The sequence below is a fragment of the Coffea eugenioides genome, chromosome 6 (genome assembly GCF_003713205.1).
Source record: "Coffea eugenioides isolate CCC68of chromosome 6, Ceug_1.0, whole genome shotgun sequence".
Classification (NCBI taxonomy): Eukaryota; Viridiplantae; Streptophyta; class Magnoliopsida; order Gentianales; family Rubiaceae; genus Coffea; species Coffea eugenioides.
This window is the reverse complement of record NC_040040.1, coordinates 14,278,480-14,350,241: the sequence shown is the minus strand read 5'-3', so window position 1 is coordinate 14,350,241 and position 71,762 is coordinate 14,278,480. Positions and strand designations below refer to the sequence as shown.

Below are 71,762 nucleotides of genomic sequence, written 5' to 3'. Positions count from 1 at the left end.
TATGTTCCCGGCACAACTCTAAGTGATCACATCACTAATTTCAATCAGTTAATCACTGATCTATTGAATTTAGATGTGACATTTGAAGATGAAGATTTGGCTCTCATGTTATTGGGATCTCTTCTTGAGGAGTTTGAGCATCTTAAAACAACTCTACTCTATGGGAAAGTTGAGGTGTCCCTCAGTGAAGTTAGCTCTGCTCTGTACAGCTACAAGCTTAGAAAAAAAGACAAGTAAAGTAACAGAGATGGAGCAGCAGAAGCTCTGGTAACTAGAGGACGCTCACAAAACCAGAGAAAGGGGACGAAAGGTAGATCCGAGTCGAGAGCTAGACTAAGCAAAGATGAGTGTGCTTTTTGCAGAGAGAAAGGGCATTGGAAGAAGGACTGCCCAAAACTGAAGAGTAGACCTGACAAAGAAAAAGTTGCTGCGGATTCAAATGTAGTTGGGTGCATTGATCAAGACTCAGACTTTTCATTAGCTGTCATGCCTACTGGTCATTCTAGTACATGACTATTGGACTCAAGTTGTAGTCATCATATGACGTCCAATAGGGAATGGTTCTTTGATTTCAAGGAACAAGAAGGTGGAGTTGTCTACACGACAGATGAAACCACATTAGCAACAAATGGGGTTGGTTCAATTTGGTTGAGGAATCAGGATCGATCAATTAGGATTCTAACTGATGTCCGATATGTGCCAGAATTGAAAAAGAACCTCATTTCTGTGGGAGTACTAAAATCAATGTGCTACAAGGTGTCGGCATATAATGGAGTGATGAAAATCATTTCATGTGCATTGGTGCTGGTGAAAGGAATCCGAAAAAATAATAACTTGTATTACTATCAAGGTAATGCAGTTGTTGGAGTAGCGGCAGTGGCTTCCAGTGATGATCAAGAATCGAAAGTAACCAAATTATGGCATATGCACTTAGGGCATGCCGGAGAAAAATTCTTGAATCTTCTGATGAATCAAGGACTATTGAAAGGAGCCAATGTTTGCAAGTTAGATTTTTACGAGCATTGTGTCAAAGGGAAGTAGACAAGGGTAAAATTTGGCACTGCAATTCAAGATACCAAGGGTATTTTGGATTATATGCACTCTGATGTGTGGAGACCTTCCAAAACAACTTCTTTGGGGGGCAAAAATTATTTTGTTACCTTTATCGATGACTTCTCTCAAAGAGTATGGGTGTATACTATGAAGGCGAAAAGTGAAATATTGAAAATTTTCATCAAGTGAAAAAAGATGGTGGAAATTCAAACAGAAAGAAAGATCAAACGCCTTCGAACAGACAATGGAGGTGAATACACTAGTGATCCGTTCATGGAAGTCTGTGAAAATGAAGGCATTGTTTGACACTTCATAGTTAGAGATACACCACAGCAGAATGGGGTGGCAGAGCGTATGAACCGGACATTGGTAGAGAAAGTTCGGTATATGTTATCCAATGCTGGGTTGGACAGACAATTTTGGGCTGAGGTTTTAGCATATGCAAATCACCTCGTTAATCGCTTACCATCAACTGCTATTGGCGGCAAAACGCCATTAGAGAAATGGTCAGGAAAACCTGCTACAGATTATGATTCCTTACATGTGTTTGGTTCTACTGCATATTATCATGTTAAAAAATCAAAATTAGATCCAAGGGCGAAGAAGGCGCTTTTTATGGGGATCACGACAGGCATTAAAGGTTATCGCCTTTGGTGTCCCGAGACGAAAAAGATAGTTTTCAACAGGGATGTCACATTTGATGAATCTACCATGTTAACAAAGAGAGATGTACAGCAGAATGATGGTACTTCCCAACAGGTGGAGAGCACTCCTAAGCAGGTGGAGTTTTGAAAGAAGCATTATCAGACCAGCAGTGGATATAGGAGCAGATGAAAGGACTCCTATGGTAGAAGAAGAATCAACTGAAGAAGATGTTCCAGTTAGAGAGTCTTTACAGCAACTTGAATCAATTGCATTGAGTAAGCCAAAGAGAAATATCAAAATACCTGTTCGGTATGTTAATATGGTGGCTAATGCATCTGCAATTGCAATAGATGAAGTTCCTACCACTTATCTTGAAACTGTCCAAAGTTTAGAGAAAGGAAAATGGAGGACAACCATGGAAGAAGAAATGCAGTTCCTTTATAAGATCAGACTTGACAACTTGTCAATCTGTCAAAAGGAAGGAAGGCAATTGAGTGCAAGTGGGTATATGCAAAGAAGGAAGAATTTCCTGACAAGTCTGGTGTTCGCTACAAAGCAAGATTGGTAGCTAAAGGCTATGCTCAGAAGGAGGGAATTGATTACAACGAAGTGTTTTCTCCAGTCGTGAAATATTCCTCCATCAGAATTTTATTGGCTTTGGTAGCACAATTGGATATGAAACTTGTCCAATTAGATGTAAAAACTGCTTTTTTACATGGTGATTTGGAAAAGAAAATCTACATGACTAAACCAGAAGGATTCAAAGTTGCTGGTAAAGAAAAGATGGTGTGCAAGCTTGACAAATCGTTGTATGGATTGAAACAGTTTCCAAGGCAGTGATACAAGCGATTTGACAATTTTATGATGGGGCACCAATACACATGAAGCAAATATGATGAATGTGTATATTTGTGTAAGTTACGAGATGGATCCTACATATATCTTCTTCTTTATGTTGATGATATGTTAATAGCTTCCAAGGATTAAGATGAGATTGAAAAATTGAAATCTCATTTGAGTCGGGAGTTTGAAATGAAGGATCTCGGTGAAGTCAAGAAGATTTTTGGCATGGAAATAAGCAGAGAGAGAAGATTGGGGAGGCTTTATTTGACTCCGAAAGAGTATATTAGTAAAGTATTAAAGAGGTTTGTCATGAATGAAAAGACCAAACCTGTTAGTACTCCACTTGCTCCTCATTTCAAGCTCAGTGCATTTTTATCTCCAAAGAATGATGCAGAACAAGAATATATGGCAAAGGTACCGTATGCAAATTCATTGTGATAGTCAGAGTGCTATTCATTTAGCAAAGAACCAGGTTTGTCATGCAAAGACGAAACATATCGACGTACGGTATCATTTTGTGAGGAAAATTTTGGAAGATAGTACGATACTACTTCAAAAGATTCAGACCAAGGAGAATCCTGCTGATATGCTTAAGAAGGTTGTGACAACTATCAAATTCCAACATTGTTTGAATTTGATAAATGTTATGCACAACTTGAAGATTGGCACTTGACGGTGCATTTGAAGACACCACCGAATGTTGGGAGAAGAGTGAAGCATTGAAGATGTAGAGATTTCGCCAAGGTGGAGATTTGTTGATTTTTTGGCTCAATAGCCACAATTGTTGATTGTGCAATGTTACAATTGTTGACAATTGTGCAAAGTTACAATTGTTGACAGTTGTGCACAAATTTCAAATCCCACATCGGTTGATTAGCCTTGAGGAGAAGTTGTTGTTAGCTATAAATTAACAACCTCTCTTCTCAATTGATGTATACCAAGCAAGAGCATCATAACTTGCTTCCTTCTCTCTCTTTGTAATATTTCTTCTAGTGAAATATTAAGTTGTCGGTAGTGTCCGAGGACGTAGGCAAATTAACCTTACTTCGTTAAATTATGGTGTTCTATTTTATTGTCTATTTAGTAGCTATATTTGTAGGTATATTTGTAGTGAGTTATTGTGCAATTAATTGCATATATAGGTGATTCTGTCAAGGAAATTGGTACTTAAGCAGGCCAGTGTGCCTCACCAAATATTTTCTGGGAATTACCATTTTGCAATTTTAGGTACAATCAGTTACTCGTTATACCTTAATTTGGTAGAGCTTCCGCAACATTTTAAACATAAAATCAACAACTTAGAGTTCTATTAGATCGATTCTATGTGAGGAAACAAAATATTTTATATGCGGCTCATTCGCCTCTTCTTCTGCCTACATCTATTTTTGAAAATTTACTATACGCTTTTGCTTCTTTTTTTTCCCCTTTTCTGGTTCCAAAACGATCATTTAGCCAGAATGCATGTGTTTTTATGTTTCTATTGTGGTTTTCCAAGTTAGAAAAATCAGCAAAAAAAAAGTATAGAAAGCTTCCATTCTCAAGATGCATGATAGTTTCTCTAACTCTTTGTTTGCCGTGTTTGATAATTTGCTTCTAAAGATAAGCTAAGCATTAAATTACATTTGCATATATCTGCAGATTTCATTTTGGACAATTTAATGGAATGTGGACTGACTTGGTGACTTTTCTTTCCTTGCATTTTGATGCAGCACCAAAGGAGAAAGCATTCTGTTTTTCTCTTTTTGTTCTGTGCTAAGTGGCTGCTTGACGCTTTATTATCTTTTTGTCTCTTTGGGAGTTATTTTTAGATAATTTGTTAGTTCCTACGGGAAGTTTGTATTCCAACTTGTATGTATAATATAAAAAGGAGAAAGGACTCTAAAGAAAAGAGTGAGAGGTGTGATTAATTATTGATGGCCCTTGGCTTTCAGGGATAAACAAGTTATTAGGAGATGGTCCTTTCATGATTTTGAGAACTATTCTAGTGCTATGATGATTTTTGAAGTGCCACTTTAGCTTATGGAAATCTGAAAAGAAGGAAACTTTGTTCTGCTACAGAGTCTACTGGAGTAAGTAATGATGCTCCATCTCATGAGAATCATTGCTTCAGTGCAAATCGTCTCTTCACAAATAGCTAAATCCCTTGAAAATATTCTTGTGTGCAATGAAATTAGAGGCAACTACTTTGCTACCAATTGCAGAAAAAGTAATATTTTGGTCTACAACATAAGGAAGTATCAAAGTCTACACAACTCTACAGAATTATACTTACTCATTCAGTTCTTCATTTATCACATTTTATGCTGGGTACTCTCATTTGTAGCATGCAACAGCAAAACAGCAACTTTGTGCCAGTGATGGTAAAATGAAAGCACTTTTTCTGACCTGCAAAACACTGATTTAGCTTATATTTTATCAAGCTTTCCTCAAGAACATAGCCTTGGTGTATTTAAGTCTGCCTTGATACCTTCTTGAAATTGACATTCTGCTGGTCTTTTAGAGCTCTTCTGCATTCAAACTTCTAATAAAGACGATATAGAAAAGCTGCTATTTTGAGGTGGAAACTAAAGAAGTTGCACATGAATGCTTTACAAACAAAGTACTATAAATGTTCTGAAAATTTTAGTGGAATGAGAAATTCACAGAACTCTTCTGATATTATTCGTCCTCATATGAGTTTGGATAATAATTCAGTTAATTTTAATTTATTAAAAAAATCTTTATGATCTTCAGTCTAAACCTTATTATCTCAATATATTATAAGATTTTAAACATAACTATAATCGCTTCCTCCCAGTAGCACTTGGTAGTCACTCATATCAACGCACCAATAGATGACAGTTAGCAATAGGAAAGAGAGTTCTCAGGTTTCCTTGAACAACCTCAAACTTTTAGACAAATTTTTTTTAAGAAGTTCATATTATGATAATAGACACAAATTCTATGGGATAACTATGTTATGCATTTTAGGAAGGCCTCATACAAAAGGAAGAGCTCTGCTGGACAGGATTGCTGAAAGAGCTACATATTAGTTTGAACCTTTTCCCCCCTCTTGCTTCTCTGCCTTCGTTCCTCTTGGTGGAAATGAATGAGAAAATAGACTACTTGATTAATATTTTGTCTTCTTCTCTGAACTTTTCATGTTTCTTTTTTTTTCCGATTTTTCTACTTATTTGTGTCACTGACCCATGTCCCATGTCTAATTTGTAGGAAATTGTAGGAAATCTCTTCGATGTACAAACATTTTATGCACTCGCATTTCAGAATCTCCATAATGATATTAGGTTTGGCTAACAAATGAGATTGAATCGATATCGGGTTTCGTTAAGACGGTTCTCAAGTGTTAGTTTCTTGTGACAAGGAGTGTGATTAATTTTGAAAAGCCTAAACGCAAAGAATGCAATTAATATGATTGTATGCATTTGTATGGTAAGTTTGGCAATGCTAGTGCCTAGCCGTTAGAAGAATCCAATAATATTTCTAACAACTAGTTGGTAAGAAATACTCTATTTACAGTAAACTTATAGATAAATGTTTATATACATTATTTCCACAAAAAGTAATTTTAAATTTGAAAATAAATATGAAATAAAAATGTATGGAAGGATTCCATTCAATAATTATTTATAATATGATTGTTAGTTACTATTATAATTTAAGATATTTTAGACAATCTGGTAAACAAAAATTAAGAGATAGAAAAGTGGACATACAAAAAAAGGTAATAGTGATTAGCGAGTTGTTATTAGTTGTATGATAAGTTATTTAAAACTAATTATAAATTAGGAATAACTTAAAATAACATAACACCATAAGAGTGCTCATACTTTATCAATAGTAAGATGATGATGATAATAATAAGAGCAGTGTTATTGCCAGAGCTAATTATACAATGCTAGAGCAATTTTAACTTCAGAAACTAGTTTTGTTAAGTAGATTTCAAATACTTAGTTACAAAAAAACAAAAGATTATACAAGATGACATTTTTGGAGATTTAATGAGTTTTTTTTTTGCCTTAAGAATAATTGTAAGGGTCTTGTATTTTGGATTAAGTTCGAAACTAATATCATTTGTCTTCAATTATCTTTTTTGGACATAAATGTACTTTAGGCTAATATCATTTTGGTACTAACTCCAATATTAAAGAAGATTTTCATCAATTTAATATTTTAGTCTAAAGTTTAGAAGGTTACATATAATTTTGAGTAAATCTTATATACACTGACAGTGTATGCACTGTCACCGTTTGATTTATGACATATATGCAAAAGTTAAATTTTAAATTCAAATTTTGTATAGTTGTCATTCATCTAACGCTGACAGTGTATATACTGTCAGTGTAGGAAAGATTAATCCATAAATTTTTGAAAGGATTTATTATAATCTATCACCCTAAGGTATGATCTGATCTTCACTTTACCCTCTAACCTTTAAAGTGTGTCACTTTATCCCCTATATCAGATAAAATTGCCCTTCCATTATCTTGATTTTGATTTTTCCTTGTCTTCTCTCTTTTCTCTCTCCTATCTTCTTGACATCATCTCTTTATTCCAAAGCCCGCAATTTCTTTAGATGAATAATTAATAAAAAAGATAATCATATATATTAAAAAGGGAAAAAAGAAACAGAAAGAGACATATGTGGATTAAAGAAAAAAGAAAGGAATTTTAGATGCACATTTTTCGGGATATGGATATAGAATCTACTTAGAGAGATTAGAAAGGAATTCAATTATGTCTTTTGCACTTTGTAGCTCTCAATTCTTTAAGTTATAATTTGAGAGTTGAAATTCCTCAACTATATAGAACATTATATTTAAATTAATTTCTCCGGATCAGATAGATGAAGAGATTAATTTTTTAAAAAGTTAACCAAACTGAAGCATGGGTGGCGTAATGTAACGATGGTGGTTGTAAGAAATGGCATTGATGGATGACAACTATAGTGGCAAATGATCTAGTGATGGAAGTGGCAATCCATCAAATATAGCTTTGTTTTTCTTTCTTTGAAAATAATGATAGCCAAGAGGGAAGGAAAATAATTTGATAGAGATAGGGATGGAACGACTAAAGAAAGAGGAAAAAGAAAAAGAAATTGACAATGCGAAAAGGAAAGTAAAATGAAAACAAATGAAAAAGAAAAGATAAGAAAATAGAATAAGAGAAGGGTAGCTTGGTCTAAAAGGGGGTGAAGTGATAAAAGGAAAAAGGTTAGGAAATAAAATAAGAATTATGCCATACCTAACGGAAATTTATTGTAATTAACTTTTTTTGAAATCATAAATGGCTTGTATGAAAAGGGTGCCAAACTGGACGCAAAAGGCTAAAGTTCAATTTCACCCAACAAACCAATACAAGAGAGTGACAGTTAATAAGGCATAGCCACACATTAATTCTAATAGGGGAGTTACCAAAAGAATAAGTAGTAGTCTGATTTTCATCCAATTATATTACACAATCATTTTAAATAGGGGCATGTGTGAAAACTATAATCACCTGGACATTTACACCCATAGAATAATTTAAATATTTGTCGAATTTTGACAACAAAAATTATCAATTGACCTTGGCTTCGTTTGAATGGCTTGGCTTGGTTCAAACTAAACCGGACACATAAATTGGACCAACCACATATAAAATACTTGACCGTTCACAATTCGGGCCAAAAAATTATCCATAGGTTAATTACAAATAATTTTTCTATGATTTCGTGCAAAGACTGAGGATTAAAGAAAAGATTGACAAAGATTATCGAACTTTGTCAATAGTAAGTAAGCTTATATTCTTGTCCTTTGCTTGAAAGGATACTTAAGTATTTTCCATCTTTCAGCAAGAATTCTTACCCCACAAATCTGGATAGAAAATAGGAAAAATGAAAATAAATGACTATTGGTAAAACACTAAAACCCGGGAGAAGTCTGACCACGTGTCATCGCTACTTTGGTTGGGATAATGGTTGCTGTGTTGTTACTAAAAGCAGACATTGAATCAAGATCTCCTCTATGTTTCTAGTATTGCGTAAAGTAGTAATATTTCTGATGCAGCAAGCCTAGTGTTCCTGAATTGTAACTATTTCAGATAGGGTATCAAGCATTAGTTAATCATAAGAATTTTAGTCCTGTAGGTTAATCTAATACTATTGGATCCTCTGTCTAACTGGGAGTGGAAAAGCTTATATTCAGCTAGATGTGAACTCTCTAATAGAAAATAAGAGGAAAATTTTAAAAAGAAAAGAACATTGGTAAAATGTGACAAACAAAAAAAAATGGCAAATTATATTTTAGCCCCCTGTGATTTTCGTGAAAACCACATAACCCCCCCTTGATTCAAAAAGCTATACATAAATCGCCTGTGATTTGGGTTGAACTATCAGATAGACGGTCCAACTTACCCTAATATAAATACAAAAAGGAAGCAGATGAAGTCAGATTCTCCCTTGTTCTGGTCTTTGTCGTTGAAAAGAGAGAGAAAAATATGACCGCCGAATAAAGGAGAGAAAATTTAACCCACAAAATTAAAACCGTAGATCTACCAGTGAAGATCAAAAAGTAGCAGTGAAAGAGTTTCACGAAAGCTATTGTTGCATCTGGTAAGTTTTTTTTAAATCAATTTAGCATATAAGATGCACTTGAGCATTTTGAACAAAAACTATCAGTTGGAAATTTAATAAATCAGTAATTATAATGCTTAAGCGTTGATTAATTTAAAATTTTGCTGCTTTGGGACAACCTGTATTATCATATTTAAGCATAGAGTATTTTATCAACTAGAATTGAACTTATACATTAAGATTAGGGTAAAAAAAATTGCATTCGGAAATTGTAAAATCACCGGAATTTCAGCTAAACATGGGTAGAATATGGTTTTGTTAGTTTGAGAAATGTTGATTAGTGTCAGATTTGGGTCAATTTTGGGTGGCTTGATTGTCAATAATATAGAGTGATTTGGCTGCTGATAAAGTTTTTGCAATTTGGACATTGAATAATTTTTGCTTGTCGGCTTGTTGGCCATCATGTGGTCCAGTGAAGTATGCGATATGCTATATGTCTTTTTCTTAATCAGATTGTATATTTTTGTAATCATGTGTTTTCATTGAAGTGTGTAATATATGAAATGTCATTTTCTTATCAGATTGTATTTTTTTTGCTTATCATGTGTTTCACTATTTCTAATGCAGGGTTTGAAAAAAATGACAACTTCAAAAAGAATTACTATAAAATTGCATTTTGGTGGTGTATTCATATCGGAACTAGAAACTGTCTATACTGGTAACAATGTTGCCATATTTAAAAATTGTGAGACAAGAAAATTGTCCAAGGATATGTTGTGTAAATTGTATAATAGGTATGGTAATGCCTCGAATGTGAACCTATATTTTGAAATACCAAATTGTGGGTTGTATGTTGGAGCAGCTGAAATCAAAGGAGATAAAGAAATAGAGTTAACGTTAACTGCACATGAAGGAGTAGATGTTTGCAACATATATGTTGAATTGCGTGATGAAATGCCTAGTCAAGTTGCTTCGGTTGGAGTAAAAAGTCATGTTAAAAGTGCCCCCACTGATGCCCCACAAAATGTGGCATCTGATAAAGATACCCCTAAAAAGTTAGCAAACAGAAAGGGGAAACAAATAGTCAAGAAGTCAGTGAGAAGACCTACCAAACTAGCTGGCAACAAAAAGCACAACAAAGCAGAGGCTAATTCATCAAAGGTGAAAAACCTGTAGAGAAGCAAGATGAAGTTGGAAAACAGCCTGCAAGTGAAGATGATTACGGTGATGCTACATCTAATAGTTTAGAAGAACCTGAGTGGTTGAAAGAGGGATTAGAAGGACCAGAAGATGAGGATATTTTTGCAAACAGAGCAAAGGCTAATGAAATAGAAAATCAGCAGCAGGCAAAAGGCATAGATGAAGAACCAGCAACAGCAAAGCAGACATATACAATGGAGGATCTGCAACTACCAGGCTCTTCTAAGAACAAATTTGAGGAAGGGGAGAGTTCTAAAACTAATGAAGAGTGGAATGAATTTGCTGTTGATGATGAAGAACTGCTTGACATTATATGGGGAGATGATGAAAGAAATAGGAAAGGTAATGGTTGTCGAGATTTTAATGTTGCAGTTGAGTTTAGAAAATCAGATTTTGAGTTGAAAGTTGGGGATAAATTTAAGAACTTACGGGCCTTTAGAGAAGCACTTGTGGAATGGAATGTCAGGAAAGGCTACACCTTCAAGTACAAAAAAAATGAAAGAGCAAAAGTTATTGCCATGTGCAAAAAGGGTTGTTCCTGGAAGATACGAGCAAGCCCAATTCAAAATGAAAGCACTTTTTAGATCAAATCAATAAAGGGAATGCATGTGTGTGGAAGAGAATACAACAACCATCATGCAAATGCAAGATATTTGAGCAAAAAAAATATTTAGACAAGTTTAGGGATGAACCAGATTCGTCCATTGAAAGATTTGTCAAAATTGTGAGGAGAGAGATTATGGTGGACATAAGCATGAGACAGGCTTATAGAACTAAAAGATTGGCAAGAGAGGCACTACAAGTGGATGATATAAGATAGTATCATGTCATTAGAGATTATGCTGCTACCTTGTTGATCCGGAATCCTGGTAACCATATGGTCCTGCAAGTGGCTAGACTGGATGAGAATGAGGTTGCGACATTTGAAAGAATATACTGGAGTTTAAGTGCAATGAAGAATGGGTTTCTAGCTGGTTGTCGACCAATAATTGGATTAGATGGTTGCTTTTTGAAAAATTCATTTGGTGGACAGCTTTTGACAGCTATGGGTAGGGATGGCAATGATAACATGTTTCCCATTGCAATTGCTGTAGTGGAAGCCGAGAGATATAACTCATGGAAATGGTTTTTGATGGAGTTGAAAACTGAATTTGGTGTTGAAAATGGAGCTTCAAGGACATTCATATCTGATAGGCAAAAGGGGTTAGTCAGTGCAATTAATGTTGTGTTTCCTGAATCAGAGCATAGGTACTGCCTTCGTCATATATATCAAAACTTCAAACAGAAGTTCAAGGGAAAGGAGTTGAATGTGTACTTTTGGGCAGCTGCGTCTGCTGGGAACATTCGTGACTTCAAGATAGCAATGACTGAATTGGAAAGGGCTGATCCAAAGGTTGGAGAAGCTATGAATGCAACTGGTTGGTTAAATAGGATTCCTGCACATTTATGGTCCAGGCCACATTTCAACTTCTCATGCAAGAGTGATATTCTTGTTAATAATTTAAATGAGTCGTTTAATTTCTATATACTTCTAGCAAGAGAGTTTACAATCATCTCCATGTTTGAGTGGATAAGAAGAAAACTGATGCATAGACTAAATGTGAAAAGGGATGGCATGCAAAAGTATCAAGGGAACCTCTGTCCAAACATACAAGAACGACTTGAGAAGAACAAGCTGAATAGTAGGTTCTGCATAGCTCATTATTCTCGAGATGCTGAGTATGAAGTGGATTGTGGGACTAGAGGATATGTTGTTGATATAAGACGTAGGACATGCACATGTGGATCATGACAACTAAGTGGGATTCCATGCTCACATTCTATTGCTGCCATTCAAAAGGATAAATCAGAGCCTGAACACAATGTTGATCATTGTTATAGCAAAGAAGCATACTTGAGCACCTACAACTACACTATAGCTGCAATGCCCTCTGAAGAGTATTGGGATTCAAAAGGAGCTGAACAGGTGAATCCTCCAAAGATTAGAAAACTGAAAGTGAGAAGAGAAACTGATGAAGTTAGAGGCACTACATCTACAAGAAAAGGACTTGTTGTGCACTGTAAGAAGTGTTTTAGGCCAGGACATAATTCTAGGACTTGTAAATTCCCAATCCATCCAAAGTCCAAGTTTTATAAGGTAAATTGTAGTAGTAGTTAATTTGTAATCAGTGTTACCGTCTCTTTTCTATTTATCATGTCATCTGTACTTAATTTGTTACCATTAAAATAGGTGCTTGCTGGAGCTAGTGATGCTGGAAATGCAAGTAATGATGTTGTAAATGCTGGAAATGCAAGTAGTGATGTTGCAAATGCTGGAAATGCAACAAGTATTGGATCTGTCTCACAACAGGGTTCAGTTTCACGGGTACTATTAATGATGCTAGTTATTACTGGAATTAACTGGCTTAAATTTATCTATTTATGCAGCCTTGTGCAACTTCTACTGCTAAACCAGTTTTTGAAACTAGAAGATCAACTGATGAACCTGTTGAACCTGTTTTGGATACTAGAAGAGCTGCTTCTGCTGTTGAACCCATTTTGGATACTAGAAGATCAACTAGAGTCAGAAAACTTGTACCAACAGTTGCAAGTGTGTTGGAAATTTTGAGGGCTAAGAAAGCTAAACGTGTTTCTAAAATTTGAGGGCTAAGAGAGCTAAACGTGGGATTGTAATTCAACTAAGTTATTTGTCTGCTTCTGCTTTTTGTTAATATGTTGTTGCTACACTTTTTGTTGAATCTTGGTGTTTGCTGGACTTTTTGATTAGCTACTTATGTACCTTATTTTGTTTTGTAAAAACTGGTTGATGTATTACCAGATTTTTGTGAACTTCTGGACAGCTATATTGTCAAATGAATCCAAAGTTCAGCATGTGAGTACCAAAGCAAGTTCATACCAACTGGAAATCGTGTTTGCTTATTTATATCAATTGACTACCAAAGCAGGTTCATTCATTCATTCATTGAACACAACAGATTCAGATTTACAACACTTTTATAGCCATAATTTACAGCACTTTCAGATGTAATATTTTCACTTAAACATCAAAACAAGAAATGATAGCACAGATATAGCAAAACAAGCACCCATGCAAATCTTCATGACTCCTAAGCTTTCTTCAATGTTTTTCATTTTTCTCAAATATAAACCACCATTCATGCTCAAGCCTTCCAAATTTGAACTATCAATACTTGATTCTCCACTAAATATGTCTCTCCTTGTAACATCCAAATCACTAGTGTAATTTTGTCTTATTCTCCTTGTTTGATTGTACCATGCGAAAAATTCACAAGTTCTTGTCGCACAAACAAAATATTGCTTTCCTTTTGAAGGTTTGTTGGATTCAACAATTTTTACCACTGCTTTTCTCCCACATGAACAATGCAAGTATTGGTACCTTAGATCTTCAGTACTTCCACCAGCACTGCTTGAGCATGACATCTAGAGTTTATTGAAAAAAAATTAATAATCCATTCAAGTTATATTTCAGGAAAAAGGAAAAGACTGCACCTTGATGTTATAACTCACTTTCAGATTTCCTTCGTTCTCTATCTTGGTTTGGCTTCTTCATTAAATGTACTACCTTCACCAATCGGTAGTGGAAAGTCAGCTGCAAATTACTTTCGGAAGCTGGAAGGAGATGAGGAGCACGGATCTAGGTGCCAAAGTGGTCAAAGAAGGAGATGAGGAGCACAGATACATTTTATTGGGTACGTCAAAGTGGTCAGGGTAATATGGGAATGTTTCCGTCTATTTGACAGTTCAACCCAAACCACAGGGGGTTTATGTATAGCTTTTTGAATCATCGGGGGGTTATGTGGTTTTAGCGAAAATCACAGGGGGTTAAAATATAATTTGCCCAAAAAAACTTAGCCGCATTTTTCCAACCATTTTTTATGTGCAAGTTCGAAGTCTGGATACAAATTGACTCCCAGAATTGATTCAAGTGAAGTAAAATTTTGTAATCTACCATGTTCGTTTCAGATATGTACATCGTATTTGTGTGATCTAGATCATCCTAGGACTAAGAGTGCTATGAAGGCTCAAGAATGTCCTTTTACTATTAGGATTTGCACATGTAAGCTACCTACAACGGAGTACCGAGCTTGACCTCTATATATACCATAAGATGCTTCTTTAAATCATCCTAAGAAACAATATAACTTTGCAAGTGCAATCTTGCTTCATTGATTCTGGTCGTTAGATTAAGTTTTCAGGTTTTTCATTTTCTTAGTTTGTTTAATTCTCAATTTCTTATTATGTTTACATTCAACTAATTGCTTTCAAGCACCCCTTTGTGTGCAAATCATGGCCACAAGACTAGTGATACCACTTAGTATTGCTCATCTTTGTCTCCTCAACCTTTCAACCTGTTTTGCCATCGCCAACCAGCCCTGAAATTAAGTAATATTGATAGCAAACTTTCTGATAGACTCTTGGAGAAAGGGTGCGGTGCCATGGCAATTTTTGGGGTCGGAGAATATCTAGATCAACTGTTAAGTTCTGCACCTTCGGAATTAACCCACAACATCGCTGTTGTCACCGTCTTTTGCCCTACAGATGAAGGGTTTATCAAACAAGGCCGCCTTGGAATGGCAACCACATTACTACACTATCATGTTGTGCCCTTCAAAGTTGATAGGCAGGAACTTGAATCTTCTCCTGTTGGCACCCCTTTTCGTACATTCCTCGTTCCCGGGCCTTCTACAGTAAAAATCGTTGTTCCTTATACTAGGAAAGTGTATGAATAACGTCACTATTTTGGATTGGAAAATCTACAATGATGGGAAAGTGATTGTTCATGGAGTGGAAGACTTCTTCGATCTTGATTTCCCTCTACTGCATCCATCTATAGTTGCAAAGGAAGATTCATGTGCTGAATGTAAGGTTGCAAAAGAATCGAGTCGCTCAAGTCAATTGATCGATCTTGAGTCGAGCTCGAGTTGGTCAAATCGAACTCGAGCTCGAGTTCAAGTATGTATATATATATATATTTATTTTAATAGTAAAATTACATATATATCCATAATATTTTATTATTTATTAAGAAAAAATATTATTTTATTTATTTTTTAAAAAATAAAAATAATTATTTTATTTATTTTTTTGAGCACGAGCTCGACTCGACTCGAATTTGAGTCGAGCTCGAGTTCGAGTTTTAAATTGGCAGTTTGTCGAATTCGAACTCGAGTCGAGCTTGATAAAATTAAGTCGAGGTTCGACTCGATTAGTCCAAAACTCGACTCGACTCGACTTGTTTGCAGCCCTAACTAAATGCAAGAAGAATTTGAATGAGCATTCTAATGAACATCCAATCTCAAGCAGTAGCAGTAGCTCCTGGTTGGTGGGAAAAGTTCATATATCCCCAGTTGCTAAGGTGCTATTGATTTTTCTTTGGCTGCTTTCACTTGGCTAAATGGTGTGTTTTACATTGCACTTACAAAAAGAAGCCATGGTTGGTTTGAAAAATTCTACTGAAGACTAGTCTAAATATTATTGCATGAACTACTAGCATTTGGCATATAGTAAGAGTTTAAGTGTCCTCAGATTGTAAGAATTGTAGATAGGTGGTCAATATGACTGAATGGTTGTAGCGATATCACAAAATCAAGATCTGAAAGTTTCTATAACTTTAGAGTCGATCCTAACATCAATTTCAGATTTTGAAGCCCAATTCTACTGTTAATAGTCGACCTACCATCATATACTTCTAAAAAAAATCTTGCCCATCTAAGTGACCTATAAGATTGTTAGGGTTTTCTTTTTGTTTCCCTATCAAACCCTACCTCCATTTCTCATATTAGCTCCACTCCTCAGTCTCCGAACACCAAATCCTGCAAAAATGGTGCAGATTATGCATATGTAGCTAGCTTCCATCACCATTTTCTTGCCCATGTTGCATTGAAGATAAAAGCTTTCTTAACGCTCTGTCTCTTCCTTGCCCCAACACAAAGTCAGCTGTACTTATACACAAACCCACGCCTTGCGGTCTGGTAAAAATTTTTTCTCTCTTTATTGGATTAGAGAATCAAAAACCTTTTTTGTTCCGTGCTATCTTGCATTTTGTGCATTTATTACTGTAACTTCTTTGGATTTTATTTGTGCTTGGTTTAACCCATGATTTTCTTTTAAGAATTCCCAATTTTTGTTTAGCTGGTATTGGTTTGTGGGCTTTGTTTATATGCAATTACTTTGTTACCATATACCCAATATTAATGTATAACTTCCATAATTTTAACAACAATTAAGCAAATTCGGGTTAGTTTGAAGACATTGAAGGGCTTAGTTGGTAATCCCAAACTTGGTCTTAATTGTGCCCCAAGGAACGGGAATTCCATTTGACTAGGAAGTGACAACCACTATACTAATTAAAGTAACTTGCTTATACTTTTGCTTATGTGCTTCTCCAGATCTAGATCTCTACAACCATGACAACCAGATTAGTGACAGTACCTGGGTTTTCAGAACTGTGAAACAAAACAGGTCCGAAACTAGAAAATGAGCCTACATATCGTGGACAAGAAAGTTATGTTGTTGTCCAAAACATATTTTGTCTTGAGAGTCAAAATGTAGTCTTTAAAGTTGTAGGAGAAATCAAAGAATTTCTTTGTTTCCATAAAAGTTGGATTCTGGTCCGTCGAAGTGAAGACGGAAATTCCCTGGATTCTTATTGCATTGTTAATCCAGCCACATAAGAGGTTGTTGACTTGCCAGCTTATGAATACTCTTTTTTCCCTACTGCTGGATTCTTATTGCATTGTTAATCCAGCCACAGAAGAAGTTGTTGACTTGCCAGCTTATGAATACTCTTTTTGCCCTACTGCTTTTGGTTTTGATGTGAACAATGAGAATTGCCATATTGTAACACACTATGCGCAATCTCTTTAACGTACAAACGTTTTATGCACTCGCATTTCAGAATTGTCATAATGATATTAGGTTCGGCTAACAAATGAGATTGGATTGATATTGGGTTTGGTTAAGACGGTCCTCAAGTGTTAGTTTCTTGTGACAAGGAATGTTATTAATTTTGAAAAGCCTAAACGCAGAGAATGCAATTAATATGATTGTATGCATTTGTATGGTAAGTTTGGCAGTGTTAAGGCCTAGCCGTTAGAAGAATCCAATAATATTTACAACAACTAGTTGGTAAGAAATACTCTATTTGTAGTAAACTTATAGATAAATGTTTATATACATTATTTCCACAAAAAGTAATTTTAAATTTGATAATAAATATGAAATAAAAATGTATGGAAGGATTCCATTCACTAATTATTTATAATACGATTATTAGTTACTATTATAATTTAAAATATTTTAGACAATCGGAGAAAAGTGGACATACAAAGAAAGGTAACAGTGAAATAGCGAGTTGTTATTAATTGTATGATAAGTTATTTAAAACTAATTATAAATTAGGAATAACTTAAAATAACATAACACCCTAAGAGTGCTCACACTTATCAATAGTAAGATGATGATGATAATAACAATTTTTAACTTCAAAAACTAGTTTTGTCAAGTAGATTTCAAATACTTAGTTACCAAAAAAAAGATTATACGAGATGACATTTTTGGAGATTTAATGAGTTTTTTATTCCTCAGGAATGATTGTAAGGGCCCTGTATTTTGGATTAAGTTCCAAACTAATATCATTTGTCTTCAATTATCTCTTTTGGATATAAAGGTACTTTAGACTACTATCATTTTGGCACTGACTCTGTTATTGAAGAAGATTTTCATCAATTTAATATTTTAGTCTAAAGTTTAGAAGGTTATATATAAATTTTTGAAAGGGTTTATTATAGTCTATCGCCCTAAGGTTTGATCTTGGAATCAAAGAAAACTAGTATGTGATTCTGAGTTTGAGTGAACACACCAGCCTTCAGCCTAAGAAATTTAGTACCGTAAATGGTTGTAAGGTAAATTACATGAATTCATGTAAACTTGAGTGGCAGTAGTACTGCGCGACGTTACCAGAAATTGACAAGAATGCATCTTTCATTTGCATTGACAAAGACTATTTGGTCTTCATATGCAACTGATCCGAAATTCAAAATGGCTGTAGTCTTATTTCTTAATAGAATCTTTGATCATGTGGAAGATTCATATGCAACAAGGTCAAATAAGATTACTCGGTAATACTTAGATGATCATGCCACTGCTACAACACTTCGGACTCCAACTTCTGATAGAAGAGACCTTAAAACTCTATAAATAACAGATCACGGATACAACATTTACAATTTGATCTAACCCTTAACAAGAGTTTAAGATTAGCTTAGAACATGCACCTCCTTGTTCCGCAGGAACTCATAATAATGTTCTATTCCAGAGAGCCAGAAGTCGTCTATTTTTTAGTTGATTAAGATGTCATTTGATCATAAAAGCAGTTAACGTACAATTGTCATATATACTGCATGATGTCAACATACTCAAGTGGGGCAAATTTCAATGAATTATAAATCCCTTTTGTTGACAAGGCTGTAAGTAGCCGAAAAACATGCTCTTTACTGAAATAACATCAAAGGATATGCTGCCAGAACTGAAGATACTACAGTTATTAAGCTTGCCTTGTCAACAGATTGCTGAAAGCCTTACCAATATACATAGCTATGGAAGAGGCCTAAATTTGCTTGCAACCATACAACGTACTAATGTTGGATTAACGAAGTAGTTAGACAACAGCTGTACCATAATAATCTGAAAAAACAAAGGCAGACACTCTAAAATTTGGTCCACTTTATGATTATGCCTTAGAAGCTGAGCTGATAGCATAACTTTTGATCCAGCTGAGCTGATATCATAACTTTTGATCCTACAATCTCCTCTGTACAACCATTGATCCTGTGTTGCACTGTGAGGATCATCAGCATTCTTCATCCTCAACACAAGCTGAAAAGAACAAAAGAATGCACAGATAATTGGAAACATAATTATCAATTGCACTAGTGCAGCAACTGAATAACATCAAGCACATAAAACGCTATCACAACACTTGAAACAAGATGCATATGCTGTTCAATGTGCGTTTGAATCACCACAGGATAAGTAAGAAAATGATAAAAAGCATGAGAAAGGCCTGCAGTATGGAAAAAAGGGGGAAAAAAACACATCAAGAGGAAAGCTCAACTTCAAAAACCAAAAAAAAAAAAAACACTCATATGGCCTCAAAACCGAAAACTCTACCAGACAATTGTAGGCTTATGTTTCTGCTCTCACTCGGTTGATCATGGTAAGGATCTATCTGCAGGTAGTGAGACATTGTTAAGATATACTTGTAACTCTTGGACAAAGAATACAAAACTCCGCCTTGACATGGCGTTGTCAAGGCGGGGGCTGGTGTTGTCGCACACTTGCACTTAGCTTCACTTTGGGCATGGAACATTTGTTGAAAAATGCAGACCATCATATTCAGTTCTTTTTGGATATCAAATTTTTGAAAGCTTCAATTTCAATTTTGATCTAAGTTTTGAAACCACTATCATAAACCAACTGGAAGGACATTGCATATGTTTTTCTACTAATTTATGTTTTCAAAAAGTTCCTTCGTTCAACAATATTAGTGGATTCTTTTAGTTCAAAACTTGGAAAACATCAATTGGGAAAGAAAAGAAAAGCGTAGACAAAACAAAAGATCGATCAAACGCTTGACAGCCTAATCTTAGCTAGTCTAAACAGAATCTCTCTCAAAGTTTAAGCACCATTAATCACCAAACAGAAACTCTCATTCAAACTGGTGGCACCCCTCAGCTCTCCCAATTTCAAGCCCCTCCCCCAGGCCCTTCATCCCTCTGTCTCCTCTGGATCCTACTCCTCCACCAACAACTTCCAGCGGGGTCTCTTGAGGCCAGAACTGGGGCACACTTACATCACTAAGACCCTATTACTTCTATATTTAAAGCACAGTTCGCCCAAGGACTCCAGATGCTTTCTGTCTAACCTATAACTTCAATAAAATGGGCATGCAAAAAAAAAAAAGGAATGAAAACCTTACTCTTAGTGAACCTAATTTTCCAGGCTTATAATATATTTCTGACATCAACATTAATACTACAAAGTCCAAAACAGTAAAAAGTAAGAAGAACCAGCAAGATAATCATCATAGGTCATTCCTAAAACCCAATTCAGATCAACAAATGCTCAATCCAATAATCATCATAGGTCATTCCTAATTCCCAATTCAAATCAACAAAAAATCAATCCAATGGAAAAGAGAAAAATCCAGGAAAAGCCCACTTTTATGACTACCACAACAGTCGAATTAGGAAAAGTCAAAGGCAATCTGTCACTACTAAAACCCAATTTTAATTAGCATAGAATCAATCAGAAATCAAGTAACAATCAAAGCCCAGATAACAAGTAGTTTTCTCCATGCAAATTAATAATAATAAGGGTAGCAATATCTCTCAAAGTTTTGGTGGGATAGGTAGAGAAAGCACAGGGGTATAATACCTCCACAGCAGAAGCAACAATAGCAGCAAGAGAAGATCAACAACAATTCTCTGCAGATTGCAATCAATTTTTCGCCCTTTGTAGGATGGTCTTCACTATTATCATCTAATAACTTCTGCCGATGATCATCATTAGCATTATTACTACTGCTGGTGCCGGACGGGGAATGTTGCTGCTGCTGCTGCTGTTTTTTCTCTAAATTCATACGGTGGAGATTGAGCTCGAGTTTCTTCAAGTATGCAATCTTGAAAGAGTCCCTCAATCTCATCGATGGCCATAGATGCATCTTCTTGTTTTTCCTCAATGTAGCTGCTGAAAGATTGGAACTGGAAGCTGGAAGAGTTTGCTGAAGAAATATCGAAGTGTGCAAACAAAAGCGGGGTTTGGTAACGCAACTCCGAGTTGATGTGACCGGTGACCAAGTCAAACGGGTATGTGGGACCCGGCAGGCAACAAATTATTTGTCTCTTTTTATCTTCTTCCGAAATAGAGAAAAAAGAAACCAATTCATGGAAATTCATTTTTTATTTTTTTTACCACAAAAAAAAAGAAAATAGATGGTGTGCCATCATTGACAACGTTAACAAAAAGGTCCAATGTTAACATTTTTATCTTCTTTTATATAATAGATTTTATTCATTTATGTTATTGGGAGTTAGAGAAAAATTTTAAAAATAAATAATGGTATGTGATTTTGTTGTTTAATTCTTGAATTAATAAGCTAGATTGTGCAGTCGAGCATTTTTATATTTTTTAATATTAGCTCCTTAATTATTTTTCGATTTGCTTAAGACTGGATAATTGAATAGTGTTAAAATAATTTAAATTGTTATGATCAAGAAGAATAAGATAGTATTCTTTTGGGCTAAGAATGGCTCTAAAATGTATCAGGAATTCCACGAATAAAGACATTCTTGCACAGGACAAAGTGCAATCGAGGCGAATGAAGGGACTCACTCAATGTCCTTCGATCGAGTACAGAAATGGTGGTGTTACAGGTACCTAGCAGCGTTTTTGCAGACTAGAACAACATTTTATCCCTTTACTCCAGCGATCACTAATTTTTAAGCCAAGGCAAACACTAAGTGGGTAATTAATATTAAGGATCACTAATTTGTTCTAGCTTCGATCGGGCACGAGTTTCAGGACATGGAAGTACTTCAAGAGTGTGAGAGCTGCTTTTTGTCCATGCAATTCAGTGAACTTCAAAGCCTGCTTCTCTCAGAGCATAGAACTCTAACAAGAGGCTCGTATTTTGACAGAAGCCTTTATTACGGGAAACATTTGAATCCAAAGGGGCTAAAATCAAGAGTTATAGAAATTAAACTTGAATCAGGTTGGCTAATCACCTGCCCATCATCGTATCAACACTCGGGACTAGGCTTCAAAGCATCTATGCTATACTACAGCTAACAGATCATGTAACTCGCGGCGCAGTATCTATATCATTGCAGTCATGGAAAGGCTATAGTAAGCTGTAAACTCAAGAAAGCATGAACGATGTTTTACGAGCAGATGGTTAATAAAAGCAAGAGAGAAGGGCTTGAAATCTAGTCCTCTAAAGCAGATAAATGTCTCTGTACAGAAATCTGGTCCTCCAAATTTTTAGTAACCACCAACTCTCCTTGAATAAAACTTATTTTTTCTTTCTTTGTTTAGGAAATAATAAAATGGTCCTTTTTTTTTATTTTAACTGGGCTTACCTGTTATTTTTTAGGTTTAAACTAACACGGTGGGCGTAATAGGGCCGGGGTGCATGTTGCAATTAATTAATAGCTATGCAACGATCCAGAGAACCAGTAACATACATCGAACGACAAACGAATTGTGCAGCAAGCTACTACCATATAAACTTACCACCAGAGAGGTCGGGATTGGGGTATTTTCCAGACAATGGACGGGTAAGGATCTCAAACCCTAGTCCCTTCGACGTTTTTTTTTTTGAAATTTTGCGCAGATAATATTCTTCTATTTGATCGAATAAATTGAAATCATCTATAAACTATGCGAAGGGATTGATTCAATTACATTAACCTGTTGATTAGATTTGTCTTCTTAATTTTTGATTTGGCCGTTTCTATTGTCTCCAATCTGCCTAGCTTCTATTGTCTCCACCTTACTGGTTGGTATGTTTGTTTGTAAGGATTTTAATTCTGAGATATTCTAAATTCAACTCAATTTGTCTTTCAGATATTTTATCTGCGGGCCACCTCGGAATTGGAGGAAGGAGCTGCTCAAATTCTGTCCCCGTCCTCGTTATGACCGTGTCATTGGCCAATGGTGCGAAGAGTGCAAAGCTCTACCCACTCAGAGTCGCTTAATTCAACCTCCTTCATATGGCAGTAAGTTTGTTGTGTGGGTTAGAATTTTACATTTGTGTGAATCCAAATTATCTCTTCTTTCGTTTTGATAAGTTTGTTCTCTCTGTTGAATGTTAGTCTTAGACAATCCTATTTTGGGGTGTGAATTTTACTGTGTAGCATCGGTGATTGATGGCATGTTAACGCCTGAGGAAGAGGAACCTGTGTTTGGAGCCGATCGTTTAGAGTGTCCACGGCTTAAGCGCCGTCGTCGACTAACACGCTGTCCATCCTGTCATGGAATCTGTCGTCAAAGAACAGACTGCCAGCCCTGTCGTCGGCTAAAAGACTGCAAATCCTGCCCGTGGAAATCATTTCTTTTAGATCCTTCGTTGCAGACCATTTCTGTAGAATCTGCTAAATTTCCCTTCCTGATGGTTATCAAACCTGGAAAGAAAGCATGCTTTTTGAAAAACTTGGTCTTACCTGTACAGGTGGAGTTGAAGCACCGGGAGATTACGCCCTTTTGTGGTAACTATAGGAGCATTTATGACCAGATAAAGAGGGCCCCCCATTGTTGTTTCTTTTTCCGCTGCTTGTATTCTAGAAAATCCTGGATGTTGCTTTACGAGAGACATCCTGCGTGCTGCCGTAAATTATCTGTCTTGCTATTGTTGAACCCTCTTATAAACCAAAGGATCGATCTTCCTCTCATTGGCCCAGTCATGGTCATTCAAGCCGCATTTTCTGTATCTGATGTAAATAATGTGAATGCTTCTCCTGATTGTGTCTTTGCTATTGTGAATGAAGCTAATTGTGATTATTCTCATAGCGGCAAGTCTGACATATTTTTGGCTATGTGGCGTCCTGGGTGGAAGACATGGGAATTCTGCAAGGCTCAGTATCCTCATCTGTCTCTTGACAGCTATATTGGGATGGTGTTTTGCGGAAAACGAGTTCGTTGCTTCACTGTAGATGGGTGGATGTATGTTTTTGACTTGAATGGCGATGAAGCCTCCTGGGGGCTTTTGAGACATGTCCACGACCCCGATGAACACGTAAACAAAGGTTTTCATGTTGTAGTTGATGACAGTGATGACAGTGGGCGTTTAGTGCTTACTAGAGCAGGTGGACCTAGATCATACTACTTCACTCTCGGAAAAGACAGTAACGAGATACTGAAAATTGTAACTTGGCTAGATGACGCAGGCAAGACAGTTTACCATTTTTACAGGTTGGATCGGCTGGAGTTGGAATGGATTAGGCTGGGCGATGGTGAGTGGATGGATAGAAGTTGGTTCTTTACTGGTGAGTTCGTCTTTTCTACAGCTGTAATTGGAGGAGCTAAGATGTTCAGAAAATCAGATGTTCCGACTGAAAGAAATATGGTGAAGTTTATCTGTCATGATTTGCTTAGAAATTCTAGCCATAGTCTTGTTGGAGATTTCATCTGCGGAAGTTCTTGGGTTTGCCTGGGGTATTGAACCTTATGTTGGGCATAAACTTTTGCTACTCTCAAGGATATCTATATTTAACATTTTTCTTTGACTCTGTCTACCAGTCTTTTTTGGTTAATCTCTGACTTTTAAACCGTCTATTGATCATGCAGTTCCTCTACGGCTTGTACTCCATTCCGTCGTAATGTTTCGATCTTGTAACCCAGCTCAGTCAAAACTCGACTCAAGTTCGATTAACATCGAGTTCGAGTTAAATATAAAAAATTAATTATTCATTTTTTAAAATAAATTTTTTAAATCGAGTGAACTTGAGTTTGACTTGACTTGAATTTGAGATTGAAAGCTCAAATTTTACATTGAGAACTCGTCGACGTCGAGTTCAAACTTTGCTAACATTAAGTTAAAGTTCAACTCTATAAGGTCAAAATTCTATTCAACTCAACTCGTTTACAAACTTATTTAGAATTAAGGCTTTGCTTACAAGCATATCACTAACGTCCCAAAGTCTAAACTCGTGAGAAATTGGATGGAGTTTTGCATTTTTTTTTTGTTAAAACAATAAGTGAGTTTTATAGATTATCAAAACTTTACAGTTGTGAACAAAGGCTCGATGGAACTATACAGCAAGTATACTTTGACACTGACAAATTCAAAGTTCCTCATCTTGAATTATGCTGACATATGAATTAATCCTATTACAAATATGATTATGTTCATTACTAACTAAACAGAAGGCATAGGACGAAGTTTTGGATTTGGAAATCAAATTTGCCACCTTATGAAAGATATAATCCCAAAAACGAGTTTAAACAAGAAGAATGTGAAAGAAACATGTAAACGGAATTGAAGGAGAAAAAAGTAACAGACAGAGAAAACAAAATGAGATTAAACCATCTAAATCGAATTAAATTGCTGATGTGACTTGCTTCAATCTTGTTTTTAGATTTTCTTTTGCTAACAGTCCAAATATTTGACACTTCGCTACGGTGCCCAGATTTCAATGTAATTTTCTTTTTCTTTTTCCCTCTATAGTGAAAGCTCCTTCCAAAATAGAGAAAAAAGAAATGTTAACGGAAATTTATTTTTTAATTTTTTTTTTGGAAAAAAATGTTCAAAAAAAGAAAATAGATGGATCACCATCATCTAGGAGTGTGTAATTTCAAAAAAACCGATTTATCGACTGATTTTGATTTCAATTTGGAACTTCGAAATCGGTAAAAACGGAAAGCATAAAGGAAATCGGAATTTTCGATTTTGAATTGGATGAATTGGGTTTGAATTAAGGATTATGTTTTTCCCAAATCGAAAATTCTAATTTCGAATTCATAATTCGAAAACGGTCAATTGGATACCTATTTAAAATTCAAATTCATATATATAATATACATATGCATATATATATATAAACATATATGTAATGGAAAATATTTATATGATATAAAAATACCTCTAAGCTCTAACTATTAATTATATTATAATAATAGTGAGTCTAATTAAGTTTGTTGTATAAAAACAAAAATTAGCATCTGATTTAGCAAATTACGTTATAAACTTATAAGTTTAATTATAATGCAAAATTAGAAAAATTAGGCATCGAATTCGGTAAACTACCAAATTCCGAAATGAAATCGAAACAAACTCAAAATCGGAATTTGTGAATTCGAAATTGAAATTGGTCGAAACTTCTAATATTCAAATTCTGAAAATTCCAAATTCATAGTTCCGATTTACCGGAATCGAATTTGATGCACATCCCTACCATCATCAACAATGCTAATAAAAAGGTCTCATTTTAACATTTTATCTTCTTTTATATAGAAGCTTATATTCATTTATGTTTTTCGGAGTTGGAGAAAACTTAAAATAAATAATGGTATGTGATTTTGTTGTTTAATTCTTAAGGTGATAAGCTATATTAAAATAAAAATAATCGTGCAATAGACATCACCAGATCTCCTAATGTCAGCTCCTTCATTTATTCGATTTGCTTAAGATGAGATAATTGAATATTGCTAAAGATAATCTCAATTCGTTTTTAAGAATAAGATAAATTAATTATTTAAACGAGGATCAAAAGTAAATAATCTCAAGCATAATATACACTTGCAATTTTCTAAACAATTACTTTTGAGCGGAGTATAGTGTACGAATTAACAAAATAACATTTTTGCAAATTTTGTAGCATATTAACACAAATAGCGTATCGAATATTAGCGAAAAAAAAATGCAAAAGGTAGATATACTACGTCGTTCTCCTCAACGACAAGCGAAACGACGTCGTGAAATGACCCGATCTGGATTTCGAGAAAGCTAAGAATCAAAACTGGAGGGAATCGTATCTTGATTGGAGGCAAAATTAGTACTAGTAGACATCATTTGCTCCAGTTTGTCATTCTTAGCCTCTAAATTTAGGGTTTTCTTATTCAATTTTTCGGGTTTAATTGGAGGAGCAGACGATAATCAGCTTAAAGAAAAAAAATTCAGAAATGGAAGTAATGGACAAGCAAAGCGCTTTGGATTACATCAATCAAATGTTCCCAACAGGTTTATTTTTCTCCCTGTTTATAGATTTTTTTTATTTCAAAGATTTTAATTTTCGTGATTTTCTAGTTTAATTATGGATGCCATGATGATTGAAGTGTTTAATTGAACTGTTACTGTGAATTAACTTGATTATTTAATTCTGATTGTGTCATGATTTTAACTTTAGCCACGCAAAATTTGAAAAGTAAGATCAGGGTTGGGGTGTTTTACTTTATTATTTGAATTTTAAGAACAAATGTGGCTGGCTGCACCTAAAATATAGTACTAGTACTGCATTCTAATTTTAGTTCTGCCACTTGAGCTAGCAAACTTGATCTGGAATGAGATTCGATTGGCGGATTTGAATTTTTTTTCTTTTTGCGTTTGGCTTTGGTTTTAATTATTAGTTAAACCTCAGCAATTGCAGGGTTTTGTGTTTGGGGTTTTGAAGTATTAGATTGCTGCATCCGGTTAGGTGATTTTAAACCTGCTAAATTTCTTTGACCTTGAGAAGAATCTGGGCTTGAAATTGGAAGACAATTGCATGAAAATTAACTTCTGTTGTTGACTGTTGTTGGAGAAAGGGATAATCTTGATGTAGTAAGTAGATTGCAGCTGCGCATTAAGAATGTCATTGAGGAGAGTCGAGATATTTTGGGTTCCCTTCTTTTGAATGGTCTCAAGGGCATTTACAAGATTTTCTAAGGACTAATGAGTCCTCTTTTCATCTAGACTGTGACTTTTGTTATGAGTCAATTTCTTGTCTTGCTATTATTGTGCAAACTTGGTTTTGGAGTTCTGCTATGTTGTTTTATCTAATTGTCAGTTATTTTGCTCTTTCTTACTTATTTGAGTGTGTGGATTGATGTTATAATGCAGAGGCATCTTTATCGGGTGTTGAGCCACTTGTGCAGAAAGTACAAAGTGAAATTCGGCATGTTGATGCTGAAATTTTAGCGGCTGTTCGTCAACAGGTTAGTTTTTTCTCACCATCACCCTCTAGTTGGTTCAGAATATCAGTTTGTATCCTTCAAATATTGTGATTTTTACAACCAAAACCTATATATGAAAATGTCCTACTCTGTATAATAATAAAAACTAGGAGGATACATTCAAGTCATCATTTATATTTAATGCTAGTATATTTTACCAATATATTTAACTGAAAGGTGAGGTTGCTGATTGCTCCATTATGAACTGGGTGAGGATTTACTAGATAGGAACTTTTTATTTTGCACGCAAAGGGAAAGTTTGTGGAATGTTAACGCCAAATACTTCAAGACTCTCGGGGAATGGGATTCTTATTTTCCTTTTTTTTTCTTTTATTCAATTTTATAAAATACATAGATATGGAGCATTTCCACAATTTATAGCTATAATCTGGGCTTCCTCTGCAGTCAAAATGAGTTGCATTATGCCTATCTCAGTGAGTTGAAGGTAGAAAACATTTGCGGAATTCTTCTGCTTATTATCATGGGCTGATGTTTAACTGGACATGGAGATCATTTTGTCTCATGTGGCCCTCTTTGGAACTTGGAAGGGACAGTGTTGAGTAGTCTGGCAATAGTAAATTGAGGAAAAGGGAAAACTATGTCAGTTAATATTTTATCTTATGTCAATTATTCTTTCACTAATAATAAAATTTCGACTCTTTTTGTCCTCTGCCCTTTTGAAAAACCATTTATGTTATGCTGTTTTTTTCCTCCGCAAGACCATTTGTGAAGAAAATGCATGCGCTTGAAACGATCTCCGAGGTGATGCAATCTTTTCTTTTTGATAGAAGTTGTTATTCACTAAAGTTGTTAAGGAATTTCATAACTCAAGATTTCTTGAGAAATTGTAAATCCCCTAAATTTTTAGAATTCCCGTAAATCCCACGAATTTGGCACTTTGGGCTGTGGATAGTGGTATATTATTGCTTGAGTAGTTAATCTCCTTGCTGAGTCTGGAAGGTTTAGAGCATCTTATAATGGTATGTGGGTTGTAAAGTATACCCAATGTTTACCTGAGTTAAGATGGGAAGCAATAAATTTACCTTCTATTTTCAGTTATACTGTGTTCTGATGGAATGTTTGAGGAGCAATGTGCAGAAATTTTAGTCATGCTGAGGCTTTTGCACTCAACAACAGATATAACTTTGTCGAGTATTAGTTCTTTATATTCATGCTGAATTATGTGTTCTTGTTGTTTTTGCTCCTGCAATTGCATGCTGTTTGTATACCACCAGTTCCAGAATTTGTTGTTTTCAGCTGTAAATTTGGAGAATGAGGAATAATTGGACAGTTTGAACTAGTTTTCTACATTTAATTACAGCCACTCGCAGATAATTACTTTCTGCCGAATATCTATTCTTGACCTGTGATGCTGAATCTCTTTATTGCAGAGTAATTCGGGAAGCAAAGCCAGGGAAGACCTTGCTGCAGCCACGCATGCTGTGGAGGTTTGTTCGCCTGAATTTCATTCTAGTTGAAACTTGGTTAGCTTAAAACATTAAGCATATCTGAGTTTCTCTCATGACTCGGTTTTGTTAAAGGCTCTTCATTTTTTTTGTTGGCGGGGTTACTAAAGGATTTGTCTCTTTTCTTTTATGCTAGGAACTCATGTACAAAATTCGAGAAATAAAAACCAAGGCAGAACAGAGTGAAACCATGGTGCAGGAAATATGTCGTGATATTAAGAAGTTAGATTTTGCAAAGAAACATATAACAACTACTATTACTGCTCTTCATCGGCTTACCATGCTAGGTTAGTTGCTTTTTGCTTTGATTATATCTGCATTTTCAATTGGAATATTTTGTTCTGGTATGTGTGTTAAAATGGTGATGTACTGACTGTTGGTTGTATGTTACTATGCTTGAAATTGTTAGTTCAGTTTGGGTGCTCAACTTATAATGTAGGAGAAGTTTCGCTTTAGTTTGAAAATAAACATACCTGTCTACTCAGTATGCCTATTCGTCTCAGGTTGATCTGGGTCCAATGAGCACGTGTATGATCCTCGCTCTTACATAAGAGTTTTTTCCACTTTGGTTGAATCTGTCTACTTAAAAAAATGTCACATTTAAGCAACATCTTACCCCATTCTCTCTACTTGGTACGATGAATTCATACTTGTTTTTCTTTATGCTTTATAACTTCTTTTGCTGGCTGCAACTGAGAAGGATGACACCCCAGGGAAATAAAGGGGGAAAAATCTATGGACAAGTGGTATAGATATCCTTCTACTTCATTAGGTGTAAAAGTTTAGGAAATAATATGCACATAAATTGACAATTTACTTTCTCACCCTCAGTGAGTTACAGAATCATGGATGAATTGACAAAATATGATTGTTTAATTGATGCAAAATTTTGAAGCTTTATTTACCTTGAAATTCTTTTCTAATTGGGTGATAATTGCTCAGAAAATATCTGTTAGAACACTGTATAGATTTTGGAATGCGTCGTTTACCGCAGTGCATCCACAAGAGCTCTTGGCTGGTGGAATGATACTGTATCTGTAATTGGCCTTATGCTTTAGAAATTTACTTTCTGGATTTTTGTTGCATATAAATGTAAATTGTCTAGAAAAAATTTGGATATCAAAATCATAAGCTTATGAATCTCTTTTATGTGATAGTTTCTGCTGTCGAGCAACTCCAAGTAATGGCTTCAAAGCGGCAATATAAGGAGGCAGCTGCACAAGTAGAGGTACTTATTGTTGTTAGAACGTTAGTTTCATAAGAAAGCAACTATTAATCCTTCAGCACCATTTTGTATCATGGTTACTTGTTCATATCTGTGACAAAATCTGTGTCATGATTTTAATCAAAATAATGAACAACAGACTTTCCATGATGTTGTGGATATACTGTCCTACACAATTTTCAAAAGAATGATGAGGTAAATATGTCTAACATAAATTCCCAGCTAACCATTTAAATTGAAGGGCATGTTAGGAAACTCAACTTTGAGCTGATGCGTCTTGGTAAAACTATGTACAAGACTTACCTTGATGCAGTAGAATGGGAAGGAGTATCCACTTTGCTATTGGTAAATAAATGGATCTGATCTTTTATATTGCAACAATAACTAGTTTTTCTCTTTTATGGGTTTGTGTTCATCTCTGTCCCAGTTAGAAGTTGATGTTAGAAATATCAGATTAACCTATTTTAACTGACTTTGGTACTTGATAATGGTACTTAAGTTGACGATAGCAATTCTGAAGCATCTGGTTAACCGTCGACAGAACGTTTTTTCATATTGAAGCAGGACTGGATGAAATCAGAAAAGTTTGAGTAATAGGAAAGCAGAAATCTTTGTGCTTCCCCAGCTTTGAAGGAACCACAAGACCATTGTCTTTAAAAGATGCATTAGTTGTTGAATATATACAATTCCAGGAAATGGCCCATGCGAGCTCACCTAAAATAGAAAAGTTTCAGGGAATGTATATCTAATTGCATCTGCTATGGTTTGTTAAAATGAGCCACAAAATTGCTTGTGCTTTTAATGTATTAGAATCTCATTGATCATGGTTGCACTTAGCTTGTTCTGATACAAGATAGATTTTCTTGTTCTCACTTTATTTGTATGAAAGGTTCTCCCTTGACCTTCTTCCTTGGATAAGTTATTTTCTCTCCAATAAAGTCTATATAAGATTAAGATAAAGCAATTGTTTAGGTAAATTGGCTGTAAGAAATACAAGCACATCCTTAATCTTCAAATATCCCTTGATGTTATTGAGAAGAATTGCTTTCCTGAAGTAGATTGATATTAATAAAGTGTAATTTTCATGCACTAGTTGTTGCATGCCTGATTAGACAATTTGTTTGGGCCTTTAATTATACATATTGCTAAATTGCTGTCTCAGTAGTGTTTGAGCGCATGATGTCAATTTCTTTTGCTCTTAGAATTATTCCTGTTTCTAATTGTATTTTCTGGTTCAATATTAGGCTGTAAACCAGTTGTGTAGTCATTTTGAAGCTTATAGAGATATTCCAAAGATCACAGAACTCAGGGAGAAGTTTAAGAGCATCAAACAAATTCTCAAGTCTTATGTCTTCTCTGATTTTTCCAGGTTCATCAGAATATAAGTTCAAAATCTCTTGTCCCCTTTATGCTGTTTACTGGTTGTTTGTTAGATTTGATTTGAATGAATTAAAAGGTATTGGGATATCCTTCCTTTCTGTGCCATCGCATGACAACTTTCTAAACATTTAGATAATGAATTCTTATTTAAGGCAAAAAAGGTATACTTTCTAAGAATTTTGTTTTTATAAGATGTATTCCATTGCAGAATCAGTGTTCTAGGGTAAGTCTTTAACTTGCTTGGTAAGCAGAGAAATGTAATTAGATACCTGTTAAGGCAAACATAGGATTATTTTATTAGACGTTGGAATATAAAAAGGCCAAATGTAGGATTCTTGTCACCTTATTTTTATTATTTTTTCTATTAGTTCTGGTTCTTTTTCCTTTGGACTTTTACCATCTACCTTTCACTCCCTCTAAAACCTAATTTTTTTTTCCAGCTTAGGTACGGGAAAAGAGACGGAGGAAAGCAATTTGCTGCAGCAGCTATCAGATGCTTGCTTAGTTGTTGATGCTTTGGAGCCGTCAGTTAGGGAAGAGTTGGTAAAGAATTTCTGCAGCAGAGAGCTTACTTCATATCAACAGATATTTGAAGGAGCTGGTTAGTCCAAATTTGTGATTTTTTGTTTTTGGGGCCAAAAACTGATCAATTTGTCAAGCCTGGTTGACTTGACTCTTTGCCCGGCCTCCGGGCCTCTCACTTTGTTTTGGGCTTCTTTTATACAACTGTTGTCTTTTAAATCTGCTTTAAGTAATATATACAGTTTTATTTATATGATGTGTTGCATCCTAAAATCTTTTTCATTTGAATTGTTTCTCAGAGTTAGCAAAGCTAGACAAAGCAGAAAGGAGATATTCCTGGATCAAACGCCGATTGAGAACGAATGAGGAGATATGGAAAATATTTCCTGCATCATGGCATGTTGCTTATTTGCTTTGCATCCAGTTCTGCAAGTTGACAAGGTTTGTTACAAGCACATGTTATCATTTAGGGCTTGTTCAATTTTCCTTTGTTTTGTGAAATTAACTTAACAAGTGATTCTTAAAAAGGCTATCCACAAAATTGAAATAGTGTTTGATGGTAAAACTTTTGGAATTCTCTTTTAGGGCGATTATCTCATGGTGTAAAAAGTGAATAAGAACACATGAAGAGAACTTTGAAGAAAAGGTTAAATAAGGAGCTCAATTAAGAAAATAAGTAGATGTCCTTACGCTCCCCCCCGACCCCTCCTCTTGGTTTTATCACATTGACATGTAAACACACCCCATCTGGGTTGTTGTCCGATTTGTCAGACTTGTTAAGTAAACTTAACCCGGAGATGATATCTTCTTATAATTCTTCAATTACCTTAACTATAATTGTTACTCCCTCTGTCCCAATGAATTTGTCGTGCTTTGGGAATCCCACATTTTTTCAACAGTGCTCCGATTTCAAAAGGTAATGGGTTATGTTCCAAGAATGCCCCGGTTGAATTAGCTATGCAGCCTGACGTGTTGCTCCATTGATGGTAGGATAGAGTAGTGATATGATTGTGGGACCCATACATATGATATATTTTCAAGCCCTTTTGGAGAAAGTGCAATGCACGAATCCTGCTGGTTCTAACGTGACACTCACACACCATCACATGAAAATTCTCTATTTCACAGGTGAATTTTGGGGCCCACTAAAATATAAGAATCTTGTCGTAAGATTTAAGGGTATCAGTGGAAATCGGTGAAAGTTTTTATTACCATTATTGGTAAGTGACACTAATTTTGGGACGGACTAAAAAGGAAAGCATGACACTTCTAATGGGATGGAGGGAGTATAATTCTTTGTTTGCTTCAATTACCTTTTGGGACTATAGCTTTTGTTGTCATTAAATTTTATCTATTGCATACAATGAAATAATAGCAAATGGTTTTGAAATGTTGACAAAATTGCAATAGTACAGGTTGTAATGACAATTTTATGGGCAACTGCACACACAAAAAAAAGAGCCTCATACCCTACTCCTTTTCTTTTTCTTTTTTTTTTCCCAGGAAGCAACTTGTAGATATCCTTGATAATTTGAAGGAAAAACCGGATGTTGGAACTTTGTTATTGGTAAGTTCTTTTTTTTTTTTTTGAGCAGTTGGTAAGTTACTTTTATCTCGTTATATACGAACTATTACATCATAATTCTCTCTCTCTCTCTCTCAAGTATATTCAATCTGCGTTTTCACTGAACTTCCTTTGTCAAGATGATGGCCTATATGTGCAAAAATCTGAAATTGATCAAACAATGAAGATCCTGCCCAAATTCGCTTCTTTCTGTATTAGTCCTACCAGTAAAGATAGAAGAGTAAACTTCTCCCATCTGTCCAGGACATTGATATGGACCTGAAATAGTTCACTAGGCATATTTGCAGGATAATTAGTGTTTAGTTGTTAATGCATTTGTACGTTGTTGGTAAAACAAACAAGTCTTGGGGAATTTGCACCTCTGTATTAAAAGGGATTGTGCTGGTTTGATGTGTTAGTTGTTCTGAAAGTTTTCCCGATTACAGAGGAGCCCTTGCTGCGTTGGGTCAAGTCTGCTTCATAGGGCTGATGCCACCACCTTTTGAGAATTTGAATTATGGAACCCAAAGATCAAAACTTCCACCACCTTCTGAGAATTTGAATTATGGAACCCAAAGATCAAAACTTTCTTATATCCTTCCATCCGCACAGTTTGGATTTAGAAAGAAAAAATTGTGGGGGGAAATAGAAATTTGTTTAGTTCACTTTTTGATGTTGGCTTTTGGCATTAAGTAGTGTGGTGTATAGGACTTTTTAAACTCTCTTCAAGCATATTCTTCGAGATGCTTAGTTCAAAGTTGATTTAAATAATAGAAGGTACTTTATTCAATCTAAATTTGATAATCAAATGTGAAAAGACTTAATTTTTCTTTGTAGACTTTGATATTTCATAAATGGCAACTTAAGAAGATTATAATAAAACTGCCCACAAGGGAGTTTGTAATGGGTTTATGATGTTGGATTGGAGGCCAAATAATTTTCTAAGAAGGTTATTGCTGCCAAAACTGTACCTAGGGGCTTGGCTATAATCAGAGTTCTGAAATTGATCTAAACTTCTGCTGTAAGTTTTGTTTCTTCAAGCAGCAGAACAAGCTTTAAAAGCTTAGTCCCTATATCAAAACCTTCCAATCACTTCTGGAGCTTTACATTCACAGGGAGTATAATTCTTAACCAGAAGTCAAATTTTCGAAAGAACCAACTGCAATAGTGTATTCACTTTAACTCATCTAAGATGTGTAGACGATAAGGCATGGCATTCTTCCACATATATGAGGTTTTATAAGTATATTTGAAAAGCCATTCTGTCTTTTAGTCACATTTAGACTTCTGAGTCAGACTTTTTTTTGCTTCATTTGTTCTATGGGATGGTTATTGGTGACTGTTTGACCTATTAAAGGTTTTTTGTGAATCTTGATAGTCATCTTGGAAAAGATTTGTCTTATTCTGGTGTTTTGATAATCACTTTTTGGTGCAATCTGGAGGCACTACAACGAACTCTGGAATTTGAGGAAGAATTGGCGGAGAAATTCGGTGGTGGTGTCCAGAACAGAGAAAAAAAGACTGACACGGAGGAAGCAGATAGGGGGGACAATGTTTCAGATATTAGAAAGAAGTATGAGAAGAAGCTTGCTAGGCATCAGGGAAGTGGAGAAGAGGTATACACTAGTCAATGCACAATTGTGTTAAGACATCCGACCTGAATGATGATCTTGTTTCATTGACTGCCATTTTTTGCTTTTGCTTTCATGTCGTTAGGAGCCAGATGGATGCAAAGATTTGTCTGCTCCTGCAGCTGGGGTGAGGCTTGATTTTATTTTTCATCCTTAAGATATATAGGAGTTTTACCTTTAACTTTCTGCTGAAAGCCTTATAAGCAGTTGTGCAAGATCTCTGTCATATTAGACACCTACACTAATTTCATGTTTACTATTCTTCTCACAGTTGGCAATCATCAGTTAATGTGTTTATGCACAGAGAGCTTTTGAGTAGGTGACATCGCATCTTATAATTGTAATTGATGCAAAGTTACAGAAAGAAATTTGTTTTATTTGAACAAAGTCATGGTTTATATTTGAACATATTGGCACATGTTTGCTGAGTTATGAAAACGGGGAGCTCAACCTCTGACATGATTGTTATGCCTTGTGTTTGATGTCTGACATCATGTCATGAATTGGGATCTTGTTTAGACCTGATAATTTTCCTTGTCAATTGACATGACAGTTTAACTTTCGAGGGATCATTTCGTCTTGCTTTGAACCTTACTTGATAGTCTATGTGGAACTGGAAGAGAAGACTCTCATGGAAAATCTAGAGAAACTGGTCCAGGTAATGTAGGTTTTATTTTCGTTTTACCATGGTGTTAGATCCTTCCTCCTCACTTTTCATTTCCTTTACTGATGTGAATTTTCTCCTAAATCACAGGAAGAAACTTGGGAAATTGAGGAAGGGAGCCAAACAAATATTTTATCCAGTAGCATGCAGGTATATACTACAGAAAATCAGATTCAACTAGATTTGGGCATATCATCTCCTGTACATACTGTTTGATACATTTCTCCTTTACTTCCACATCCTTATTAAATCTGCCAATAATAACAATTGATAAGGGCTTGACATCATTATTTGACATCTTGTATATAGCTTCTGATTAAGATATAAAATATGTTTTCCATTTGGCATTTTCTTCCTGCTGCCGTGACAGGATTCACTCATTCTATTTACCACTCATCCATTGTTCTTGGAACAATAGATCACATATCTATCTTTCTTGCTACATAGCTTCACCATTTATCCTTTCCACATAGTATGCTTATGCATCTATACTTTTAATGGAGCTAATTTGAAGTTCAATATGCTGCTGGGGATGCTAGTCGAATTTCTGCCAAAAAAATACAAACAAATAATTCATACCTCATTCTTAATATTGCACCATTGTGTTTACCCGATGAGCTTTTGACTACTTTAATACTATCAGTGAGGCACTTTGATGTATTAATATTTTGCAGTATTGCTATGCCTTTTCTATGAAGAATTTTTAATTCTTGCTTTTAATTTGTGTTTCATTTCTTGGTGAAGGTGTTTTTGATCATCAGGAGGAGCTTAAAGCGCTGCAGTGCTTTGACAAAGAACCAGACATTATTCAATTTGTTCAAGGTGTATATTTGATATTTTGCTACTCTTCCCATCTCAATATTAATCTCATTGTTGGTGTCAGAGATTCCTCTTTGGATGTTCTGAATTTTTTATGTGAAGTATTTTTGTTTCTTCTTCTATTTACTACTCTATGTTTAGCCTTAATATTTTTTAGAGGGTATCTTACTCATTGTCTTGTCAATAGGTATTTCAAAGAATTCTTAAAGCATATGCCACAAAGCTTTTTGCTAGACTGCCCAAGGGAGGAACAGGAATTGTTGCTGCTGCAACGGGAATGGATGGACAAATTAAGGTATTAATATCCTTTTTAAAGATCCTCAATTGGCATATGAAGTATAATTTCTCAGTACCTGGTACTAATTCTATGTTACTTCAATGACCCATTACTTGCAGACATCTGATAAGGACGAAAGGGTGATCTGTTATATTGTAAATACCGCGGAATATTGCCACAAAACGGTCAGTTGGGATTTTAGATAGCATTATTTGTTTATAATGGTGTGAGCTTTTTGGTTTTAAGTGCTAATAGGACAAAGACAAAGGTTAAATCTGTCAATAGAAGCTAAATACTATATGTTGGTCGACATACCTTCAGAGGGAATCAAATAGGAAACATCTATGTTAAGTCGAATTAGAGCTACAAATTCACACATCATTATTTCTTTTTAATCTTTTTTTTCTGAGCTATATTGATATTGGGAATGAGAAATTTTAACCGGTGGGGGATGTTCCTCTTCTAGCTGGTGTGACAGTTGTTTGCTGCTTTATTGTGATTGGCACAATACTGTTATTGTTCTTCTTGTTTTTCATTCCTCATGAGTTGCAATACCTGTCAATGACTTATGGATTGAACTTTTATTTCTTTTCTGCTGCCCTGTTTCAAAGTATTTCTCTGTTCATATGAAATTTTCAAGTGAGTATTGGTCTGTTTTTCACAACCAATGGCTTTACTAGAACCGAAAAGGCACAATTTACTCTGGCCATGCTTAAGACATGCCTTTGATATTAGGTGATAAGTAAAAGTGATTTTGCAAGTATCATCTTTTTGTCTTCCACTTCCTTCATAGTGATACTTTTCATGGTAGTAATATCCTAACACTTTTTGTCGTGACAGTCCGGTGAATTGGCTGAAAATGTGTCCAAACTAATTGATCCTCAATTTGTAGACAAGGTGGATATGTCTGAAGTACAGGTAGTAAAAATTTCATTTATTGAGTACTTGGATTTCTTCAAAGTCTAATATCTCTCTGAAATTCTGACTAGGATCCATTGGTGCAGGATGAATTTTCGGCGGTGATAACAAAAGCATTGATAACACTTGTACATGGTATAGAAACTAAATTTGATGCTGAAATGCTTGCAATGACGCGAGTTCCATGGAGTACGCTTGAAAGTGTTGGTGATCAATCAGAGTAAGATTGGTTTCTTACCTAATTAATCTATTTTGACAATAGTTTGGAAGAAATCCAATCACCTTCTAAACTTTCCTGCAGATATGTCAATGGAATAAATACAATATTTAGTAGCAGCATCCCTGCACTCGGAACCCTTCTTTCTTCAATTTACTTCCAGTTCTTTCTTGATAAGGTGAGTGTGAAACTTGTATCAGTTCAGTTTGTATTTTTCATTTTTTCAGTTTTGTCAACTTTAACATTCATTCTATTATCTTTTAAAAATATGAACCATCTTCATTGTCATGGAAAGTTCTAGATAGCTCACATTTATTTTTATAGTGGTTTTCCACATGCATTTTGGATTGAACTGCTCATAATCTCCTGTACCATGCAGCTTGCGTCATCTCTTCCTCCACGTTTTTATTCCAATATATTCAGGTGCAAGCAGATATCAGAAACTGGAGCACAGCAAGTATACTTCTTCTTCTTCCTTTTTCTTTGCCCTCTTGCTCTGTCATGTTCTCTACACTGGTTGGACCTAATTTATCATCAACACTTTCTATCTGTGCTTATATCTAATTTGTTCAGATCACGATTGTTATTCTTTAATCAAGCATGTAGTTTTGGGTCCATTTCATGCAAGGAAAATTTTCTGATGTGAAATAAGATTTTGTGCATTTGCAGATGTTGTTGGATACTCAGGCTGTAAAGACTATTCTTCTGGATATTCCTTCCCTTGGAAGACAGGTATCCTGAATGATTGCATTTTTCTAATTAAACTTTAACTTGGCTTCTATAGTCCATTAGTTATGAGCAGCAATGAGTGTGTTTGGATAGAGATAATTTGAAAAAAAATAATTTGCCTCACAAATCTCAATCACCTTTTTATCTTCCCAATCACCTTTTTATCTCACATAAATCACATCACAAAAAGTGCTACAGTAATTATCTCAAATAAATCATCCAAATAAACTCTTGTCCAAACAAACTCACGTTTTTGGGATCCCGTGTTGGGATTATTATAATGACCTCTGGACCTCAATCTAAATCATGCAAGTAAAGGAGTGAGAACCTAATATCTAGGTGAAGGTTTCCTACTGTGGTAGGATTTTTTCAAAAAGCATACATCTCTACTCTTTCCAATGAAAAAGCTTACTTGTACCTTGACCCAAAATATGAGCTCAATTGACACTAATTACATCCTCACCATTCCAACATGTAACTCCAAAAAAAAAACTATTGCAGGCTTGTCCATTTAAACTCCTCATGAATAGGCAATAAAAACTAGTTGAGGGTGAAAGAAGTGTGCCTTTGGTTTCTGAATTTAGGCGGATCAAGTTAAAACTGAAGATTAGATTATTATAACTAGTTTTGGTCTAGTTGTCTACACCTACAGGAGGTTTTGCCTGTCTTTTCCTAATTTTTTTCTTTTTTTCTCCTTGTACGACCCTGCTGCTGATGTGTTAAATTAGCCAGCCTATATTACAGGATATCTTCGATTCATCCTTCATTAGCTAGTTGGTCATGGGACCAATTTGAAATTATTTTTCTGAAGGATCGGTTTTTAGGAAACTTGTCATTAGATTTATGTCATTCCTGTTTACTGAATGTTATAATACCTCTTTATCAAATGTGTTTGTTTCTCTTATTAGACTTCTGGAGCTTCTAGCTACTCAAAATTTGTTAGTCGTGAGATGAGCAAGGCGGAAGCACTCTTGAAGGTCTGTGACTAAATTAGAGTTGAAGTTTTCTACTTTTAAGTATCTTTATCGCGTTGTTCAATAAATTTTTGCATAACATGCATTACTAGATATTGAATTTCGTTTGTTGTACAGGTCATACTCTCCCCGATTGATTCTGTTGCAGATACATATTGTGCACTACTGCCAGAGGGAACACCTACTGAATTCCAACGGATTCTGGAACTTAAGGTTGAAATCCATTATTACCAACCTTATGATCCATTTCTCCTCCTTTCCTTGCAGACCTATCATAGTTTTTGGATTTGTGAAAATAAAAATGATTGGATTGGAATGTCGGTCTTTGGCTTATAATTTGATTGTGCTAAAGGTAATTTGTGCTTTTCCTGGGCATGTCAAAATGGTCTGCAAGGATATGTGATAATTAGATTTTGATGCAAAGAGTTTGGTAAGGCCTACTAGAAGTTACCAAAGTTGCTTTCTAAGCTGGTCTCTGGCAGATGTTATAACGAATAGATTCCTTATAAGAAGTTTCTGGTATTAAAAAGTGTAACATCTTGGCTAGTTATATATTTATTGGAATGAAACGTGTCTGAAGATTGGAAAATGGTGATCTGGGTTCAAAAGAGAGGTTTTCTGGGTTCTTCAAGTCCCATGTAGTTTCCTGAACTTTTGTTTCAAATTATTTGTCAGACAGGAAAAAAGCACTTATTCCTTAAATTACTATCTGCTTGTTTTTTCTCTCTGCCTGCCTGTAGATTGGTGTTTTATGACATGCACCTATAATTTCTTTTGTGTCTTGTAGTATGTTTTGTGGTATTGCCATGAAAAGTTCTGCACCTTCCTTTTTTTTGTTTGTTTGAATAAGAAAGTGGGGATGATATATTATGTTTGTTTATTCCTTTATTATTATGGAGATTTAGGTAGCAAGACTAGATTTTCATGAAAAATCAAATTTTCTTTCGAAAAAGAGGAAGTGTTTGTGATAGTCAGAAACATCTTATTATTGCAAATCACTATTTGATCTTTGGTGAAGTTCCACTAGTAAGATTGGTAGAAAGATAAATCAATTAAAGAAGTTTTTTTTTTTTGGCTAAATGGTGGGATTACTGAGGAATTATGGTGGGGTTGCTGCATTCTTATCTTCTGCATGTTTTGACTTTTACTTGGGGAGTTCGTGAATACTTGTGCTTCTGTATATTTTATTATATGAAAAGCCTAATAGTAAGCTTTTCGCCCTTGGTCTGCATTAGTTGAATATATAACTCTTTTGGTTCATCTCTCTATAAAGCAACTTATGCATTTAGTCTCCATAATTTATTTTGCCCAAGCCATCTTCTGTATTATGAGCTTTGGAAGAACATGAAGTGGCCAAAATTGGTTGTAAGGATATTAAATGAATGTCAATTGCATATTTTGGGCTTAACAGTACTGATTTTGCTTGTTGCTTGTCTGATGTTTCCACAGGGTCTGAAGAGAACTGACCAACAAAGTATATTGGATGATTTTAGTCGACGTGGGTCAGGAATTACTCAGCCTGCAATTGCTGGCCCTTCAGCTGTCCCATCTGCCCCCCCTCCCTCTGCAGCACCTGCAATAACAAGTCCAGTTGTGGTTGGAAGCTTAATTTCCAGGGAAGATGTCCTTGCCAGGGCAGCTGCACTTGGAAGAGGTGCTGCTACAACTGGATTCAAGAGATTCCTTGCTTTAACGGAGGCAGCGAAAGATCGAAAGGATTTCAGGAAGCTTTTCACCGGATAAGACTCATTTTTCCATTGGATCAGTATATTTGTCAACGCTTTCTGTACAAACATTAAACACAGCCACAAACTTGTATGGCAATTTTGTTACAAAATTCTTCTCATCTTTTCTATGGATTACGGCTATGTTTAGATTCTTTTTCTGTGTAATACGCTGTCACTAATATCCCAACTGGCTAGATTTTCTGTACATGGAAAACTGAGTCTCAGCGAAACTGTAAATCCCTGTAGCAAAAATGTCAAGATTCTTTTTGGTATGATAGTTATGAACTATAGAGAAGCTTGCAGCTTTTAAGTCCTGATTCCCTTGTTGAATTTTCCAGTTTGTGCGGCGAACAGCATGGAAGATTTGTCTTTTGGTGGCGTGGTGATGAGGGCTTCTTGATTTATGTGATCTTTGAAGATTAAGATCTATTTCTATACTCATCAATTGGTCATCTTCTAATTACTGATAGAAGGCGATGAGTATAGAAATCCCATCATTTATATTGATGTCTATGGGTAAAGTTATACTTGCTACAAAATAGTTAGCTCACTGATGGCCAAGTATTTGACAGGAGGAGAATTGATCGATTACTGAAGAATCAATGGGAGTTCCAGTGTGTTAAAGAGGAGTGTGGAGGGTAGAAAGCAGTAGAATGACTGTCAAATGGTTCGATTTCTGAAGAATCAAAGCAGGGCTAGTGTGTTAAGAGGAGTGAAGAGGGGGGAAAAAAAGGAGGTAGAATGACTGTCAAACGGTGTGTAGAACGGTAATCGGGCAGTTTCAAAGAGATCAGCGGTAGAGAATGATACAGCTGAAGGTGGTTATAGGCTTAGAAGAAGACGGTTAAATTTGTAGTACATTGGAAAGCAATACGTGAAGTAGTGGTTTTGGTCAAAGCAAAGAAAAATGCTCCTTTGTCATCGTGCCAAATGGAATCGTGGAAAAGGAAGACTGGTATTTCTGCGCCTTTAATTCAGAGGGGCTTAAAGCGTGGTTTCTAAGTTCATGAGTAGTCCTTTTTTTTTTTTTTTTTTTTTTTTTTGAGTCAAATGTCAACAATCCATGCTTACATCTTCTCCTACTCCTGAACTATGGGGGAGGGGACAAGCCACAGAAATTGGAGAAGTTGGAGAAGCCATATGGTGGCAATTGATGGGAGCAAGTTTCGAAACGTTAATTTTCTATTCCACAAAGACTTTAAGAGTCTTTGTTGTGACTGACAGTTCAAAGAGTCATTGATTAAATTCATGAGTGACTTTGAGAGTTATTTTTTGTTAATACAATCCAGTTATTACACCTTGAAAGGGATGGAAATTTTATAATTAATAATTTCTTTTGGAAGTATGAACTGTGAAGTTTATTCAATTGTTTCTAGGAAAGTTTATTCAGATTTTCGAACCTGTGATGCCAAATTAGTGTACATTTCAACTACTTCGTGATATTAATATATATGAAATTCTGTTTACTAAAAGTTCTTTAAGATGTCATACTTTAAGGGAGGATTATAAAAGCAAATTGACAATATATTACAAATTCCATTACCAAATAACTAGGACCGCTGCACATTCCTTTTTTTTTTTCAAACTTATAAATAAATAGAATAAACAATTTAAACCATTCTGCGCTTGAAGGAATTTTCCGACTGTAGAATCTAAACAAAACAATAAAGAGAACTTACATTAGATTATTCAAAAACTATTCACACGTAAATCTAACTCAAAAATGAAAACCACATTAATCTAATGGCTGAACAAGTGAAAGCAAGTCGTCAAGCCTAAAATATAAAACTATAAACTGCACATATTGCATATTTCATGGCTTCATAAGACTGAGTTAGTTGCATATCAGATTGCTGACTTTATACAGATGCTGATCCCATCATCAATTCAGATTGAGCTAGCATGAAGTGACTGGTTCTGAGATGGACAAGCGGTGCCCTGATCAACAAAAGGATGCCCAAAGGGATGACTTGATTCATGAACTACCATAACCTGCTGTTCCTGCTGCATGTATACTTCTTGTTTTTGCGCCATATCTGATGTATGAGCTTCAGAAGGAGGTTCTATACTCTGAGCAACATGATGTGGATACTGAGCTAGTTCATAACTAGCATCTTCAAAGGGATTTGATGAGATTCCTGACACTTGGTTCATTCCACTCGGATTTGCTATTGCCAGTGCAACATCATATAAACTATCCAAGGTCAATCTGTCTAGTCCACCACCCTGAATTTGCTAATATCATTAGAGATTTTATGGCACAAGAAACTCATTCAAAGAAAAGTGCATGCTTCTACCACAAGCATCTTGGTCAAGAAACTCTGACGACAACTTGGTTTACAACATTGACAATCATATGGGTTTCCTACAACATTCATGGTTCAATTAAGCTAGCGATTAACCTCACTCTTGCTTATCCGACTATTACTGAGAGAGAAACCACTCTTCAAAATGGTCCACCTTGCTAATCAAACTGTTAATCAGAGAGGAACCACTCTCTGAAATAGTGCCGGATCATCCATGATTTTAAGCAGGATGTTTGATCGTGAACCATATAGCTATCACTGTAAATTGATAAACAAATTTCAATGCTAGTGAAAAAATTAACACTAGACAAACTACTTTTGATTGCCTTCTACGTTTAACATTCATATGTTAAAGATCCTGCATAACTTTTCTTTTGATCAATTCTAACATTCCAACCACTTAGGCCAAAAAGTTCCTTCTGTCCATTAAAAGGGGAAAGAGGAAGCCGTATATGCCCCTAGGTTACTATTATTTAGGAGATTTACCAAAAGGAGAAAAGCAATATTTTTCTGGAAGGGCTAACCAGTGTACTTGCTGTAACAACTGCCAGGTTAGAGCTTGAAGCTGACACAAGTTCAAGCTCCCAGCTAGTAGATTGACTAATCAAATCCGGATTGAGAGAGGTATTCAACTGATCTCCTGTAATTCATTGTTATGACTTGTTAGAATAAACATAAACTACATTCTTAACAAAATTGACATCAATAATTTGGGAAAGAAAACAACCAGGTCTTATGATTGCTGAAGGAGCAGAATCTGTGCCCTCCATTGGAGATGCTTCTGGAAATAAATCATCAAAGCTCTAAAAGAAAAGGCGAAGTTTAAAAATCAAAAGATTTAACCATGCCTTCTGGTAGAATTTTTACAAGTTCAAGATGGCCTTACCAATAAATCAGCAACTGGAGGTGTAGCAGAACTTTCAGTATTTTCATTTTTTGAGACCTTATCAGAAACTACAGAGGGGTCTGAACAATTTTCCGCACCATCACCTAGCTCATGATTTATGTCCAAGCTAGAATCTACTGCAATAGTTGCTTTGGGAGTTCTAACTTTGTCATTATCACCCTGATGACATAAGAAAATGGAATACTAAAGTAAACACTAATGAGCTTTTCTTATTAAGACATTTCATTTTTTGTACCTATGCATGTCAAAAACACCACGGCGGTTGATTCCTTATACAGTATTTTAAGATAGTTTTTGTCAGACTTCAAAAGGTAAAGCTATAGGGCAGGGCATTGCACCTCTCACGATGCAAGGAAATTGAAGTATAGGAGCTTTTGAGCAGTAATCAAATCAAATTTGACTAACTTTAAATATATCAGAGCTATTAGGTCTTCACCATTAAAACTTATGCAAAGTGAAATAAACCAAAGCTATAAATTCCAGAAATATTGCAAGTGTAATGCAGTTATATTAATGAATACAATTTTAAAAGAAGGTTGGTTAATATTGGAATATGTGATAATAAGCATGTGCAACACTAGTACACTTCTGCATTGCACAGTGTTAGTCAGTGATCCACTGTTTTTTCAAAAAAATTGATAACCAAGCGACAACATAGTGCAAACGTAGGACAACTCTGCAGTCTACCCTCTTGCATTATGATGGAGACCCTAAATTACAAGCGAGTTGCTCGATGAAGTTTACAAGGTACTTATAACAAGAAGATCAGGTTGTTTAACTGTCAAGAAACTTATAACAGATATCCAGCAGTAATTTTGTTGGTATAACTTTGTTAATGGATTTGTCTAACTCAAGTTTTAGCCCAGCTATCTATGTTCTATGACATGAGAAAAAAGAAACTTTAATGACTTGATTTAACAATAGATGCCTCTAATACATTTAAATTTTTCTAAATACTACATGAAAATTCTAGCACTGAAATTTCTCACTTCAATAGCCTCAACAATCAGTAACTCTGGAGTTTTGGCTTTCCCTTTAAAAAAACTATTACATGGCAGGTGTGTCTAGGTAGATGGCCATTCAGGAGTTAAACAGAGATGATACATGACATGATGCAAGAGCAACTTGCACAATGTCGAGTAACTTAAAAAAATTCAAAGCGGACTACAGGGATATCTTTGTAAAAGATCTTATCAGATTATATATCTGGATATCTTTCTGTGATCAGGTAGCAATTAGCCCTTGGATGTAACAGTGAGTATGTGTATAGTATTTGGTCTTCTACTTCCTTGTTGATTGATACTGTTTTCTTGTAGTGGTTGAGGGAGTCCATCCACTTGTTTAAGCTTCATTTTTACATTAATAAAGGAAAAGACTTACCTCCCCCCCAAAAAAAAAGTTAAAAATACGCAGACTTACCACCCTCCATGGAAGCATCAGAGTCTGTGGGGCATCCTTCACATATTCTTCCATGATTGTCATGAACGACTCTGCGGGCTGCAGCTCAATAGTAAGGATAAACAAACCTCAGGTATTAAGCAATTCACATTAAGCATAAAGTCTAGGTTATGTACCCAAATATTGATTTTTTGTTGGACAATAAATATGTATTGTTGGTTTATTAGAGATCCCAAAGTAGTGAAATTTTCTTATGGCGCTTCCATCTACGTCTTGCGCTGCCATTCTTCCTTTTCTTCTCAAACTCCTTCCTGTCCATCTCTTCTTCTCTTTCTCCTCCCTTCTCCCTTCTCCTACTCCCTTCTCCTATCCTTCTTCATAAATTTTCTATATGCGCACACAACAAGAGAGTAGAAGAGCAGCCACAGAGAAAGATCATGTGAGCCGTGCCTCCTACGGCATCTTTCACTTCCAAAATCTCCCTCTCCACAACCAGCAACACCAGGACCACCATCAGTATCAAACTACCACCCCAAAACTAGAAAAGTGACGGTAGGAGGAGAGAAAGGAATGGATGGAGTTTGAGAAGAAATGAAAAGTGTCACATAAGAAGAAGAAAGAAACAGTGAAAAAAGAACAAAGAAGTAGTCAATGTCTAAGAAATCAACTTTATATTTGATTCCTCTAAGATCGACTTTAATGTCCACTTCACTGTTTTGGAACCTGAATAGATGATATTTCTTTAATTTCCAATAAATTATCAATATTCAGGCAAACAACCCCTGAAGTATGGTACCTGTTTGATTTCAATGTAGTTTTGTCCTCGTCCAAAATCAAGGCTCCTGCAGAGCTCAAAGAACGCAGATAGCCTTTTTGCCTGCAGATATTAAATATGTTGTTTATCTGGTTTCTGGAAATGTTATGAGAAGGAGCATCCATGGTAAAGAGAAACTAGCTAAATACCTGTTTCCCTGCCTTCTTGTAAATCTCAAGTGATCTGACAGCGTCATGACGCTGCATCTCAAAAAACTGTGCAACAATATAAGTCAATGCCCAAACTATCATGTAAATGCAGTAGACTTATTGGGATAACATCTTTTACCTTGTCAACCAAATTCAGAGTCCCGTCTGTAATTATCACATATAGCCTAACACTTTCTGCTGCAACCTGGAATATAAAAACCATAAGATGAACATACATCTGAACCAAATGATCTCTTAAAGCAACAACCTCGGATGTTACTTACAATTGAAAGAGCATACTGAATCAAGAAGTTAGGTTGTGATGCTCCCACTGGCTGCCAAGAGGATACATAATCAATGATCCTCCATCCAAGAAAAAATTTTTGTCCATTGACTAAACCTAGTACTAGTGGAGACCGATAAGGCTCAATAGACAAAAGATAAAATAAAATAAATAAAAACAGCCAATAAGAAATGAGATATAACCTGACAATCAAGGAGACGAAAAAGGAGTTGCTGCAACACAGGTAATTGCTCAAGCAAATCTGACGTGTCAAGAGCCTTGATTCTCTGTCAAAAAGGCATATTATTCATTTTACACTAGCATTTGTCCCTTATCTGGGATATCCATTGAGTGGACAGTAAGATGCATCAGAATCTATAATCATATGCAGTAGACTTGGACCAAAGCTCAAGTTATATATAGCCTATCCTAGCAAGATCTTTGATAGGAAATGCTATATTTTGTTGTCCTGTTAAACCAACATGAATTTTTCTCACTTTCCAGCTTCACTGTTAACAATAAATTTCAGCACTATAGCATAATGCAATAGCATACCGAGCGATCCTTCTGGAAGTCATATTTCAATACTCGGAAGCATTCGAGGAGTTCTTCAAGATATAAAGCATAACAACGAACCCAAGATGAATTTTCCCACGCTTCACAACAGAAAACTCCAAATTTTTAGTTCCTTGAAAGTTCCAGATCTAAAGAAAATCAGGAGAATGCTTACCACTGGGGCTCGAATCATCCTTGAAGTGTGATAGGTTAAGCAGGTGATTTTTTCTATAACCATATTCAATGAGCTCCTGCTGAAACGTTGCATCAACTTCCCTTAATCCACGATGTATAACTACCAAAGTTTTCAATGCAACCTGAGTAAAGAGCAGAAAAGATATTGTGAAACTACTATAGAAGAATGATCTATCTCAAACAAAAAGATGCTTAACAAAAATAAAGAAACTAATTCCTATAAAGCTTTGTAGAAAAGAGAAGTTGTAGACTTGGTTGTATGAGTTTATTTATGTAAATTAATGTATAATTACAGCACAAATTCTTAAAAAAAAAAACACATCAGCTTGTATTCCACAACATAGTTACTCCAATTTAACTCTTCTAGCTACTGTTTGACTGGAAAGCAAAAACTGAAAAGAAACAAAAATAAACGAAAGATAAGTGATTTATTCCCTTATCTATGTTTTGATTGCAGAAAACTTATGGATTACCCTTTGTTAGCAAATGCTTCCCATTTTTCATTCTTGCAAAATTTGTAGATTTTGTTGGAGTGTTAAAGCAAGACAAGACCATTCTACAACTATCCAAATTTGGTAAATTAATAGAAAACTCCTTTGGGGAAATTTTCTAGCCAAACGATACCAAGGAAAATGTCTTGCACTTTCCATTGACTGCTGTTTATCTAGAAAGACTTTCCACCTGTACTTTCCTTAATAAATAAAGCCTCAATAATAGTAAATTTATTTCACAAAGCATATCAAATTAACAAGCTAAAATTTGGTACATAGGAAAAAGGATTCAAACGTAGCTCATTTTACATCATATGCTACAGACAAGGGAACAAGTCATCTGTAGAACAGTCAAATCAAGGTCGAGGATAAGTACTGATCTTTGGCAGGGTAAACAGAAAATTGTATAGCAAGCATTCGTAAAGATTCACATGAACTATTGGCCTTCTTAAAGCAATCCTACAAGTTTGTGTGACCTCACATATCAAAAGTTAAACGCAGAAAATTTGGAGAATTCTGGGAACGTATGACAGATAATGAAAGTTTAAGCAAGAAGGTGCTAAAGGGCATACTGTCCAAGTATGTGTTTTGGCAAGACGCCTGGCAAGTGCATGTATGCAATAAGAAACATCTTCTCGAGGGCTTGATGCTGACAGCGAGTTGAAGATTGCTGATGAGAAACAAAATAAGCATGTGTCAGCATGCAGCTTCATTCATTAGAGAAAACTGCTAGAGATTGTTTGATTCCCTCAAGAAATTTAAAATTACTAAAATTTAAAGGTCAAAACTATGAGAAGTTTATCTTTCAATCCACAGAATTCAGGAGAATGGAAAAGAAGAGAAAGAACGTTTTATGCTTGTAATTCTAAGGTTATCTGTGTACTCAATTGCCATAAAATTATCAAGTGCAGTATTAGAAGCCAAAATTATTTCAATTTCCAATCTACAAGAACACATCAGAGATACCAACAGTATGTAATGAGAATTAATTAGCTTCACTTGCATGAACAAACTTTAACTCACTTCGTACATGTTTCTGCTTTGGCAATACTTCATCATGGTTTGTGGCTTTGACAATAGCAACATCCAGCTCCTAATGCACAGCATACATACGTCTCAAAATTCTTTGATGAAAAAAAGACATAAAATAGTACTTATCTTGCATAATATCTGGGATCACCTTGTTTTCGCTGTTAACTATAGCCATTCCAACCTTTGTAGAGTCTTTTAAAGCTCCAAAAGCTTTTCTAAAGTTTTGGGAAGTAACATTTCCAGAAGTCATACTTTTTAAGGGTTACAAATCTCCTGGAACAAAATGAGGCTACACTGAAGAATCCAGAGAACCGCAAGTAATTATCAATTTCACCTCAGAAATGTTTCAACTCTGGATGTTCATAATTTCACTGATATTCAGCTCTCAAAAAGTAAGCATTACATTGTCATTCCTGATCCATCCTGTAATCATCAGGTTCAACACTCTCATTAGCAAATGACAACATAATGGGATCTACTTCAATAAGCAACACAAGAAACAATAGAGCAGGACAGTGAAAGTAATTTTACTTCAAGCATCTAAGTTCAAATTGCAGAATTGAATACGCTAGTCATCAAAACCAGCACTAGGTATCAAATCTCCAATTTATCTCACAATCACAATTTTCTTTGGACCAAGAGTAGATTGGGCTCTCTAACTCAATAGGATTTTGGAACCAACAATGAGGATGCTTCTAGGCAAACCTCATGGACTTATATTAATGTGCGGACAAAAACACACACAGACACATATAATCTGAGAGAGAGAGCATATTAAGTGGCATGAGATTTCAAAAAAGCACACTTCCAAACATACACCAAGACATCCTCAAACAGCCAATTAACCAATTCTGCTAGGAGTTTATCATCTTCAGATGTTGCTATGCACAACAATGTACAATTTCTGTGAGATGAAGTGGAATAGAGATTAATGTTTCCACAAGGAGAACCAGGGTACTCATTCTGAAAAGATGTTTATAGGATCTAGTTCTGGAGAAAGGATATTGCCTAAGAAGTGCTTTTATTGAATCAAAAATCCTAAAACTTTTAAATATGACATTTCATATGCTAATATCTCCTCTTAGTCTATTACTACATTTTTTTTATGTTATCATCAGGGAATTGATATCCCAACTGAGTGAGTTCTCAACTAAGATCAATATATTTTAAAAATATGAACGATAATAAAAAATGTTGACTGTTATAATATCTAATAATCCTCAAATAATTATTGCTGGAAATTTTAATAAAAAATGTTTGACAGGCTGATGCGTATTTTAGACTAGGCAATAAACAGTATTAAAGATAATAAAACATAACTCCAGATGGTTCGGGATTAATACAATGTGAATATAATCAACCATCCAGCAGCTATAAAAGAAAATGAGAACAAAAAAAGAAAACTTGGAAATCTCAGATGTGGCAGCAAAAGTTAATGTATAATGATTTCTGTAAAAACTCTTTCTGATTGACTATTACCTAGAAAGGCAAACTCAGAATCCCCAATGTACTGGTTATATCAGTATTTACCAACTTCGGTAACCTGCTGAATCATTCAACTTTACAATGCCCTGGATTAACTTAAAGAAATTGCAGCTACAGCAAGAACTTCTAAAGTTGCTGATAATCAGATCCTATTACAACTAAATGAAAGACATCAGCACAGAAAACCCAATGTAATTTATGCACACAGTGATATTCATATTGTCATTGCTTCTTCTTTTGTTTAGTTGGAAGGACCATGATCAATTAAGCTGCCAAAAGCAAACCAAAAAAAGGAGGAAAAAAGAGAATATCTTTATATTCATAAGAGGGATGTTTTTATTCTTCAGGACTTTTTATTTCCAGAGCCCTAACACTACCTACATCTAAGAAGGTTCCCTTGCCACACATCATCTTTGAAAGAAAATTAACCTCAATTTAAGTAATCTCAGAGATTAATCAGGTAAAACTTCATACGCATCTCTAGAACTTCTAATCTTGATATGAACAGGCTGAACTGTATTCTCTTTTGTAATTTTCCTTTCACTTTGTGTCGACTAAGTATCTTTTTTTTTTTTTCATCACAAGGATGTCGACTAAATATCTCGGAGAAGTGGACATTGAAAATTGAACAAAAATCTGAAACCATCAGGAGTCAGATATGACCATCAATGTAGTTGTACCACTGAACTCTCTGGTAAAATTCTCCCAAGAATCATGAACCAAAAAAGCATAGGTAAGGTTCCTTCAAACTTCATCCAGTGTCCTTAAAGGACTCTGGAGTTACCTTCACATTGCTTAGGATGATGGAAATTCTAATGTAAAGCCAACAAGAGCATAGTCTTTTCGGATCTAAAGTAAACTACGCCTCCTCTAACTACAGATACAACAAAAAAGCAAGTTCATCTAATGTGGATCAGATTTTGTTATTACTACCTGCTCTTGATTTTGACAGAAAAGCCTAGCTCTATCAAGACATACACTTGTTAATTAACCATCATGTCACTCATAAACAACCAAAATGAAAACAATTATAAGTAATTTTGTTAAAGAAATTTTGCCAGCTTTTGAGATCAGATTAACACTTCAACAGAAAGTTCAGGACATGTCTAGGAATACTCCATTTGATGAATTATGGTACTACAGCAACCAAAATGAAAAGATAGAGGTTTGCCTGCTGGATAACCAACACCAGACAATTATAAATTGACAGGTTAAGAAATGCTAATAGCCAAAAAATCTAAGCAGATTTTCCATTTGCCTTCGTTTTAGAGCTTCACTAGTTAAAACTTTTTTTGAGATTCTTGACTTTCACTTTCCTGATAAGCTTCTTGAAGATTTGAAAACAGCTTGTATATGTGCCAATAGAATATCACCTTGGTTAAGATTTTTCTAAAGTTTCCCTATCAGGGTTTCTTACCACAAACAAAGCATTTCTTAATAAAGAGGTCAAGAAGAACATTTTGCACCCATTGTAAAGATTCCTGGGCTAATATAAGAAACCTCTTAGAAAGTCACATAAAATCCATCCTCAGGCTTAAAGTTTTCATAATTTACATGTATAATCACTTTATTGCTTCTTCTGCCGCTTCATCCCAATTTAAAATTATCTATTTTGCTTCGGTTTGTTCAAAACATTGTCTACTTAATTTCATTTGTAGCAACTTTCTTACAATTAACAGTTTCAGTTGGTTTTGCTACAATTAACCCAAATTTCAAAATTGTAATAAACGTAGTCCAAAACACTCCTGCTTTAGTCTACATTTTCTAACTCCATCATATATACAATTCTGCCCACCGACCCCATGTTTCAAATTCCACATCAAACTCTTGCCAAACTCAAAAAGAATATCCTTTGTGAGACAAAAGTAATTAAAATTTGCAATGGCTACATAAACTTTCCATATTTTAAGACTCTATTGTAGCATTTACAATAAAAAGAAACATTCTCCAAGAAGCATATAATTATCATGTCAAGAAAAAACAAAATCGCAAAGAAAAAGACTCATCGGGAAGGATCAATGATGTGATGGTAAATCAAACAAGTAAATTAAAGAGCTCAGATAGTAGCGAAACCTTGAGGTGCATGAACTTCCTTCAGATAAAAAAATTTCAACAAATAAAAAACTGATTCCAGTTAGATAAAAAGGTGCATGATTGATCAAACAGACCAGAAAAGCACTAACAACTAGGAAAGCCCTTGAGAATGGGAAACAAAAGAAGGAAATATTCAATCCCTCTCCCTCAACCATGGAACTGAAATGATGTACACTGAACCGGTTGTTGCAACCGCAAAAACACCAATATATACAAACATATACACACACATACATATATATATACATGTACATGCATGCATGCGCGCGCACACACATATATATACGTTGAGGCTTTTCCAAAGGAGAGGGTCTGTTAGTGTGAATCAAGTTTGGAAAACCCTAAGCTTTTCAATCCCATTACTTAATGTCAAGTAGCTATAATGTTTATACATTAATCACAAACCTCTTAAAACCATTAACCAAAAGAAAAACTATAATTTGATTCAAGAATTTTTCACAACTACTAGATCAACCATGTGCTATTTAAAGAGAAACATGTAATTCATGTAAGCATTAAAACACTGACTTAATCAATAAAACCGTAGCATGAACATAACGGATGACACACATTACAACACACCACATACTACTTCCACATGCAAGAAAATTGAACCAAAATAAAGCGCAAAATATACAATAGAATAACATCACATTCTAACCAAAAAAATGAAGCCATGCATTCTCAAGTTCTAACATTTTTTTTCCATATTAATCAACAACAAATGTCACAATCATTTATAATCCTATTCATATGTACTATAATCCATTATCCAGAATCTAAGAATAATTCGTTTTAATCATTTTTACATGCACTGGAATTTGCTTAGACAAGTTATAGGATCGTTAAAAAACAAGAACGTGTAAAGTGGAAGATTAATTACCAGGGAAAACGGTGGCCGGAGTCTCAATGGCCCAGAATGAATGGCACTGGAATATGCAATAGGTGTGAGACGGAGAGAACCTGTGTGTCATGGCTACGTGTTTCTTGTTAAAACGTTCACTTTTTATTTACTTGCCCAAAGAAATAAAGAAGGAAAAAAAAAAGTTATTTTTCTCCCAATTTAGTCAATTTAATGTCCCAACATTATAGTTTTTTTCATATTCAAATTTATGTGCCAAAAAGGAAATAATTATTATCGCCTTAAATTTTTATTTGTTGGCATTAATCTTTTTTTTTTTTTGAATTAATCTTATAAATCACGATGATTGAGAGTGATCAGTTTTCTTTATGCAAAAGCAAAGCAAAACATTCAACGCATGACACACATTAACCTTTTTTTTTTGTACAAAAAAGTTTGGGTGATTTCGACTCTAATCACCATCATAAGTCAAGGTATATTTCAAGAACTTATATATAGTTCAAGTTATATGGGTAATTACTCTCTTACACATTACCCACCAACATGATCCTAACATGAGCAAAACAATTCGAGCATACACAATTTTTTATAAAAAAGTGATTCGTAGTTGTAGTTATCAATCGAGGCAACAGTGTTGACAACCATTTGATGCTATAAAACTAGTGTTCAATGTCCTTTGACAAACATCTAGGACACTAGTTAGGAAAAAAAAAATTGAATACATCAGTCATTTGTAAGAAAAGAAACAAGGGTCTAATAGGATATATATCTTAATTAAATATTTTTAAATCCTAGTAATATTGCTTTTGATACTTGAAATTGAAATATTTTTGCAGTCTAGTTATAGGCTTACAGCAAACTCAAAAGCAATATTTAGTGGCTGTGAGGTGCTTCAAACGTCGGGAATCATGTCCACATTCTAAATACATTTTCCATGGCATTTTAGCAATGCTTGGTCCGTCGAATTATGCCTTTGTAGCATATTTTTCAAGCCAATGGGATAAAAAGAACTAATATTTGATTTGTGCCTAAATTCTCATTTACTTTTTGAATGAGCCGTCAGGTGATAATCGAACTGTAGATTTCTTTTCTTGTGATCTATCACAATCACAACATTGCTGAAAGCTTGTAAGTTTTTTCTTTTCTTTTTTTTTGTAATTCTTTAGAAGTAGCTGTTTCTTAAAAGTTGAGAAATAAAAACTAAATGTCAAAAGAGCAACATGAGGGGTGTGTAATTTCAGAGAAAACATTAGCTTTTTTTTTTAAGAAAATGAAAAAAAGCAGGTATTTTCTTCCTTCTAATCTTTTTTTTTCCCTTTTGACAAACTCATAACTAAACCACGTTGATTAATATGGAAAAAAAATGTTAGAACTTGAGAATGCATGGCTTCATTTTTTTGGTTAGAATGTGATGTTATTCTATTGTATATTTTGCGCTTTATTTTGGTTCAATTTTCTTGCATGTGGAAGTAGTATGTGGTGTGTTGTAATGTGTGTCATCCGTTATGTTCATGCTACGGTTTTATTGATTAAGTCAGTGTTTTAATGCTTACATGAATTACATGTTTCTCTTTAAATAGCACATGGTTGATCTAGTAGTTGTGAAAAATTCTTGAATCAAATTATAGTTTTTCTTTTGGTTAATGGTTTTAAGAGGTTTGTGATTAATGTATAAACATTATAGCTACTTGACATTAAGTAATGGGATTGAAAAGCTTAGGGTTTTCCAAACTTGATTCACACTAACAGACCCTCTCCTTTGATTCAAAATATGGAGGGATTGATATTTATAACAAATTACAACTTCTAATATGCATTGTTCCCTGTACAAACGTCCTATTTTAAAAGTTCAATTCTAATTAAATTATATTATCCAGCTTGATAAAAACGATGTTAGAATGGCAAAATCTTAGAATTTTCTTTTCCTTTTTTAGGTTCTTTTTTTACTTGAAAAGCAATTTTGCAGGGCTAGTATATATTGCAGGGCTAGGATTCTTGATAATCCCCTAAATAGAGATTTCGTGCATGCTTGTCATCATGTTTCTTGCTAATTCATAATAATAACTAAATTGTCTGCTATACAAACGTAGACGTTATTTGAGAAAAAAAAAAAAAAAAAACTCTTGTAAAGAAGCTATTAATTAGGAGATGCCCAGATGGATTTGAAGTTAACAAAATTAGATAAAAGCAAATTCTTACAAAAAGCCTACTAATAAGAAGAAGCCAAGATGAAGTTATTATACTAAAATAGATTAAAAACAACGCATAACTAGACACCATGAACCAATCAAAATAACATTTATTTATTAGGAAATCAACAATCAAAGATACAATGAAACATGCATCACCAACTTCTTGAGTACAGATTGCACTCAAGACGGGAAAAGGAGGGGTGAAAATTCGGAAAACTGTCTTGCAAATGTTGAATAATTGGATCCCCAAATGGTATCTACCAATGTTGGTTCTCATCCCTTCCATCAATCAGATTATTCTCTGTGTAAATTGATAATTCTCGTACCTGATAGTACAATCAACAAGGTACACCTCAGCCCCGATATTAGCATTATTGCACAAACTTGTGATTTGATCATATAAGCAGATTGGATGCAACTGGCACAATCCGAACGCGATAGAGACAAGCTACAAGTCCAGTGGCCAAAAGCTATAGGCATATTGGTAAAAGGAGATTGAGAGTACAGATTGTAGCCCCGGAGTTGCAGCCGCCGTTGTTGGTAGCGTTCTAAGGACATAATCTACACTTCGCCCGTAATAGAAGTCCTGGCATGCCACCGGGTTGCATTGGTAGTATTTCAACGAGTCATATTTGGAATAGCATGCACAGCAGATGAGCAGCAGCATAGCCCAAGTACGAGTATTGCCATAACTACTGGCATTGCTGCTCCAATCATTTTCGGAAGAAAAGCCATCTATTCTTTTTTTCTTTTATTATTATTATTTTTTTGGTTAACTGCTGTGATCGATAATGGTTTGCAACGGGTGCTTAAATAGGGATTTCATGCGCATGCATGTTTGAATCTGTAATGTAGTGGAGCCAAGAAGAAAATTACAAGGGTTTTGTTGAAAATCCTGTAATTTTGTCTTCACTTGTCTTTGCATATAGCAGTAACAATGGACATGCAGATAACTCTAATGTGAAGTTATCCTACTCGTTAGAGCAGGACAGCAAGATGGATCTGATTTTGCTACAATAAGATAGAAAACCTTGCAATAGAAAAAAAGGGAAACTCAAACTTGTAGGAAAGTTCAACAACTACCGGGAAGGAAATGGTAAGGACTAGATGCAAAAGAAACAAATGCAATATACTAGACACGACAATTGAAATTGCTTTTCCATTATCCAACAAGATCTTCTTCCTTCCCACGACAACTTAGTACTGTTTATGCAGAGGACCTGATTTCAAGCTAAACATTGTCCACTTAATTCATGAAATGATAATAAAATGGCAAACCGTAATATGCTTCAATCCGTTTATTCGTTTTTATATGGACAGGAATTACAGAAATCTGGCTAATGTGAGATACCACGAATGGTTCGAAAAATTTTTTTTTTTGAAGAGTTATGAAACGAAAAAGACTGTCTAGAAATTAACAAAGTTAAACGTGAGTTTCTGTAAATGGATTTTTCTAATATTTGTCCTAAGGGCACATTATAAGATAAGAGGTGAGCCCTATAATTATTTGTTAAAGTAAATTTTCTTTGCTGAAGTTTTTTTGAATTCAAAGGGTAAATAATAATGCATATAATTCATGTTAGCCCACCTTCTATATTTTGTATACTTATCTTGGGACCCTTAAACAATAAAAGCCCTTCTACATTAGTTCTTGAATTTTATTTTTGGACATCAACCCCTATTGTATGAAACCCATCCCACTTTAGTCCTTAAATTTTATTTTTGAACATTTTATGGTTCGGACTGATCGAATTGTCTACCTTTGCTGCTCAGAATGTAGAATCAAGAAGATCTCTGAAATTTAACATTGTACTGTCTGATTCTCGTGTAATTCATGAATGACTACTAGAATTTATCTTCGAAGATGCTTGGAACTGTGGTATGACAACAATCAGAAAGCCCGGCTCTCGAATCAATGACCTAGCTATGTTGTACTGATTTTTCCTAACTAATAAAATAATTTAAAAAAGAATTTTTTTGCACATTTTCTGGTATTTAACTCCAGAAAATTGAAGTCTATCGATGAGAAATTGTTTTCACCAATAGACGAAAAGAGAAAGGAGAGAAAATTTGATCACTTGAATTGGCAACAGTGTTGCCTTGGGCTTGAAGACGTGACATGTAGAAGTTGTCCGCAAATATACGTGTAGGCATTGTTTTAACCGGGAAGAACCACGCATTCAAAAGCTTCCCAAAAAGCGTGGTGATCAGGCATGCAAAAGATCAACCATTCAATCGTTAAATATAAAAAATTAGAAAGGGATATGTGTGTTTATAGCTCGAGTGAGTTCAACGAACCTCCAACATCACATTCCTCAATTTATTTGCTCTTTGATTCATTTGTAGCCTCGAAAATTAACTAAAAGATGTGCACAGCTTTATGCAAGCAACTAACAATAAAGAGAAATTTTTTAAAAAAATTTTTGGGGTGCCGAATAGCTAAATATATAAAAGAGATATTGAAAATTCTCGAAATTTTAAGAGAACAAAACATGAATTTCCAGAATTTAGGGGGCGTGTCTCCTCCATCCCCCTTCCCCCTTCCCCCTTCAAAGTTCAGTCTCAAAATTTTGCTATTATTAAAACTTTTATCTTTAATTTTTTTTATGAATACCTTTGGAATTTGATAGTAATTTCAAGTTGGCAGAGTTAGGACAAATGGGAGATTAGTGTAACCTAAAGCTTAAACCAAAAAGTTTTGTGATTAAATTGTACATTAGTGTAGCTCGTTATCAGCTTTGTCTACTCTTCAATAAAAGCTCTAAGATATTAGGTTAAATAAAAATCTTTGAGATTTGAGACTTAAAAGAAATGGTGGAAGATTTCGTGCACTTGATCCGATTGTATTGAGATGCAGCTTCAACCTCCACTCCCGAGAAGAAATGCTTTCAAAGTCAGAACGCACCAGGTAGCAATCAAAGATTGGACTGCCCTCTTTTCTTTTTTTTTCCCCTCCCTTCACTTAGGGGTATGTCAGCTTTTCGATCAAACTAATCCCTTAATACTGCGTAGAGCCTTGCCGCAAAGATACACAACGAGGTAACACCCGAGCGTCAATTACAGGACCTACTGGTAACTATCAGATTACGAAATCAATCGGACTACCTGCGGGGGCGATTGGACTGCCCTCTTCGCTAAGGAAAAAATGATACCTTGGGCACAATAGCACAAGTAAGTAATAACAGAACCTAGAAAATGGAAAAATCCAGCCTGACTTTTCTTTTCTTTTCTCTTCTTAATTTAATCTTGGCATTGATAACTTTTCTGCACGAAAGTACTTGGAAGGAACTTGAGAACATGTTTTACATCTGTTATTGCAAAGGCAATATGCTCAACACTTGAACTGAATTAATGTTACTTATGAAGATACGTAGCTTCTTCTTCTTTTTAACTAATTAAGCCTCTCCTATTGCAAATTAGGCAAATTTGCTGAACAGAATACCATTTATCCAACCAATCAATCCTGCACTAGAAACACCGTGTTGGACAGAAGTATCTTTGAGCATGTTGAGTGATACTCCAGGAGAGCCGGTAATATGAGCAGCTTCCACATTATCTGATCAGAATCTTTCTTGATCAAGCAAGATCTTCAACAAAAGCTCTCCTTAATCCTTGGACTTCTAAAGGATAAAGAAAGCTAGTTTAAAAGACACTTAGATTTGATATTAACTGGGTCTACATGCATCTCAGCAATCTCATCAGCCACCATAATAGGAAATTACATAGAATCCCAGTTTTTTTTTCTCCCTTTTTCCCCCTTTTGGGAGCAAAAAGTATAGGATGATAGGCTACTCGTTTATTCCAGGGTCTGAAAACAAATGCTTCTCTCAATACATAATGTAGCTATAGCTTTTCAATACAGGATTCACAATGTGGTAATAATTTTTTTACAATCCAACTAGTGATTATCGGCTGAAAATTGTACTTCTATCTCGGGAACCATGGAAAACGACCCCAAATTTCTCTAAACAAGAAGATGTAATATCTACATCTTACAGATAACAGCCGTGTTCCAGGATAGGACAATGTTGGAAAAAATTTCTTGGTACTATTGAGGATGTAAAGCATTTTTACTGCACTCTTCATATGACTGCTGCTTTTGTGCCAACATTGCAGCATGCTGCTCTAAGTACTCCCTGCTGTTCATCTCTGTCAACCTAACATCAGAATCAGACGTCAGAATGATGTTCCAAGATCCTACCAAAATCAGATAGGGAAAAGAAAAGAACTGAGTGTGGAGGCAAAGACAAAATTGAGACAAGATAAAACGAATACTTGCACAAGTTGGACACCAGAAGAACATTAAAGATGATCATTTTACTCAACTCGGTGGAACAACAAAATATCGGAAATTGCAAGAATATGAAAGGCATATCCTTGGCACTAAAATGACATAGAGTGCATGAAAATGATAAATGCCATTATTCATAACCTTGGAGATGTGTAATAAGCCAAGTCAAAAACCGTATTATTTGCTTGGTATGAGGAAACATCAGAAGCATAGTGGCAAGTAGACAGATTCATGACAAAGTGATGTACCTGCTAATGGTGCGATCTTTTGCAAAACCCAATTCATTGTCCACACAAATGTCAGAATCGTCATTTTTCCTTGATCTAGAAGATGTTCTTGGAGAAATTTGCTGAGCATCAGCAATTGTGACTATCTTTTCAAAAAGTTGAATAGGAGTTGCATCAGCTGTACATAACAGTCTAGCTCTATTCTCATACATAACCTATTAAAACAACAGGGCGTCAGCATTTTTGTTCCTTCAATTCTATAACAGAGTAATCTGCAACATGAGATGTCCAGAAATCTAGTGTGAAAAGTATTTTCTTTAGGCTAGCAGCCGCTAGTCATAATGTAGTCTGCTCTGGAGGAATAGAATCAAGGGTTTTGAAAAGATAGAGGCAACAGAGCAGAGGCACTTGTCCAGGTAATCAAATTAAATAGATTTTTTCCAGGAAAAGGACTAACATCAACCAAAGTGACAAACCGATATGCCGCAGTCCTGTTGTGGAGACCAAGACGTGGCACACCTTCCAAAGCTAGTGTGTGAAATTTCTCTGTAAACAGAGATTGAATTGATTAAGAGCTATTCAAAATAAATATGTTTGTGAATGTCTGCATAAAAGTAATAAATAGCCAGAAAAAGCCATCAGCAAATGGAGAATCATGATGCTGCAGAAGAATATCAAACCAACATGAGAGTCTTTTAGTTATACCAAAAGGGAAAAACTTTTGTCAGTAACTGCAGTTGGTTAAAGAGGTAAGGTACCATTAACAACAGCAAGTTCAGAGAGAGAGAGAGAGCAGACTGGCTTACTGAATAATCCAAAATAATCTGCTGCACCAAGTGGTCTATCACAGAGTTCCTCGAATGGGAAGTAAGCACAACCATTAGCACCGAGTGGAACCTGAAAAGTCAAGCAGATAAAGAAATGCCTACAGATTATGTAGAGAATAGAGCTCATACACCACACCAAGTTGAATACAAATCCAAAGCAGTGTACATACTCGTAATGTCCTTCCCATAACTACTTCCACCTCTTGAGGAACAGCTCTATATTCTCCAATCAACTGGAAAAACTTCTGGTTAACTAGGCTTGATAAGTTCTTCCCCACGAAATAGAAGCCTTGCTGTGCCTGCATTACAGGGGAAAAAATGTGGTCAAACAACTGTCTATATGGTGACAATGGCATTGTTGTATCCTTTGTAAACAGAAACAATTAACAAAGTACTCAAAAAATGAAATTCTTAATGAATATGAAGAAGGAGACTGTAACATCACCGAAGTCATCTTACGGTAGTCGATTGATGACCCAATTTCATGAACCACGCATCTTTCCTGCCACAAAATAACCAGTTTAAGACAGCACGAAAGAGAAAGTAGCTGTAATAAAAACATAAAATTGAAAATGCCGAGAGAGAAAAATGAATTCAAAGTTCAGGGCTTTTCCCAAAAGTATGAGATCACAGAGATAAAACAAATAATTCAGATCTCCAGGAGATGCGATTAGTTAGGTTCAAACTCCATGAAAGTAAAATTTGCAAAAATAATATTGGTATAGCTTATATTCAAGAATGCAGACCTTTAGTATATCTATAAATGGCAGAAAAAGATCCCTTTGCAGTCCACCCTCATAAAGTTTATCAGGAGCACGGTTTGATGTAGAAACAAGGACCTGTAACCATTTGCATCAACAATCAAATACAAAGAATTACTTTCATGCTGAGTCTAAATAACTCATGGGAATTAAATGCATTAAAAAGAAAATCTAAAGTACTTACAGCCCCATTACAGAACAGATGCCTAAATAAACGATTTAGTATCAATGCATCAGCAACATCAGTAACCTGCAAAAGAAAATCAGCAAGAGAATCAAAAAGTAGCAATAGATTGGAGGAGAATTTTGTACAGGCTCCATCATTAGCCTTCACAACTCAATCACAACATCTAGGAAATAAAATTTTCTGCAGCGCAACACAAATTTCTCATACATAACAATAGTAAGTAGAATATAGTGCTAACTTGCTAAATAAATATACCATGAATTCATCAAGACATAACAGAATTGATTCATCTGATACTTCTCCAGCAACAACTTCTAAGGGATCTGCAACACCTTTGTGCTTCTGCAACAATGGGCAGTTGAAAGAAGATGATTACATTCTATTCCTTAAGAGATTGTGTTGATAGCTAAGCTATAAAAAAACACAACAAAAGATGTTGTCAAAGAGAAAGATGCAATCAATTGTTAGTTGAACCCAATCTTACATCAGAAATGTTCAAGCCCTTAAAATCAACTCATAGCCACTATGAAAAGAACTAAATACCTATGGAAATCGCTTAACATTTGAACTGAGAGAAAGTAGTGGATGGGAAGAATATTAGGTGTGTGAGCCGACAATGTATCAGTTATTAGAAGGATAATGGAGTAACTGAAAAAGTCATCAATGCCTTCAATTGAACATCAAACTACTTTCAGTCAATTCAGAAAGTAACTTTAAGTTTCGCACAGTAATCTTGACAATGGACCTATAAAAATTCTGATAGTTAGAAAAATAGGAAAGATTCATACTTGCAAGTGGCTATGAACGTTCAGCATGAAGTCGTGAAAATGGATTCTTTTCTTCCTCCAACTGGAAGGCCTGAAAGTAATTCAACCATTGAGTGGTAATCATATATGTGTTGCAACAGACCAATAAGTGGTATTGCATTTATCATCCCAAAATAAAATTTGGCCTTTTGCTTACAATTGCTCAAAAAACAGGTCCATCAACATAGTTTTTCCAGTGCCAACTCCTCCATAAAGATAAAGCCCTTTCACTGGTGAATAAGAAGACTGAGGTATGAAACGTGACCACAACCACCTACTCCTGAAATAGACCAAAGATTCATAAAATGGTCAAAGTAACTTGAAGAATGAATTATATGAAAACTTGACTTGAAAGTCTTTTATAACAAACTGTATGAAAGGACAAAGCTACAAGTATTACTCATGACAGATGGTAGAAAGTTCAATAAACTTTACCTTCCTGCTTTCTTAGATGCCGCATACCGATCAAGTTGGCAAGCATCAGCATTTTGAACCAACTGGTCGTAGAGCCTTTGAAGTTCTCTCAAAGTGCCTAACTACAAATTCATTTTCAAAAGGTGCTTGACTTTTAAAAGACAAGATAGAAGACTCTGACCATACACTTCTCGCATGGCACAGAAATGATTTGCTTAACATCATCCAAAATTTATTTCTTTTAAAATCTATTCTCTTTTGAAAGCAATCCTTAATATCTATGAGGAAAGAGAAATACAAGTAGCAAAATTTTTACCTAACATCTACTTAATTGTTAAAATTATCTGGAGCCAGTACGTCTAAATAATCCAGCACATTTACACATGATATCAGCAAGCTAAGATATCAGTACTAGTTTGCCATTATTGTTACAAGCTAACGAGAAAAAATCTTTTGAAAGGAGAGTAGCTCAGCAAGGTGTAGATGCAACAAACTTAACAAGAGTACAAGCAATAAGATTACTATTCTTAAGAACGTATCTTTCCTTTCCCTGTTTATCCTCGCCTTATGTTTTTTAAAACTACTAATCCTATGCACTCTATTACCTTCAAGGGAATTAAATCATAAAGTGGTAATTCAGTTAACCAACCTGGCAAATATCTCCATCGACAAGTTCACCAGAGGCAATTCTTCGCTCGTATTCTACAAGGGGCCCTGCTCTATCTACTTCTGCAATTGAACCAAAATGACCCAATACACAACAAAAACTAGAACTTCATGTCCATTAAAAATGCCACCAGAATAGCGAACCATAAATCACCAATAAGATATCAACCTCCATTAGCTACTCTTGCAGCATCAGCATGCAAACCTCTAGAGAACAGGTAAGATGGATGATAACATCTGCGAATATCTGCATATTGGTGTAGACTGTAGGCTGCCCTTCCACTCGTATTGACCCAAAAATGCTGTCTTTTTGGAAATCCGTTAGAGATAGTATCTCCTCTGTACCGAGAAGCTGATCTGAATTGCTTGATGGACCTAAGAACTGCTCTCATCTCCAAATCAGAACTCAAGTAAAGCAAAAAAGGGGATGGCCGCGAGTCCAATTTTGCTAAGGAAAGAGTCAAAGTCCCTGAATTTCACCTCAGAGCTGAATCAAGTTGCCGTGAGAAATGATACATTGTAATCAGAATATTCCCACTTTAAAGGATCATAAAAAGACAAACTTTTTTACTGTAGCATCTACTTTATTGGATAAAAAAAACGACATTTCCTACCATCAAGTTCGAAAACAGTAATCCATCAACTAACACTACCATTATACAAACACCATCGACTGCAGTCATTAACCATTCATAATGGACACAAAGAAATCTCAGATTCTTCAGACGATAAAACAGAAAGAATATCGAAAGCATCAACAATCTCGTCATTCCAATTAACATATTACATCCAATATCAAATTAGAGGCGGAAAAAAAACAAGAATCACGTCTTTTGCATACAATCCTCCCTGGTCAAAACGATTAAAGAGACTGAGAGAGAAGGTCAATGAACACACCTGATTAGATAAACTGAGCAAAACCCAGGTGTAAAAAGTAATGAATTCAAAGACTGGATTATTCTTTTTCATTCAAATACTCCATCAAATTTGACATCATGCACACAGTTGCACACACATGCACGTGTTTATGCAACTATAAATAAGCTTCGAATGGGATAAGAAAGAAAGAGAAATTCTCTTAAATTTATCTCTTTGGCGTATTCTTACTTCTTTATTGCTTAATTTTTTCTGAGGTGTAGATGACTCGACCATTTTCTGTTGGAAGGAAAGAGAAGCACAATTAATTTCAGGAAACGAGGAGGCAAATTTTTGCTCAAATTGGAGAAAGAGACGTTATGACGCGGTAATAAACCATCCCAAGCCTCCAAAAGTGGACCCTCACCTTTTTTTTTTTTTTTTTTAAGGAGGGCCCTCACTTTCACCTACTTTTTTTTTTTTTTCAACAAACGACACTTTCACCTACTCGACGCTTCATTTATTGGTATTTTCGTACCAAGAGTTTCACTACATACCAAAAACAAAATAATAATAATAAGAGTAATATAAAATAAAATAAAACCATTCTAATTCGATATTTATTTTAAGGATTGGTCATGACTTGTTTGTTTTTCTTTTCTCATAAAGGAGATGACATTATAAGATTGAGTCCATATGTGTATAATTTGTAAATTTGTGTGAATCGTGTTTGACAACTTAAAATGTGTATGTTTCGTAGCAAACCTGTATATTAAATTTTAAGTTTTATTTATATTTTACGTGTGAATTTCAAAAATGTGCTTTGGTATATATTGAAAGTGATCAAACAAGAGATGTGATAAGATAAGGGTTGAGATTTGGACTAAAAAAAAAAAAGATTCTGAATTGATTATTCTCTTAAAGCATTGGATATGATAAGGTTTGAGACCGCATAGCCGCATGAAAAAGAAATTAATGGACTATAGTGCCCAAGTTTTGTTGGGAATAGTGGAATGAAACGGTGGAAAGCATGAGAGCGATGGCTATCCAAATGTATAATGGAAAATTGACCACGAAGAAGTAGTGGCCATTAGAGAGGACCACATGCTGGTTCCTGTCGCAAGGGATAAAGAGAAAAAGCTAATATTCTCAGTAGGAAAATGTTTAATTGGCATGGCAGTTCAGTTCAAAAAAGAAATTGGTGTGCTAATAAACTTTTCTCAAAGTAACACGAATTAAAAAATTAGAACGTTTGGATTAGATTGGGATGTCAAATATGCACAGTAGCTTTTCTTTTGTTACAACAGTACTTAAAACATCAATAAGCAATTGAAATTGAATAGATATACATTTCTTGCCTTGCCAATCACTGTATAACAAAGTTCAAGTATTTTGATTCCTTTAAATGCGACTATTGGAAAATCTAAATCTAACCCAAAAAAAAAAGTGAGTGCAATGATATTATGACCCTTTTATTTACGACATAATTTACTATTATCTTTATATTACTGCTAAAAGATAAACATCTTCTCTGTAGTGGTATCTACTATGCAAAAATAGCAAATTGATAAAATTCAAATACAAAAAAGTTTATATGTAGTTTATTATCCTTAATTTTTTTTTGCTATTGAACTAATATTCATTTTTATACATACTTTGTTCAATTTATCAAACTTTAAATCAAGTAATAAGGATAAAAATAATAATAATAATAACAACAATAAATATAGTTAGCAATATTTGAAAAGGTAAGGTATTATAAAGCTTTATGTTTGAAAATTTTTAATTTTTTAGTTTATTTATATACTGTTTATAATAAAATTTTGAACCTATATTATGTGATTTGATGTAGTTTCTCTTAAGCAAAAATGAAGAACCATTTTATGATTAGAACTGCAAACGAATCGAATCGAATTGAGTTTTGACCTAATCGAGTCGACCTCAATTTAGTTTTATCAAGTTCGAACTCGAGGTTGAGCTCTTAATATAACAACTTGAGCTTTAAAAAAAATTTAAAAATTATTATTATCTTAACAAATAATAAAATATTAGGGATATATATGTAATTTTATTATTAAATACAAAATAAAAAATATATATAATCGAGCCAACTCGCGAGCTAACGAGTTGAGTATCTCTAAACTCGAGTTCGACGTGTTTAGCTCAAGTTTAATTGGAGGTCGACGTTGATTGAGTTCGTGTTGAACTCTGGTTCTAGCTACTCGCAAGCGATTCGATTCGTTTGCAACCCTATTTATGATTATGGAAAATAGGTAAAAAAAAAATGATCTATCAAATCTATCACTAATCTTGAGATTAATGAAAGCAATAAAGCAAGTGCACTATTAAGTACAATTGCGAAGAAAGAAAGCTGATTTTCTATGCAACTTTGAGAAATGATTTATTGTACAACAGGAAAAGACACTTTAATCGGTCATATAAAGGAACTATTTAAATGAAAGAGTTGGGTGAGCTACTAATTAAACATAATTAATCAATATCCAAGAATTAAAAGTTTTTCATTAATTTGTAAAGCTTGATCATATAATTATAAATTATACAACATATAAAAATAGTAGAAATCTATATGTTTAAATAAACAAAGTGAACTGCAGCGAAAATCTTCTATCTTAACTCGTATTTTAGATCTTCGGTCTTGACCCATCAAGGTAGAAGTGGAGAAATAAAATGGAAAAAAGAAAATCACAGCTTCCTCAAAGGAGAGCTATGCTGCGTGTTAAAAAATTGGGATGTTACAACAAACTCTCATGTCTTCTTATAATAGCTAGAAAATCTATTGGGTTCAGAAAAGGACAATATAAGGATAGGACTTGTTTGGTTTGGCATGAACAAAGGGACAAATATATATATATATATATATATAGGGATAATTTCAGAAACCTCCCCTGAGGTTTCTGACACTTTCACTGACATCCCCTGAGGTTCTCAAAATTTCACTTACCTCCCTTGATAAAAAATTGGGCCCCTTTTCTGACGTCATCAGGGCCAAAATTACAGATATATCCCAAGTAGTTGGGGTTAATTACTACCGTTTAGTTACATAATGGCATCTGATATGATTAATTAAGCTTAACAACAATAATAGAAACTTGATTCCTGATACATGAATTAATCCAGTCATTTTGGGAGTAAGGCGCCAATTGAGCTACAATATTGGCGCCATTTTTTGTGCCTGGTGTGATTTGACAAGAGGAAATAACAAGATCACATATAAGATCACTTATATGTGGTCTTATACGACATTCTGGATATAGGAAAAGAAACAGAGGAAATAACAAGAACAAAAATGGAAAGGAAATTGTGATCAAACCAGTGGTCCTAATATGCACTGGAGTAGCGGCAACAAAGTGAATAATTAATTGTTATTTTGAAATAGTTGCAAACACAACAGGAAAGGTACAAATTTATTTGTTCCTTTAACTTTCCTTTCCTGGTGCTGCGAAAAGCTACATGACACCTTTGCTAGTGTTGCTCAATTCCACCTCTGTCTTTTGTCTAAATGTTGATATTGAACATTCATTTTGGTTGTTAAGTGGATTTTTGAGTTAATCATTATGTCTTAACTTAACTCAATTCTCAGAATGCGAGCTCGTACTAAGCTCCACCGCCAACCCTCCATTTCGAAAAAAAAAGACAAAAGCAAAACAAAAGCAAACACACGAAGCGCAGAATAACGTTGAAACCCGCAAGCGGGATTCTGTGTTTTTTCTATTTCAAGGTTAGCTCGCATGCGGGTTAATGTTATATTTGAGCGCGAGAAGAAAAAATTGGTAATTAGGCTCTTTGGGCATTATAAGTAAATATTTAAATTAATGGCAGTTTTATTACACCAATATTATTGTATTATCATTATTATGATTATTGTATTATTTCTTATGCAAATATAACATTTAATTATCCAAGCAGTTTGATTTTATTTTTACAATTTATAAAATTTTTATCACTTATATAATATTTTTAAAACCCTAATACATCTAAATTTGATTTTATTTTTCAAATTTATAAGATTTTTATTTAAAAAAATGGGATACGGATAAGATATCCGGTTGGTTCGATTTGCATAGGTGCATATGAGAATATCCGAATACTCCTGAAACCCGCAAGCGGGATTCTGTGTTTTTTCTATTTCAAGGTTAGCTCGCATGCGGGTTAATGTTATATTTGAGCGCGAGAAGAAAAAATTGGTAATTAGGCTCTTTGGGCATTATAAGTAAATATTTAAATTAATGGCAGTTTTATTACACCAATATTATTGTATTATCATTATTATGATTATTGTATTATTTCTTATGCAAATATAACATTTAATTATCCAAGCAGTTTGATTTTATTTTTACAATTTATAAAATTTTTATCACTTATATAATATTTTTAAAACCCTAATACATCTAAATTTGAATCTAATTTTCTACAAGTCATACTTATAAATGCGAAATCTAACAAAAAAGTTAAATACAATTTTTGCAGGTCAAATTTAACAAATGCGAGCTATTTGCAAAATTTTAAATATTTGCAACATTTTTTAAAACAAAAATTAGAAGCTTTCTGCAAATAATTCCCTACCTCTCAAAAAATACCAAAATAAAAAAGATAAGAGCTCGCATTTGCTTCCTAGAAATAATTCCCTAGCTCTTAAAAAAGGAAAAAAAAAATTGAGAAGAGCTCGCATTCGTGGAATGCGAGCTCAATAACCAGAGCTCGCATTCCACGAATGCGAGCTCTTGTAAGCTCGCATTTGTGAAATTCACAAATGCGAAGACCCCCCTGACGGAAATTAAACCCAAAATCACCCCTTTTGTAGAATTTTTTTAAAATTCATCACAAAGTTGGAAATTTCTCAATAGAAATACAACTTGTCTGGATTCCTTTCACTCTCTGATATCATTACGGTTGCTTTGCGATTACAGCGGCAAAACCTGTTTTTAATGGAGAAAGATGTAGGTGAATTCCATGATTCTCCCCTATGGCTTGAAGAGGCCATGGTTGCAGCTAAAACTTTTTACTCAGAGCTCTAATTGTAGCACAGCAAATGCACTTGTTATCACTCCAAATTAGTAGCAAAGAATGTTAATAGCTTGAAACCTCAGAGGTAGTTAAGTTGCTTTGCTTTATATGCTATTGCTACTGAAACAGCAAACCTTCTGGCCGTTGCAATTTGCAGCTAGCCGTTGCAAAATCTGCCAAATAACTGTTGCATGGCACATCTGGTGCATGCAATTTTTTGTATTGCACTTACCCCCCCTCAACTTTACTAATTAGTCCAAATCATTTATTCTTCTTTGAATCTTCTACTAATACAACTTCTGCAAAGGGTAGCTATGGAATAAAAATACCTTCTCACACATGAAAATAATATTTTAATCTGATTTGGACTGGATTGTTACCACAAAATCAAAAGCAAGGGAGGTAAGTGAAATTTTGAGAACCTCAGGGGATGTCAGTGAAAGTGTCAGAAACCTCAGGGGAGGTTTCTGAAATTATCCCATATATATATGCAAGGGGTAAGAAGTCACTTCACTTGTCAAACTATTAGAAAGCCATGTAACAAGAAATGAAGCAAAGAACTAGACCCTTTTATCTTATATACAAGGTGTGCATATATATATATATATATATATATATATGAATTAATCTTTCATACACTTGACAGTATATACACTATCAGTATTGAATGAATAACAACTTTGTAAATTTTGAATTTGAAATTCAACTTTTACATACATGTCATGAATCAAACGGGGTGATAGTATATACACAGTCGATGTATATAAAATATACAATATATATATATATATATATATATAAAGAGC

The 71,762-nt window shown here is 34.9% G+C and overlaps 4 protein-coding genes across 8 annotated transcripts; 1 reads left to right on the top strand and 3 right to left on the bottom strand.

The window, feature by feature from the left end:
* Positions 1-18,785: 18,785 nt before the first annotated feature.
* LOC113775653 lies at positions 18,786-21,100 on the bottom strand. Its single transcript, XM_027320617.1, has 2 exons — positions 20,750-21,100; positions 18,786-19,189 (listed from the first exon to the last, which is right to left on the bottom strand). The coding sequence occupies exons 1-2, from the start codon at positions 21,033-21,035 to the stop codon at positions 19,164-19,166; spliced, it is 312 nt and encodes a 103-aa protein (XP_027176418.1). The 5' UTR covers positions 21,036-21,100; the 3' UTR covers positions 18,786-19,163.
* Positions 21,101-26,787: 5,687 nt separating this feature from the next.
* LOC113775604 (vacuolar protein sorting-associated protein 53 A) lies at positions 26,788-42,444 on the top strand. 2 transcript variants are annotated; one of them, XM_027320558.1, is made up of 24 exons: positions 26,788-27,050; positions 27,909-28,003; positions 29,413-29,469; positions 29,624-29,774; positions 30,645-30,715; positions 31,957-32,081; positions 32,533-32,693; positions 32,914-33,055; positions 34,118-34,181; positions 35,621-35,794; positions 35,895-35,936; positions 36,363-36,467; positions 36,564-36,623; positions 37,218-37,295; positions 37,480-37,587; positions 37,689-37,754; positions 38,410-38,487; positions 38,559-38,707; positions 38,789-38,882; positions 39,084-39,161; positions 39,374-39,436; positions 40,342-40,410; positions 40,525-40,620; positions 41,857-42,444. In XM_027320558.1, exons 1-24 carry the CDS (start codon positions 26,993-26,995, stop codon positions 42,148-42,150), a joined length of 2,478 nt encoding a protein of 825 aa, XP_027176359.1. In that variant the 5' UTR covers positions 26,788-26,992; the 3' UTR covers positions 42,151-42,444. The 2 variants fall into 2 exon arrangements, with proteins under 2 accessions (XP_027176359.1, XP_027176360.1); XM_027320559.1 differs by having other exon boundaries at positions 26,789-27,050; positions 38,574-38,707.
* Positions 42,445-43,793: 1,349 nt separating this feature from the next.
* Positions 43,794-50,514, bottom strand: LOC113773646 (putative clathrin assembly protein At5g35200). Its single transcript, XM_027318279.1, has 15 exons — positions 50,413-50,514; positions 50,256-50,325; positions 49,805-49,902; positions 48,722-48,863; positions 48,547-48,647; positions 48,195-48,278; positions 47,993-48,043; positions 47,848-47,913; positions 47,709-47,774; positions 47,542-47,622; positions 46,767-46,844; positions 45,327-45,506; positions 45,168-45,243; positions 44,965-45,080; positions 43,794-44,360 (listed from the first exon to the last, which is right to left on the bottom strand). Exons 1-15 carry the CDS (start codon positions 50,512-50,514, stop codon positions 44,022-44,024), a joined length of 1,650 nt encoding a protein of 549 aa, XP_027174080.1. The 3' UTR covers positions 43,794-44,021.
* A 10,067-nt stretch (positions 50,515-60,581) lies between these two features.
* On the bottom strand, positions 60,582-66,159 carry LOC113776276 (AFG1-like ATPase). 4 transcript variants are annotated; one of them, XM_027321397.1, is made up of 15 exons: positions 65,974-66,159; positions 65,246-65,563; positions 65,060-65,139; positions 64,432-64,532; positions 64,154-64,276; positions 63,979-64,048; positions 63,446-63,532; positions 63,188-63,253; positions 62,989-63,081; positions 62,688-62,744; positions 62,413-62,541; positions 62,222-62,312; positions 61,873-61,961; positions 61,437-61,630; positions 60,582-61,054 (listed from the first exon to the last, which is right to left on the bottom strand). In XM_027321397.1, exons 2-15 carry the CDS (start codon positions 65,466-65,468, stop codon positions 60,946-60,948), a joined length of 1,512 nt encoding a protein of 503 aa, XP_027177198.1. In that variant the 5' UTR covers positions 65,469-65,563; positions 65,974-66,159; the 3' UTR covers positions 60,582-60,945. The 4 variants fall into 4 exon arrangements, with proteins under 4 accessions (XP_027177198.1, XP_027177199.1, XP_027177200.1 ...); XM_027321398.1 differs by having other exon boundaries at positions 65,246-65,545; XM_027321399.1 differs by lacking the exons at positions 64,432-64,532; positions 65,974-66,159 and having other exon boundaries at positions 65,246-65,333.
* Between the last annotated feature and the right edge of the window lie 5,603 nt (positions 66,160-71,762).

Excerpts from the sequence above, each read along its gene's own strand:
- LOC113776276 (XM_027321397.1), bottom strand. The coding sequence starts at position 65,468 with ATGAGAGCAGTTCTTAGGTCCATCAAGCAATTCAGATCAGCTTCTCGG. Across the intron at positions 63,254-63,445 it reads TATGTCTTGATGAATTCATG|GTTACTGATGTTGCTGATGC; the intron begins GTATATTTATTT and ends TTTCTTTTGCAG. Across the intron at positions 61,055-61,436 it reads AAAGATCGCACCATTAGCAG|GTTGACAGAGATGAACAGCA; the intron begins GTACATCACTTT and ends TTCTGATGTTAG.
- LOC113775604 (XM_027320558.1), top strand. The coding sequence starts at position 26,993 with ATGGAAGTAATGGACAAGCAAAGCGCTTTGGATTACATCAATCAAATG. Across the intron at positions 35,937-36,362 it reads TGTCTGCTCCTGCAGCTGGG|TTTAACTTTCGAGGGATCAT; the intron begins GTGAGGCTTGAT and ends TTGACATGACAG. Across the intron at positions 38,883-39,083 it reads TCCAGTTCTTTCTTGATAAG|CTTGCGTCATCTCTTCCTCC; the intron begins GTGAGTGTGAAA and ends TGTACCATGCAG.
- LOC113775653 (XM_027320617.1), bottom strand. The coding sequence starts at position 21,035 with ATGCATCTATGGCCATCGATGAGATTGAGGGACTCTTTCAAGATTGCA. Across the intron at positions 19,190-20,749 it reads TTGTTGCTTCTGCTGTGGAG|CTTGTGTTGAGGATGAAGAA; the intron begins GTATTATACCCC and ends TGTTCTTTTCAG.
- LOC113773646 (XM_027318279.1), bottom strand. The coding sequence starts at position 50,514 with ATGACTTCTGGAAATGTTACTTCCCAAAACTTTAGAAAAGCTTTTGGA. Across the intron at positions 49,903-50,255 it reads AAAGCAGAAACATGTACGAA|CAATCTTCAACTCGCTGTCA; the intron begins GTGAGTTAAAGT and ends GTTTCTCATCAG. Across the intron at positions 46,845-47,541 it reads ACTACATTGAAATCAAACAG|CCCGCAGAGTCGTTCATGAC; the intron begins GTACCATACTTC and ends ATTGAGCTGCAG.